The sequence below is a fragment of the Triplophysa rosa genome, linkage group LG2 (assembly GCF_024868665.1).
Source record: "Triplophysa rosa linkage group LG2, Trosa_1v2, whole genome shotgun sequence".
Lineage (NCBI taxonomy): Eukaryota > Metazoa > Chordata > Actinopteri > Cypriniformes > Nemacheilidae > Triplophysa > Triplophysa rosa.
In genome coordinates, this window is record NC_079891.1 from 18,389,661 (window position 1) to 18,450,608 (window position 60,948).

A 60,948-nucleotide genomic window follows, 5' to 3' on the forward strand; every position below is an offset into this window, starting at 1 on the left:
CCCATGGAGTGGAACAGGGTTAGGGCCGTGGAGCAGAGTCGGGCCTGGGCCGTGGAGTAGAGGCGGACCTGGGCCAAGGAGCAGAGGTGGACCTGGGCCGTAGAGCAGAGGCGGACGTGGGCCATAGAGCAGAGTCCTTCCTGCCTCGACTAAGATGGGCGCTACTGAGTTACCTACCTCGTTCAAGATGTCCACGACTGGTCTTCCAGCCCTGCACTCTGAAGGCCAGGGAGGCGCAGGCAGGGCTGGAAGACCAGTGACTGACATCTTGGACGAGGTAGGGAACTCAGTAGCGCCCATCTTAGTCGAGGCAGGGAGCTCAGAAGCGGCCATCTTGGACGAGGCAGGGAGCTCAGAAGCGGCCATCTTGGATGAGGCAGGGGGGACTCAGAGGAGGCCATCTTGGCGCAGGCAGAAAGCTCACCAAATATTCTTCTAGCCCAGTTGTGTGTTCTACGCTTAGTATATGGTTACAGTTTAGACGAAGGCATAAACTCACAAATTTTTCCATGCTAAGCCCTCTCTGTAATAATCTTTTGTTTCCTGCTGGCAAGCTTGACTCCACGTATGTACAGTGGCAGAGGGTAGGTTTGGCCAGATTTAGTTATATTTATATAGAACACTTTTGCTAGTTTTAGTGACCTTTCAGAGAAGTTTTAATTGTCACAGCTCAATCTATTCCGCTACTTTCAAGTCCGCCACTTTATCCAAGCTCAGAGTTCAACCTTTCCTGATCTCCCCCCTGCTTCACTATTGGATCAAATTCTACAGTCCCCTATAGTTCCTAAAGGCCAAATTGCAACCAAATGATGTCCCCAAATGATTTCTTAATTGAGCGAATTAGAAATAAATGGATAAAGGACATGGGTATTGAAATACCAGACGAAACTTGGGACGAAGCTTTAAGTAGAATAAATGGATCCACCTCTTGTGCACGCCTTGGTCTTATACAATTTAAAGTCATTCACCGTGCCTATTACACAAAGTATAGACTTTCAAAACTCTATCCTGATGTTGGTGAGGAGTGTGATCGGTGCAAACATGACAAAGCAGACTTCATTCATATGTTCTGGGCTTGTCCAAAATTAAGTGACTATTGGGCATTTATATTTAAACGTTAACTAACAATATGCAGAACAGGTTAAAATATTAGATATCTACTAGCGATCTTAATACATATCTTACAGGAGACAATTGATTTGCAATTGCAACTGCAATTTAGTGTTTTTGTGAATTGAAAAATTAATAATACACACAGTTGGATCAGATGTACAGTACAAAAATAATATATAATCTACTGTAGCCTAGTTATATACAAATATACAGAAGACTTGAGTGTTTGTTGTGAATGTATAGGCATGTATAAAGTTACATTCAAATATTAACCATATTTAGCCTATCAGACATTAAGGCAATCATATGAACCATCAATTAAATATCTGCCGTGCATTTAGAACAGTGTCCTGCATACTATTAAATGAAGAAAATCACAATTCAATGCTTTAAGAAATTTCTAAGGTCTTTTATCTTCTAAGTAAAAAGTGACAAGCTTCTTGTGAACAACATTATTTAAGACCATTATCAAAAACAGGATTGATGATCATTATTGGATGGCTCTCGATAATGACTCCTATGGGTTGCCACTCTTCTTCAAAACGTCAAACTGCTCACGCTCACTGATAAAAGAAAGTTTAAAGTTGTAGACAAAATTGTTATTGGAAATTATGGCAGGATGTCATGCTTGACCATTTCTCCTTTATAGTATCCTTACATACCTTATGTCAAAGACAGGCCCTTGTAGAAATTTCTCCTCAGCCTCCAGCATGGTGAGATTTTCCAAAGCAGCAAGGGCACAGATGATGGACTACCAAAGAAAGAGTTAAGATGGGTCACACCCCAAACAAGTAGTATCATTTCAGTATCAAAATTATTTTTTTATTTTTTTGTACAACAAAACTGAGTGTCCTTTCTACATTAACCAACATTTTTTTTAAAGCAATTACAAAATAAATCTGAGGAGCACAGCTAACACAGGACCCACCTCTGGAAAAAGGACATCCATAATAAACTTGATTGTGTCACTGTGAGTCTGTGTGGGTATCCTGTCCAGAAATTAAGTGAGGTGAATGTAGATGTCATCAATTTGGTCCTGATCGTCAACATATACAGGCACAAGCATTGGTCTTGGCAGAAGGATTGCAAAATATGTCAAGCCACTTTGATTTCTTTTGGCCACTGATGATGGACTGTGCAAAGAAAATTGATGATGTCATTAAAACATTTCCACATATGTCACTGTAAGTCATTTATGTATTTATTAGACAAGCTATTGGTTTAAAGTGCAGTAAATATGTAAAATGCATTCTTGAACACATTTTTATTATTTCCAAGTATTATTACAGATGAGATCAATAACATCACAATATAATAGGCCTAATTAGCCAGCCAACAATTGCTATTAAGAAAACAAGATACACGATTAATTGAGCACTAACAATCACAAACATGATAAAACCCACATAGGTGCACATAAATTTTAATCAGGATCATTAAGCTATTTTAACAAAAATGTATATTATATGTACATTACATAATATGATAATTTATTTTATTCTATATGGGAATAAAGTTTTCAATTTGAGTTTGATCATGTCTGTGATGGTTGGTGCTGCTCAATTATTGATCATTTGTTTTCTTAATACACATTTAAGAAAATTGTTTGCTGGCTAATTATTATGTTGACTGTGATGTTCTCACCTGTTGTTAGTTCTGATTATGGGGCTCTCCATTTTGTAGGAAGTTGTACTATGAATAATGACTTAAAATAATAAAAAACTTACAGAACAGCAATGGCGTGTGCCAAAAAAACAAACAAATCTTCTTTAATTTTGGCAGAAGACGAAGAAAGGTAACTTTAGTGTGCGAGAACATACACGCAGAGTTGGCATGTGAGGTCTGTGTGAACCTTTCTTACCTGGCTGCTGCCTCACATAAGTTTCAAGGACCGGGCGAAGCAATAACCCAGCTAATTAGTTACGTTGTGGCGACGTACCTGGACCGGACCATATTCGTTGCCACACGTAGCATAATAACGTTCCAGCGACGTAACTTTGTGATTCCCATATTCGTCCTGACGACGTAACATTGGACGTTGTTGGTACATGGTGATTACCTCCTGAAGACATACCTGGAACGTACCATATTCGTCGCAGCGACGTACCAAATAACGTTTCTGGGACGTGATGAGCACGTCCTAACGACCAAACAGTCACGTTGTTAAAATCTTTTTTTTAATTTAATTTAAACAATTATCATCCCTCACATGGAGGATTAAATTAATTTGTGATTTAATCTGTGCATTAAAGATTACATTTTAAGCATAATTGGAGTAATTTTCTAATCAAATATGTATAAAGCACATAGCGAGTATAAAACTCAACACAGCACTGTACATCACAATCAGATATATTATTTATACTGTAGTTAGTACATGACATAAACAATCAAAGACTTCAACACAATATAGAGGATTTAAAGCAGATTGACAAAGATGAATAAACATTGTGTTTAGGCTTAACATTATATTCTTGTTTTACCACATAAATTTAGCAGGTTGTCCGTTTAAAGGAAACAATCAAAAGCTTCTTTAGTCACACTCACAAACATCAGGGTCCGTTCATTTAAACGCGCCAAATCGATCGAAAATCACTCAAATATGTGTTTACTCTCAACATATGTAAGGTATAAAGTAAAGAAAGAATATTAATAAACCGCTAAAGTAAAATCAGACAGTGAGGTAAAAAGAAATGACCGTTATGATGAGAGCGCGCGGCTCTTTGCAAAACAAAGAAGGCGCGTGCGCGCTGGAGACGCGCACGCACATATCAGAGGCGAGCGCACAAAATAAATAGTTGTAATTGTGGTATCGAATTAAACTGCAGTTTAATAGCTGTCAAAAGTCAGATTTATAGCATTCGTCTTGACATTATAACAGATTTTACACTGATCATAAATTTTCCATACAATAGCATTGAAATACATACATGAACTAATACATAGAAATGACCAGATTCATTAATCAAATGACCAGTGTCGAGGTCATCTGAAGACGAGTACATCCGTCGCTACAACATTCTCAACGGGATCAATTCACAACGTTATTTGAGGACGTGGCTCAGACGTTTCTGGAACGTAAGCAAAAATGACCAGTGTCCAGGTTTTCTGAAGACCAGTACATCACGTCGCTACAAGGTTCTCTATGGGATTCATTCACGACGTTATTTGAGGACATGGCTAGAACGTTTCTGGAACGTAAGCAAAAATTCTAAAAAAAAATGGAACGTTGCCAAGACGTCATCAGAACGTGGGCACAAAGTAATGTCACGGTGACCAAAGGAAGACGAACTGGCGACGTTGTCAGAACGTACTGTGTTACCTGGGAATATCCTAATATATGACAGCATAGCCGCGGGAAGTGGGGGTGCTGCGGGGGCTGCAGCACCCCCTGGCGTCGAGTGAAAGAAAAACGGAAACAATGTGAAAGATACATAAATAAAGGCAGAGACTAGCACCAGGTCCGCCCACCAATATGTGATTGGAATAGAGAATATGTAAGAACGACTTCATTTTCAACAATGATTCCAGTGGCGTAAGGTGTAAAGTCTGTGTAGTGTGAGTCCAGGCGCGTCGCACCCGTGGGGGATGTGGGTGTTTTAACACCCACACTTTTCCCGGTGAGAGGGTTCAACACCCACACTTTTTCTGCAGTTTTTCCGCAGTTTTGCACAAACGCCTTACAGCCGTCGCTCCTCCGTTTCTCTGGCCGCTCTGTGTCTGAGCTCGCTGCGACTGCCTGCTCTCCCCTCCCTCTCAAACATGACACTGGCTTTGAATGTGACCGGCTGATGATTGGCTGTTCTGCCTTAAGTCCCGCCTCTCTTGGTGTGTTAGATTTATCGGTCAGCTCGTGCTGAGGAGGCGGGAACTTATGGTTATCGTTATTTACATCTCCCTTTTCCAGGTACTTTGAATGAGTGTTTATGCTTTTGAAAACATATAGAAAAAACAGTGTATATAGGTTATTCAGGGGACTTTTATTTAAAAACACCACATCAGACAGTCCTGATATTGTATGATGGACAATCTGAGATGGTGTACTATGATTCTGAGGTGAAATCACTTTCACAAAACAGGTAGTTTCCTTTTAACACCTATCTGAACATATAGAAAAAAACAGTGTATATAGGATATTCAGGGGACTTTTATTTAAAAACACCACATCAGACTGTCCTGATATTGTACGATGGACAATCTGAGATGGTGTACTATGATTCTGAGGTGAAATCACTTTCACAAAACAGGTAGTTTTTTTTTAAAACCTATCTGAACATATAGGAAAAAACAGTGTATATAGGATATTCAGGGGACTTTTATTTAAAAACACCACATCAGACTGTCCTGATATTGTACGATGGACAATCTGAGATGGTGTACTATGATTCTGAGGTGAAATCACTTTCACAAAACAGGTAGTTTTTTTTTAAAACCTATCTGAACATATAGGAAAAAACAGTGTATATAGGATATTCAGGGGACTTTTATTTAAAAACACCACATCAGACTGTCCTGATATTGTACGATGGACAATCTGAGATGGTGTACTATGATTCTGAGGTGAAATCACTTTCACAAAACAGGTAGTTTTTTTTTAAAACCTATCTGAACATATAGGAAAAAACAGTGTATATAGGATATTCAGGGGACTTTTATTTAAAAACACCACATCAGACTGTCCTGATATTGTACGATGGACAATCTGAGATGGTGTACTATGATTCTGAGGTGAAATCACTTTCACAAAACAGGTAGTTTTTTTTTAACACCTATCTGAACATATAGGAAAAAACAGTGTATATAGGATATTCAGGGGACTTTTATTTAAAAACACCACATCAGACTGTCCTGATATTGTACGATGGACAATCTGAGATGGTGTACTATGATTCTGAGGTGAAATCACTTTCACAAAACAGGTAGTTTTTTTTTAAAACCTATCTGAACATATAGGAAAAAACAGTGTATATAGGATATTCAGGGGACTTTTATTTAAAAACACCACATCAGACTGTCCTGATATTGTACGATGGACAATCTGAGATGGTGTACTATGATTCTGAGGTGAAATCACTTTCACAAAACAGGTAGTTTTTTTTTAAAACCTATCTGAACATATAGGAAAAAACAGTGTATATAGGATATTCAGGGGACTTTTATTTAAAAACACCACATCAGACTGTCCTGATATTGTACGATGGACAATCTGAGATGGTGTACTATGATTCTGAGGTGAAATCACTTTCACAAAACAGGTAGTTTTTTTTTAAAACCTATCTGAACATATAGGAAAAAACAGTGTATATAGGATATTCAGGGGACTTTTATTTAAAAACACCACATCAGACTGTCCTGATATTGTACGATGGACAATCTGAGATGGTGTACTATGATTCTGAGGTGAAATCACTTTCACAAAACAGGTAGTTTTTTTTTAAAACCTATCTGAACATATAGGAAAAAACAGTGTATATAGGATATTCAGGGGACTTTTATTTAAAAACACCACATCAGACAGTCCCGATATTGTATGATGGACAATCTGAGATGGTATACTATGATTCTGAGGTGAAATCACATTTACAATACTGGTAGTTTCCTTTTAACACCAATCTGAACATATAAAAAAACACTTGATTTAGGATTATTCAGGGGGACTTTTACTTAAAAACACCACATCAGACAGTCCTGATATTGTATGATGGACAATCTGAGATGGTGTACTATGATTCTGAGGTGAAATCACTTTCACAAAACAGGTAGTTTCCTTTTAACACCTATCTGAACATATAGAAAAAAACAGTGTATATAGGATATTCAGGGGACTTTTATTTAAAAACACCACATCAGACTGTCCTGATATTGTACGATGGACAATCTGAGATGGTGTACTATGATTCTGAGGTGAAATCACTTTCACAAAACAGGTAGTTTTTTTTTAAAACCTATCTGAACATATAGGAAAAAACAGTGTATATAGGATATTCAGGGGACTTTTATTTAAAAACACCACATCAGACTGTCCTGATATTGTACGATGGACAATCTGAGATGGTGTACTATGATTCTGAGGTGAAATCACTTTCACAAAACAGGTAGTTTTTTTTTAAAACCTATCTGAACATATAGGAAAAAACAGTGTATATAGGATATTCAGGGGACTTTTATTTAAAAACACCACATCAGACTGTCCTGATATTGTACGATGGACAATCTGAGATGGTGTACTATGATTCTGAGGTGAAATCACTTTCACAAAACAGGTAGTTTTTTTTTAAAACCTATCTGAACATATAGGAAAAAACAGTGTATATAGGATATTCAGGGGACTTTTATTTAAAAACACCACATCAGACTGTCCTGATATTGTACGATGGACAATCNTGAGATGGTGTACTATGAATATGAGGTGAAATCACTTTCACAAAACAGGTAGTTTTTTTTAACACCTATCTGAACATATAGGAAAAAAACAGTGTATATAGGATATTCAGGGGACTTTACTTAAAAACACCACATCATACTGTCCTGATATTGTGTATTAAAAGTTATCTATTTGTCAGTTATTTTTAGTTATTTCATGGTCAGTTATGGTCTGAGTCTGACTCTCTAACCACCAGGCCACAACTTCCCCACTAGGCCAAAACCAACCACCAGAATGCCTTAGCAACGACCTAGCAACCACACAGAGAACGCCACACAAACCTCATAGCAACACTCTTACAACCACCAAAATACCTCATCAACGGCCTAGAAATCACCCAGAACATCATAGAAACTACATAGCAACCGTTGAACATAATCTCTCATTGCACTAGCAACATCACTCGCCATCGGAAAAACACTAGCAAATGATAGTGTGCGAAACCGCTTTTATTTTGAAATTTGTCCTCCCGCGCTCCTACCGCAATCTGTCATATATGCGCGCACAGAAAACCACCGTGAGGGCTGGCTTGACAGTCATTTTCAAAGTGGAGGCTGGCCTGACCGCAGTGTTTTAGTTTGGGTGGTTAAGCTGCCGCCGCGCAGCTAGTTTTCGTACAACAGATTTTGCTTTGGCTATAGGCATACATATAACATGCGTTTATATGTTTGTTTTTATGCTGCATCCTATAATCACACTGGGATCTTCTTTATTCTCGGCAGCAACTAATTTTTACCTCCGTTATTTATTAACATTAAACTTAAGCGGCTCGCCCATGGCACAGTCATAACACAGTAATAAAAAAAATGACAGCACCCCCTGCTCAAAATACGTTCCCGCGGCTATGTATGACAGCGTAGTGGAGAAATACTGTTGTATTCCTTGTAAAAAACATCATCTTTGAGCAAATGCTTCCCGTCAGCGTGCGGATCTTGTCTTTCAGGCTTATTGCTTGAATGGTCAAATAAACTTAGAATTATGTCAAAATGTCCGTCGAGTTTTTTTAAACACAATCGGGTATGAAGTAAACAGTTTTTGGGAGAAACTTTTTGGGACGTGTGTGTATCACTGGATCCGCACTTTACCGCAAGTCTTAAAGTGCCAGCAGCCTAACATTGGACCACTGTCAGTCACACCAGCAGTTATTAGGCCACTGACTGTTTGCTTAAAAATTTACTTCAAAACCTTTCATTTTTTATTTATATTAGGTTAAGCATTTTCAATTATAGTTATTAAATATTTCTATTCATATAAATACTTTTAGTATTTAAGTATTTAAAGTTGTAAAAACATTACAAATATTTACACAATTTATACTAACAAGGAAAAATGGACTGACTGCTAATTTAATGCATTATTATCGCCCAGTTCATAAACGTGAAAGCACTAATGCATTACAAAGATTGCCATATACATTTTTCAAAATTAAGTATTTACCTAAAAATAGACATTCATTTTTGTGGAAATAAAGAAAATGAAATGTAATGACATGGATTAACCACTTGATGCCTTAATAGTCTCATCAGCAGTTGCTTATATCTATTTTTTGGGCATTCTTTTAATAGGTTTTACATTTTTATACATATATTATATTATATATTTCAAATACATCCTGAAAATATTTTGTGTTTGCTAATAAACTATATTGCATAAAAAAGTTAATGCAAAGCATATTTTCCTTGAAAAGAATACCCCTTACAACCTAATCCAAATTCCCTACATTAGCCCCTAATGTTTTAGGCTCAGCCCCTGATGGTTTTATATCCTAGATACACCCCTGCGTAGTGCTAAGCACTTTTCCACTTCAAAGACCATTTTATAAATATGAACGTTGCCGTGGATTGCCTTGACACTACGCTGGATTCATACTGTCTGCTGTTGTTTGGCACTGGTAAAAGCCAGTCTCCATTCCAGAGGACATGCCACCAATTCAGCTAGCAGAACACCAAATGGACACAAGGCCCCCTAAATGGAGCAAAGTTGAGAGTGCAGTAAAACGGGCAAGATCAGTTTCAGGTCTAGGACCCAACGGTATACCACACAGGCTCTACCTGGGAAAGCCCCTGGGGTGTTGAGGTACCTTTGGAGATTAATGGCCGTGGCATGGAAAAAGCAGGTGATACCAAAGGTCTGGAGAAGGGCAGGAGGCATACTGATCCCCAAGGAGAAAAACCCCTCAACTATTGACCAGTTTCACCAAATTAGCCTCTTGAATATGGAAGGTAAGATTTTCTTCAGCGTTGTGGCCAATAGACTCCCAGGATTAACAACTTCATTGACACTTCAGTGCAGAAGGCAGGCATAGAGGGTTTCTCTGGATGTTTAGAACATGCTAACATCATCTGGCACCAGTTGCAATTGGCAAAAAAAGGAGAAGAAAGACCTGCATGTGGTTTTTCTAGATCTTGCCAATGCCTTTGGATCAGTGCCACATGAGCTGCTGAGGGCAGCCTTTGACTTCTTCCATGTTCCAGAGCAGGTAACAAAGCTGAATAAGGCATATTTTCAGGATCTCCAATTCTGTATTACCACAGAGGATAGTACCACCGCGTGGCAACAGCTGGAGTTTGGCGTAATGGCAGGTTGCACAATTTCACCACTGGCTTTCACAATGGCAATGGAAAAAATAATCCGGGCATCGCGTTGGGTGGTAGGAGGAGAGCGTTTGAAAAATGGGTTGCGCCTACCTTCAATCAGGGCATACATGGATGACATGACAACCATCACAACAACCAACGCATGTACAAAGCGGCTGCTGGATAAGCTCCAGGAGAACATTAGTTGGACACAAATGGAGGTCAAACCCAGCAAATCCTGCAGCATTTCTATTGTCAAGGGCCGGTTTACCAATGACAGGTTCTGTATAAAGGGTGAGCCCATACCAACAGTCACGGAAAAGCCCATCAAAAGCCATGGACGGTGGTACACCGCAGACCTTAAAGACGCTGAACAGGTGGAACAACTCAGGCAAGAGACAGCCAGTGGACTCAAGAAAATCAATAATACAGCTCTTCCTGGGAAGCTGAAACTCTGGTGCTTCCAATTTGGCTTGTTGCCATGCCTGATGTGGCCAATTTCAATGTATGAGCTCATGGTGTCTCACGCCAAGAACCTGGAGATTGGCGAGTACACAAGTGAGGAAAGTGATATTATACATTCCTCTCTCATGTCTGGTGTGGTTCCTTCATCTTTGAAGGTTGCTGTAATAACTCCTAGACTCAAGAAACTGGGAATTGATCCTAATAATCTGGCCAATTTTCGCCCAATTTCCAATTTACCATTTATTTCCAAAAATTTGGAAAAGGTCTCTCAGGTTCACTCCCACCTATCAAAGAACAGCCTATTTGAAAAATATCAATCCGGTTTTCGCTCACAACATAGTACAGCCACTGTAAAAGTTGTTAATGACCTGTTGAGGGCAGTTGATTCCGGACTCGTGACCATCCTTATTTTACTCGATTTAAGCGCAGCTTTTGATAACATTTCTCACCAAGTACTGTTAGACAGATTATCCTCTGTAGGTATCACTGGTGTCCCTCTTAGTTGGTTTAGATCTTATTTCTCCGGGCACACCCAATTTGTCCAACTTAAAAACTTCAGATCATACTCCTCATCTGTTACCACTGGTGTTCCTCAAGGCTCTGTCTTGGGCCCTCTGTTATTTAACATCTATTTATTACTTCTTGGTCATATCTTTAGGAAATATGGTATTAGCTTTCATTCCTACACGGACGACACTCAGCTCTACCTGTCTTCCAAATTCTACTCTTCCTTCTCCCTCTCTCCAGGATTGTTTAGAAGAGATCAAATCCTGGTTTTCACGTAATTTCCTAAAGTTAAATACTGACAAAACAGAGATCCTTCTCGTTGGTACTAAATCCAATATAGCAAAATTTAAATTGAAATTCAAAAGTTTCTCACTCCCTATCGATAATTCTGTAATCTCCTCATCTTCTCATGCGAAGAGCCTAGGTATCGTCCTTGATAGTACACTGACTTTCGAAAAGCATATGAATAATATAACTCGGTCTGCTTATTTCCATCTACGAAACATCAGCCATCTTCGTCCTTTCCTTACATCCAAATTCACAACTACTTTCGTCCATGCCTTTATCACTTCACGTATTGATTATTGTAACACTCTTCTGTTTGGGTTACCGCACAAACTCCTTCATAAACTTCAATTGGTCCAGAACTCAGCTGCCCATATAATTACTAGAACCTCTCCCACTGAGCTTAGCTCTCCAGTTCTTTACCATTTACACTGGCTTCCTGTTAAACATCGAATAGGGTTCAAGATTCTGCTTCTCACTTAAAGCTCTACATAATCTTGCCCCCACATACCTCTCTGATTTGCTTCATATCTACACCCCAAAACGTACTCTCAGATCATCTTCATCTAATTCTCTCGTGGAACCTTCTGTTCGTTTAGTCACAATGGGGTCTAGGGCATTCAGCTGGGCCGCTCCCCATCTCTGGAACTCTATTCCTCAATCTATACAAGAAAGTGACTGTTTGACCACTTTTAAAACACGTCTTAAAACTTATTTGTTTAGGTTAGCTTTTTCTGATCTTTCTTAACAGTTAATAATTATTGTTTATTGTACTGCTGCTCTTAGTTCTAGATTAGGTTTTCTGATCTTTTTTAAAAGTTAACAATTGTTGTTGTTGTATTCCTGCTTCTCGTTTTATAATTACAACTCAATTGTACAGTGTCCTTGAGTGTTCTGAAAGGCACCTTCAAATAAAATGTATTATTATTATTATTAATGGTTAGAGAGTCAGACTCGTGACCAGAAGGTTGCCGGTTCGATTTTCAGGGCCGGCAGGTAACGACTGAGGTGCCCTTGAGCTGCAGTGATAGCTGCCCACTGCTCCGGGTGTATGTGTGTTCACGACTTGCATTGCGTGAGTTCACTACTCACTGGACGGGTTAAATGCAGAGGTCACCATAGCTGACAAATCGGACACTCTCAGAGGACAGGTTTAGTGGAAAATAATCAAGAACTGGCCAGTGGTGCAGAAAGACAAAGCCAATGGCTGTGGTTTAGGCGGATGGACACAGCATGGGCTGCCAGATGACCTTGTAACAATGCAACACGCACCCAGGTCTGATCAACCTGGGGTGGGCCTCCCTTGGCTGAGGGTGTCTTGTGATAAAGGGCCGAAACACCCAGTGAGGCTGAGGTGCACAACTGACGTTGTGTCGCATTGATGGAACCATACAAAGTGCATCAGCAGCACCTCACCAAAAGGCATCTTTCACCCAGGATAATGGATGTGATGAAAGTGGGACACAACTCATGAGATGTCTCTCTGATAATAGCAAGGAAAAGTAAGTATGCTATGTATTTCTATAATCATTTATCCCCCAAGCACAGAGGATGCCTACCTGATGAACCCAGTGAAACCTCAGACCTCCTTTCCTCTATTCATATTCTTGACTGCTTCCCCCTGTCGTGCATAAGGTGTGGGAAATGCCCTATTGGGCAATTCAACTGTGCTGAAATTGTGGGATTAGTCCTATTAAGCGAATCTGGTATGTACTGTATGTACATAACGATTTAATATTGATATTTTTATAGAGATGTTTCAAAGAAATCAAATCTTAGGCCTATACTGTGGGCCTAAAAATGAGAACAAGCTCAGGTAAGAAGTGGAAACCCATTGCAAGCGCAGCAAAAAATAGCTGCGTTTCCATTTCCCTTCAAAATGCGCAAATTTAAATAGCGGATTGAAAATACGCCCATGGAAACACATTGTCAAGAAGTAGCCCGTGACCATGTATGAACTATATACGTGAACCTATATTTCACACATACATACACATATATATATACAGTAACACGGTCTGTTTGCCGACACTGAGAGCATTATACTCAGACCTGTGTAACGTTTTGAATGTGTTGTATATTGTATGTTTACTATGTGAGTTAATGTTGTGGTCACTATGTGTATTATGTGTTTAAGTAACAGCGTGTAGCTGTAACTCTTAGCCACTAACAGGCTTTATTCATGTGTAGCGTTAACCACTAGCATTCATTTTATCAGTCTGTTCACAGAAAAACTGTTGGATTATTTGTTGGAATGTTTGTTTGATTACACTGCAATTTGTTTTATATCAAAATGAGTGATTAATTTGCAGGGTATAATGTCCATAGAGAATGGGAAACTAGAAACCTAGTGGCCTCGACTCCATGCTAATTGGAAGTTATAGAAACAACCTCTGTGGATGATATTGCAACTATGGATTTATAAATATATTTTTTTTGTTTGTTTTGTTTTGTTTTTGTGTACCGGTTTTTCACCCTTTTTGCTCTGTTTTGCTGGGATTATTCACTGTTTGGACATTAAAATAACCTCAATTGAAATTACTTTTTGCCTTGGCCATTTTTATGCCTCCGGCCACATGTGCCATACCCCACATTTGGCATCAGAAGTGAAGGTTGGACCCACGTATGGTGTCTGAAATGGAAGTTGGAACCACGCAAACTTGCATGTGGTGTCTGAAGTGAAGGTTGAACTCACGTATGGTGCCAGAAGCAGTGGCTAACATATGGACTGTAAAATGCCACCAAAGACAAGAGGACAACAGACGGTGAATATTGATGGAGAGAAAGAGCAAAGTGAAGCTAATGGAGCTACAGGTGGAAGCGTGCAACAATCTACGGAGATTCTTACAGCGCAGCCCTTACAGCCAGAGATGAGCAGTATTTTAATTACATGTATTTGATATACGTATTTAATTACTTTTGAGTATTTTGTAATTTGTATTTTCCTTAACAAAAAAAGTCAAACGTAATTTGTAATTAAATATTTTGAGAGACTGTATTTTATATTTTAAAATACTTAAATACTTTTTTCAAATATGTCATTTTATTCTTGCCTACAATAACTTCACCATGCACTGGTGGCACCACTGTTCCGAAAGTGGTGGGGCAAATTTTGATACTGAAATATGTAATACAATTTGAGCTATCAATAATAATTTGAGCTAAACAGCTTGTGGCACAGCAAATGCAAGCAGAACACAAATATAAAAACATATTATTAAAATTAAATTTATTAAACAGTAAAGAACCCTGTTCTAGACTTTGGTGATCTTTCATTCCATTAAAGGATACTTCACATCTCATTTCCCTTTACTGCCATAGTAGGGGAACTAAATCTGAGGGTGAGTAAATGATGACAGAATTTTCATTATTGGGTGAAGTATCCCTTTAAATTGCTGAAAATATTTAAGAAGATAATATTTTAAGGCATATTTAAGTATACCTTTAAAAATGTAGAAGTTATTGATGTGCTGTAGAAAAACAGATAGACATAGATAGATGCATACCTGACTGTTTCCAGGGAAATCGGTTTAATCATCTTTTTGTCTGAGAGAAGATGTAGATGTACACCTGTCATTTGTCTATAAAACATACTATGCAGTTTGCTTTTAACGTTATACACTCTAAAAACAGCTGAATTAGAAGATTTGATTGTTTTTTCAACCGAGTCAGACCTGTCTGTTATTAAGTGTGTTTGACTTATTCCGAGGCTGCGCACGCAAACTGATCGGCGTATGACATTAACGTGTCGTGAGGGTGTTTTGAAAGCAACCTTTTCCAATCACTCTCGCAGTACTTTGATTTAAGCAAAAAAAGTAAAGAAACTGCTTTTGTGCTCAAAGTGATTTAAGGTAAAGTATCTAGTAAAATCTACTATAAGATATCATTCACTGAAAGTCATAGGACAAAAGATTAGTGCAAAAAATTGTTTCCATACTCCACAGCTCACTCAAAGTGATTTTGCGCCGTTCAATGCCTTCCCACCTCATCCAGCGGCCTTGCTGGGCTTGAGAGACCGCTCTGGCATATCTACTTGCTTCCTCTTGACACCGAACCTCCTCCACTACCAGGTGATGCTGTTCCTTTTGTGTCGCTTTTCGCCATGTGGGTGTGGTTGATGCCAAACTAAGTCCCTCTCTGCCATGTTTAACTTGTCTCACGATGTCCTTATGTCTGAGGACTGCCTTCGCATCTACTACCGCTGTTGTTGGGTTCCATTTCCTCCCTATCGCTACTGTTGGAGCAGCATAGGCATCTCTTACACAGGGATCACAGGATTCTTTGACTGTCATCTCCAACCTTGATTTGGTGCATTTAAATTCCTCCACAAGGCTTGAAATGGGAAGAGAGAGAGCTCCATTCCCGTACAGCCCTATGTTGCTATTGGGTGAGATACGTTCTCTTTGTATTATTTGAATCTTCTCTCTACTGCTTGTCCTGTAAATTACAGCGTGACCAGGTTGCTCACACCCTGAGGAAGGCTCATTAGCTGAAACGAGTAGCTGTGCAGTAGGCCTATGTTTTCTTGTGGGATTTGAAGTGTCGAATGAAATTCGAAGTGGTGATGGCGTTGTATATTTTCTCTTCTTAGCACCGTCTCGCACATAATCCTGGTACCCGAAATTAATTATTCTTGCTGTAGCGCCTTCCATGTTCAGTGACAATTGTCAATGTTTATTCGTTAGCTCTCTCTGCTTGCCTGCTGCGTCACGTGGTTAGGTTGTGCCGTTGCGGTGTGTTCAAAAACAGATATTATTAAACAAAAGACAAGTTATTTCGAGTCATTTAACTGAAGTCCGAGTGAAGTCTCAAGTCATGAATAGCAAGTCAAAGTCAAGTCTTTTATTCATACTGTATATATACATATATATATATATATATATATCTTTTATATATACTGTATTATTTTCCATTTTTTTAGCTGAAGTTAGCTTCACCGGAGCGAAGCCAATCAAGCAGTCATGTCAACGATGTCCTGCGCTTAGCGGTCTTTAGATGTGGGGGAGCGTTTAAAATTTAAAGAGACATGACAACTAGCCCATAAACAAACTTAATATAAATTATTTTAAATAATTAATTCACGAAATTTACCATATCCATTTCATAAATTTAATCACATTTGTCATTATCATTTTTACTCAAATAAAAATATCTGAGGGACCCCCCTAAGTATATTTTTTACTTCCCTAATGCCTTATGGGGGGTTTCGGATCCCCCCAGCCCCCCTTCAATTCGAGCACTGCTCCCAATGATCAAGCAGCATCGCCATCGAAACGGAGGAATCATCCCGGCACACCTGCCGATCGTCAGTACCTGATACCCACTACGTTAACCCGATATAAGCAGTGAAGAAGAAGAAGAGGGTGAGCTTGCTCTCCGTATGCATATGGCTAATGTGTTGACTCTTCTCTGTTACGCGCAGATCACTGCACCCCTGCAAGAGCACTGCAGGTGAGAGAGAAAGTGCCGGGCTGGAGCGGATCACGAAACTACAGACTGAAAGAAGGTCAACAGAATGTTCGATTTGTTAATTTGTTATGGGTGAATTAATTTATTAATTTTTTTCCATCATAACGCCCAACTTGCAGAGCGCCGAGTTAACCACGCCTACTTATTTACATTCCGCGGAATACACGGAATAGGAAAATCATTTTATTCCGCGGTAACATCATATTCCATCACTCCGCCCAGCCCTACTCCATACGTGCTTTGTCATTTTCTTGATTTGAAATGTAGATCAAACCCAGCAAATCCCACAGCATCTCCATTTTCAAGGGCCAACTTACCAACAATAGGTTCTGTATAAAAAGCCTTGGACGATGGTACGCCGCATACCTTAACAGGTGGAACAACTAAGGCAAGAGACAGTCAGTGGACTCGAGAAAATTAATAATACAGTTCTTCTTGGGAAACTGAAACTCTGGTGATTGCAATTTGGCCACGCCTGATGCCAGTTTCAATGTTTGAGCTCACATTATCTCACTCCAAGCACCTGGAGAGATTGGTGAGTACACAAGTGAGGAAATGGCTTGGTATTCCAAGAGGCCTTAGCAACATAGGGCTGTACGGAAATGGAGCTCTATCTCTCTCTCCCTATTTCAAGCCTTGTGGAGGAGTATAAATGCACCAAAACAAGGCTGGAGATGACGCTCAAGGAATCCTGTGATCCCTGAGTAAGAGAAGCTGCTCCAACATTAGCAACAGGGAGGAAATGGAACCCACTAAAAGCAGTAGCAGAGGCAAAGGCAGTCCTCAGACACAGGGACATTGTGGGACAAGTCCAATATGGTAGAGAGGGACTTGGTTTGGGATCAACAACACCCACATGGCGAAAAGCTACACCAAAGGAACAGTGTCACCTGGTGGTGGAGGAGGTACCACATCAAGAGGAAGCAAGTAGATGCGCCAGAGCGGTCTCTCAAGCCCAGCAAGGATGCTGGACGAGGTGGGAAGGAATTGAACGGCGCAAAATCACTTGAAGTGAGCTGTGGAGTATGGAAACAAACAGACTAAGTTTTATCATCAGAGCCACATATGATATGCTGCCCTCTCAAACAAATTTGCATGTATAGGATGGACAAGATCCAGTCTGCCACCTGTGTGCAGCTCCAGCAAACCTTAACATATTCTAGTGGGTTGTAAGAAGAGTTTGACACAGGGGAGATACACATGGCGCTAAAGTACTAAGATGCTTGGCTGCAGCACTAGAGACTGAGAGAGTGGCAGCAAATACCATCCCCCAAAATGCCCTGACTGACTTGCTAAAAAGGCAGTCCTTTATTCTGGAGGCATAGAGAAAAAGCGGACCAAGCCCTTAACCCCAGCCTCAGGTCTGCTGAATATAGCAACGGATTGGGAAATGCAAGTTGACTTAAATCACAGACTTACTTTCCCCTTGAAAATTGCAGCGACCAATCTGCGGCCGGACATGGTTCTTTGGTCCAAGTCCAGTGGGACCGTCATCATAATTCAGTTGACTGCACATTGGGAAGAGGCCATTAACGAAGCCTTCGAAAGGAAGGTGTCTCCGGTATGCCAACTTGGCAGCAGAGGAAGAGCGGGGCTGGACAGCAAAAGTGTTCCCGGTGGAAGTGGGCTGCAGGGGTTTGTGGCCAATTCCACTACAAGACTGCTTAAGGAAGTGGGGATCAGAGGATGGGGCCAACAGATGGTAGTCAAAGATCTTGCCATTGTTGCTGAGAGAAGCAGCCACTTGCTGTGGTTGAAATGGATGGACACAGTATGGGCTGCCAATTGACTTTGTAATAAAGTGGTGTAATGTTGTGTGTTGTAATGTTATGCCATACGGAACTGAGGGCATTGAGCATGCATTAATGGTGCCAGTGGGGCTAGAACAGCCTTAGCCAGCGGGTTGGCGCGTATGGTTGTGTTGCGCTGTTATGCCATACGGAACCGAGGGCACTGAGCATGCATTAACGGTGCCAATGGGGCTAGGACAGCCTAGCCAATCGGGTTGGCGTGTATGGTTGCGTTGAGGTGTGATGCCACTGAGATACCAGCAAATCCCCTAATCTGGATGAGCTAATTGATACAGGAAGTGGGGATCAGAGGACAGGTCCAGTGGAGGATATCAAGAACTGGCCAAAGTTGCTGAATGAAGAAGCCACTGGCTTTGGTTGAAGCGGATGGACACAGTATGGGCTGCCAAATGACCATATAACAACGCAACACATACCCAGGTCTGATCCGCCTGGGCTGGACCTCCCTTGGTTGAGGGTGTCTTGTGGTAAATGGCCAAAACACCCAATGAGGCTAAGGTACACAACTGACGATGTGTTGCATTGTTAGAAACCGTATAAAGTCCTTTTCAGCAGCACCTCACCAAAAGGCATCTTTCACCCAGGATAATGGATTTGTTGAGGGTGGGATCAGACACACAACTGATAATATGAAGGTAAGGTAAGTATAAATTCTTGACTGCTCCTCTGTCACGATTAAAGCATGGGAAATGTCCTATTGGGCAATTAAACTGTGCTGAAATATTGGAATATAACGCCTAGTCCTACTAAGCAAATATGTAACACAATTAATTAATAAAGCACAATAAGCTTACCTAACTCCCTATTACAAAATAAAAAGCACAAACTAATTCACAAAAAAGACAGGACACAATGTACGGTATGCTTATTTTAATAATTAGAACCTTTATTGCAGAGGAGAAGCTTTGCCACAAGGTAAGCCAGTGTTTACTCCAAAGTTCATTTCCATAAGCAAAACATTGTTGTTTTGTCGAAACTTGTTTTGACCACTATAATCCATCTGGAACATTAAACTCCATCAATTTAATTCACATCGTATTATAATACAACCTATCCTCCAACCCAAAAGTCTCTCATAATGACATTTAATACTGATAACATGAAGATATGATAATGACAATGTTTATATGCAGTACATGTATATGCAAGCAAACTCTGTAATGTAGATCTATAACTGTAGATCTTTATTAAAGAGGTAGTTTACGTCAAAACATTGTTACAAAACATTAATCTCTGCAAAGTCATCATTCGTCAGGTCTTTAAACTGAAACACTTTTGATTCCTTTGCGATCCAGATTGTGTGCTGAAGTTCGGGCGGTTGTATTTTACTGTAATTTCAATTTCTTTCTATGCGCCCTTGTTTATATTTAGCAATGGCTGTCTTTATTTCTAATTCTGTGAGCGCACTGCTGTCTTTGGCAATCATCTCCTCTATCTTCTTCAGCAACTCTGAAACCTGAGCACTGTTCCCTGTCTGAGCAATGTTGAGTGAATAAAATCTATTTCCACAGTTATACAGCAGTTTTTGTTTCTGGATAATAGATTGCTTTTCCTGTTCATCAGTAACAGTGAAAAGGATCATAACCCTCTCCCAGCATCTCTCCTCAAAAAACTTCTTCATACTCTCAATCTCTTTCTGCTCTTCAGTAAACTGCTTTACTGGTATGACTAGAAGGACAGCATAAGGTTTACAGGAACACATACGGATGCAGTCCTGTATGTTTTTTTTAATTTTCTCCAGTGGGAGATCAGAGTTAAACCAGTCAGGAGTGTCTATCACATACACCTGCCCCTAATCCACTGTTCCAATCTCTACTGTTATCTTCTGAGTGACTGTAGAGACACTAGCCTCGCACGTCTCTTTTCTCCCAAGTATCATCTTTCCTACAGCAGACTTCCCAGACCCAGACATGCCCAGCAGGACAATCATAAGTTCTGATGCAGAACATCAGAAGATCATACCATGCATGTGGTCAAAACTGTCAATCAGCAAGAAACTGCAAAGTTATAAAAATATAGAGGTTAAATACATACTAGGCATAATACTGTACACAATGGGTGGTATCTCGGACAGGGATTATCTTAAACCAGGACTAGATGGATAAATTTGGATATTTAAGTCGTTTTTTAAAAACATACTTTACAAAAAGCATTACTGTGTGCATCTTGAGACAAAACAATTGCACTATATTTTAAGATATATCAGTGTAAGTTGAAAGAAATTTCGATCAAGACACTTAACATAAACCCTGTCTGGGAAACCGGCCAAATATTTCTCATTCTGGTCAGAATGTACTGTTGATGTCTTGGAATCTGTGTACAGTTATTTGTACTATTTGTGCTCTTACTAAACATCTTAGTGGTTTGTGTCCATGAAATGTATGTAAATAGGCTCTAATATTGTATGGTTACCAATGCATTTACCAAAATTTTAATTTCTGTGTGCGTGTGTTCAAAATACAGTCATTCAGGTTTGGAAAGACATAGTAAATTATTTAAATATATATATTTTTGTGGGTAAGTATCCCTTTAATCAGCTTTAAATATAAAGACCATAAAGTATTGTAATTGTATTGTATTTTGGCGACCATATGTGCAGGTATTCTGAATTGTGAGGAACTGGTAATATACCAGTAAAGTGTAAAGAGTAAATACTTGTGGTTGCAGCCATTGCTGAATGCTGTCCAGAGCATCTTTATTCTTCATGCATTGCAGTAATCCTGTATCCTCAAAGAAGAGACAGTCCACTGTAAGTGTATTTGGCCTGTTTATACACTTGCTGCTGTCTGGTACAATTTTCTCTGGGTCAAATGTGTGATGGAGGACCATGATAATGGCTGCTTTAGACTCTGTTCAAATGCAGAGGTCAAACTATTATTACAAACTCTCAATTTGACAATGTAAATCATTAATACTACATTGAAGTGGAGAATGTTGTGAATGTTGTAACACATGGTGAGTTTTAACATCATACTGTAAGTTTAATCATTTAGAAATTAGAGAAACTAGTTACTACAGCGTGTAGCTATGAAGTTAGGTTTTATCCTTTAAATCTTTTCAAAATATATATAGGATTGAAAGAAGACCTATGATAGACTCGGCATCCATCCAGGGTGTGGCTAGAGCTAGAGCCCTCTCGTGAGCCACCAGAGGACAACTCGGAGGATGGATGGGTGAATTTACAGGATTAAAGCGAAGCTGGTTGTAACTAGTCAGTCTATGTTTTTGTTTATATGTTTAAAATTTGTGTATTTCTTTTTAATATTTTTAGTTTCCACTTTGTTTGGATTTAAATGCTTAAAATAAAATGAGGATAGTGCAGGGGTGAGCATACTGTTAAACCACACAAATAATATTGGTTGGGAGTTTTTTCTATTGTTTCATTTTTATAAATGACTCCTAGCCACCCTCAGATTGGAATGTGCAGTAGATTTCGAAACTGCTTTAATTTTAAGCAGTTAAATATAAAAATTTAGTATACATAATGAAAAATACTATAAAATTAATGTTACAACACTCTGGTCAATATCTCTTATTACATTCTTATCCACATACAGTACATTACCTGAGAGTCCATTAAGTTTTTTTAGTGCAGCTTCAATGTCAGTTCCTGCCCTTGAAACGACAAGGCATTAAACCACTATAACATCACATTCCTGCACGGACACTTCCTTTAGACCTAGTGTTTGAAGGTGATTGATAATCTCTTCCTGACAATTTAATGTCTTTCCACATATGAGGATGTGATATTTATTTCCTTCAAGAAAAAAAAAATATGGTTCAAAGTACCTTCCAACAAGTCATATAGTAACTTTATTTAAATTATGCCATTCAATTCCATCATTTATATTTATCTCATTAGACATAAGGAAATAAACTGACAGCTCTGTAGTGTTACCTGTAAAATTACCGCCAATTTTAGAAGGTTGACTAATGGGTTCTGCTAGCCCAGAATCTTCATTGTCCGTGCTTGACTGGCCAGCTGCTCTCTGGCATCCACTTGTGTCAGGTTGCTGGCTCATTTTTATTTTGGTTCTGAAATAGATCATACACGTTTAAGTGTTCTGCATAATCAAGTTTATCTTAAACATGTTTAAAACGCAATTCACAAAAGAGAAGGTGCTCTCTTAGACAAAATATATTGCCACAATGTTGTTATTCTTCATATTTATTATTATATATGTGTATTTAAATGTACAGTATATATGCATGCATTTTTTATTATATATAAATAATTATGTATTGTATAACATATAGAGATTTTAAATAAATATTACAATGCTAGTTCGGTAAGGGCATACATTACAGTATATCAGTATTTTACTTATTTATTCAAGATCCCGTGTAGAGCATGTCTGGTATAAGTTTTTCCTTTAACATTCAATCAATTTTTATATGAGGACCGCAGAGTGCTATGTTGGAGGACAAAACTTGTCGACTGACTGGCGCCTGACAAACGCAATACAGTTTGGTTAGAAAATTTGTCCAGGCTTGTTGTCTTCACCTAGACCCTACGACATTTGAGAGCGATTATATCAGGATTTTACTAAATCATTTACAAATATCAATTATTAAATATCATTTAATAACAAATAATTCTCTTTCAGGATCATATTTGTTTTTCCTACATAGCTTGTAGTGGAGAATGTTTAAAACACTACATTTATATTTATGCATTTGGCATACGCTTTTATCCAAAGCGACTTACATTGCATTGTAATATACATTTGTTTTGATAAAGTATGTGCAATCCTTGAGATCGAACCCATGACCTTGGCATTGCTAGCGTCGTGCTCTACCCACTGAGCCACAGGAAAGCTGATACATATTTTGGTGGAGAATGCAATAATATTTGCAAGTAAATATTGTTAGTGACTTTGCCAGTTTTATGAATATTCTAATGGTCTACAATGTATAGATTCAGGATAGCACATGCCACACATACTGTATATTGGTACACTTTTCACCTAAACAGTTCATTAAAGAAGTGAGCTGAGATTAGGCCTAACTAGTTGCTTAGTAACATCTAGTAATTATTAATTGGTCAGTATAATCTATTGGCCATTTATTGCTCTGTATCATTTTATCATGGCCATTTAATAAGGTGTTTACCACGCCCTATACAGTTGAAACAATGGCCACTAGATGTCGGTCAACTACAATGAAATAATTCGCAGTTTGTGCAGAAAAAGCATGCTATGAAACAACCTTCAAGCATAAATCTAAACACAGTTTTGCTCAATATTTCGGCGTAGGCCTATAGCCTACATTTCAGGTATACACAACAGTCTGTCATATATAGGGTGACGTTCGGGCCGCATAAGCTAATATAGCATAATTGCTCGGATAATCACCCATTCCCTTAAAAAATAAAATCAGGGACATAGGAGACATGACATATAACAAAAATCCATTATCTGATCTCCACTTAAATTGATAGGTTTTTACACGATTACCAAAAAGCTGCCAAGGCATCACTATTTAGAGGCTACTCGTAGCTATATGACGCGCAAAATGAGATAACTCCGTTATTAAAATTGCAACTGTTACATTTCTTTGGTAGAATAAAGACAGTGAACCTGGTCAAAGTAGCCTATACTATTCATCAGATGTAATTCATGCTTTCAGTACTGATAATGCCAATCTTTTTTTACTTGTTACCAGCATCCAAGAAGAGATTAAAATAGGCTTCTAGTATTTTCTAGTATTTCATTGGAACAAATATTCAAGCTTATTTGAGGTGTTCTAAAGTTCTTCTTTGACTGAATTATTATCTTTATCACAGTACAAAATTCAAGATTGTAACGTTTGCCCCGCCTTTGTCAGCCACGCCCCCTGTACAAAAGCCACTTCCCCGTCACGCATGATCACTATCACTTTTAAACCCATGACTACATTTCCCCTCATGCACTGCACCCCTCTGACCTCATTGATTACCCCGCACCTGAAGCTCGTCATTACACTCCACCTGAACCCCATCCCATGGACTCTATTTAATCCCTATGTTTTGTCATGTTTGTTGTCCAGTCTTGTTGTATTTTGACGTTGTTCTTTAAAGTACTCTGGGACTCTTTATTTCTATACTCCATGGAGCACGAGCACGAGCACGAGCACGAGCACGCGCACAGTATGGTTTATTATCTCCGTGGGGACAGTCCATAGGCATAATGTTTTTTATACTGTACAAACTGTATATTCTACCCCCTAACCCTACCCCTAAACCCAAAGATCATAGAACAGTTTTTGCATTTTTAGATTTTAAAAAAAATATTGTTCTGTACAATTTATAATCTTTTTTGCCTATGGGGACCTCAATTTTGGTTCCCATTGAGTTGGTGTGCATTCAGGTTTAGGTCCCCACAGGGATATACACACACACGCACACGATATTATTTTGTTCGTATTCCTTGGATGTTCCCCATTTCTACCCAAGCACTTGTTAGTTTGCCTGGACTCATTAAAATTCATGTATTCATCAGTTTCCTGTGTGGCATCGTTCCCCATCTGTGATAGTGTTACAAAGATAACCTGCCCTACAGGTTTTTTTTGTCTTTCTCACTCTTTGTCAATGTCGGGAATTAATGGATGATATAACACATATGATCTGATAATATCCTGTGAGCCAAATTTCTCACCTGCACTGTTCTTAGTCCCACGATGTTGGCTGCAGTGCTGATGATGAACCATAACTGATTTTTCACTTGCTGCCACAGAATCTTAGAGCAGAACAGAACACATTTTATTCATAAGTTATAATAATTAGAATATATACAACATACAGCAAGTGCCAGAATGAGTTCGCTGCTGATGCCACACTAAAATATGCCACATTAACTTTATGGATACCGTTAAATGTGCTCTGAATATACTGTATTGAGTAAAACGCTTTAACTAATTAATGTGTCAGTCCATGCAGTCAACGAAGAACTAGAATAAATAGTACTAGAAATAATTTATTAATGCACAGCATGCATTTTAAGTAGTGAAGAAAAATAAACAATTCTTGTATTAATCGCTAACATAGATGCTGTGTTGTCTTACTTTATCGGCTCATTATTGCCCTCTTAGTTCAAGACTGAATAAAAATGCTTTGTTATAAAAACCTTTATTATCACTTTCAATATCACTTTTATTTGTAACATAATGTTTAGTATTTTGGGGGGCTTGTTATGCCTTTAATGAGACAGTATATTGGAGAGCTGACAGGAAAGCACTGGTGGAGGTTTCAGGTATACTGTAAAAAGACTCAAAGCTATGAATTGAATGTTATTGTAGAATAACTGCTAATCAAGTTAATGAATGGATGATGAACCACTCATGATCTGAAGTTTCTCACCTGTACTGATTTAGTAATCACATGAATTGTTGCTGTACATAAGAAAAACAGCATGCTTGAAGTGCTGATGATAATGTACCATAACCAATTCCCCCCCATCTGCCTCAGCATCTAAGAGCAGAACAGAACACATTTTATTAAAAAGTGTTAATAATCAGAATATACAACATGCAACCTATAAAACGAAGCAGGTGGAGCACAGGACAGAATGAGTTAGCAACTGATGCCACACTAAATACTGTTAAGAACTTTTAATATGACATGTTAAACTGGATGGTGTTTAAAATATCATTGTGGGGAGAAAAATAAAAACAGTATCCTTCCTGAGCCTATAAATCCCAACCTCTCTCTCTCTCTCTCTCTCTCCTTAAACTGGATTTTGTATGTGATAATCACAACTCTCTCTCTCTCTCTCTCTCTCTCCTTAAACTGGATTTTGTATGTGATAATCACAACTCTCTCTCTCTCTCTCTCTCTCTCCTTAAACTGGATTTTGTATGTGATAATCACAAGCACAGGCGGGTAATAAATTTAATCTTTCGCAACTTGATTTCGTTGTTTTGTGACTGTATGTATCTTAAATGTCATTTGTAATTCAGTCTTTCTGTTGTGAACATTTACATTTGCTATTAGCAAAACTTTATTAATGTGGCTGTAATATATGCAGGTATTTATGACTCTAAATTATGTAGACAAAAGTTAATGGTTTAGATTATAAATTTATGGTCAGATTGCTGTCTGAATAATTTTTGTTTTGCCCATCACTGCATGAATATTACACCCATTTACATTGATTTGGTATCTACACTTGATATCTACACTGAAATTTTTAAAACTATTTTTATTGTAACTACATGTGCTGTTGTATTGCAGTCATTCAGTATGAAGGCATTTGATTTACTTTTTACTTCATGTACTTTTATAACTTAATATAATTACATTTAATATAATTTTAAGGTTTTAAAATGTAACAAGAAAAGTGTTGTGGACACATAGATACCAAGTAAAGATAAAACAGACACTTGTAAACAAAATGTAATCTAAATGTAATCAAAAAGTAGTCAGACTACGTTACAAGTAATGTGTAATCTAAGGGATTACGTTACTGACTACAAAATTTGCCATGTAGTTTGTAATCAGTAATTGTTTTCAATTCCCAAGTAATCTCTGTTAGCAGGTTTAAAAGCAATATTATTGGAGTAATGTATCCTATACTGTGTGACGGAGGTGGCTTTTAGAGGGTTCTGCATTCTGCATCTGAACTCTTCATATGATTACTACAACATTTATCGACATGTTTGACAGCTGGAGTTGGTTTTAGTTGTATATTAATCTAAACAAGCGCGATGGTTGCGGCACCTCTCTCTGTCCCGTTTGCCCATCCCCAGCTAACATAGCCTAAGGTTATGGAAGCATATTGGTAGCTATTTTCTATTTGAAATGCAATACGCAAAATGGCAATGCAGTATGTAAAATGACAATGCAATTGTGTATTTAAATATACATTTTATATAACATATGTGCAACATTAAGTGCAAAATGAAAATAAAATTTTCAATTATATCAATTACATTTGTCAGTTCCTACACTAGTTTTAATGTTAATTAAATGGATATTTTTAAAGCTCTTTAAATTGCAAAATTAAAATGCATTCCCCGGATTAAACTCCTGTCAATAAAGATATCCAGGACGCTCAGTGTTACTATGCAATTAGCCTACATCATCTTCATCTGGTACAAATTATATGTAAAACAAATTAATAAATCGATATATTGACATTCCTTAAAAAGGAACTGAATATTTCATGTTGTGTCCTAAGTCACGTAAAAAAACTTCACAAATTTCAATAAGGTTCAGATGAAAGAGATCAAACATTACCTGAGGTTTGAAATGCTCAATGATTTTGATCAGTGCTTTATCATTCATGGCACATTTCAGTAACCCAACATCTTCATTGAAGAGAAAGTTCACTGTAAGCGTATTTTCCCTGTTTACAAATCTGCTGCTGTCTGGTACAATTTTCTCTCGTTCAAAAGTGTGATGGAGAACCATGAACACAACTGGTTTGGATGCTGTTTAAAGACATTATAAGGTGGTCTAAATGTGTTCATGTTACAGTATCTGTATTTCTACTAACTGCAACTGTGTTTTGTGATCTTGAAGTTACCTGAACACCTATTAAGTTCATTCAGCGCAGCTTCCATGTCAGTTCCTGCCCGTGACACAATGGGGCAGAAAACCAGGATCACATCACACTCCTCCACAGTATACACCTCCTTCAATCCAGGTATACGTTTATGGAGATGTTTTAAAATCTCTCGGGGGGTATCACATGAGTTCCCAACCTGAATTATGTAGTACTTGTTGCCTTCAATTTGTAAAAATATAGTGTGTTAGTTTTCAATATTAGCATCAAAAGAGAATTTGGTTTGCATCAATTCAGAAGATTCTCGTATAATTATTGTAACATATAATTGTTTCTTTACTAAATGAAGCTTTATGTATACTAAAATAATCCAAAATCTTACCAAATCTTAGTGAATCTTGTAATGGCCTGTTAATGGTTAATGATGTTGCTTCATTGACCTCTCTTCCATTTTGGGGGTTGTTTTGTTATGCCCTAAAGTCATTTAAAATTACGGGTCATTGTTTGAATTTAAGGTACACCTTTCATTAAGTAATTTAAGAAATTATTATTGAAATGCATACACTTATTTTGTACAAAACTAATTCATTGACATATCCATCTTCCAGACTCTTTAAATAATGTGTCAGTCAATACAGTTAATGAAGAACTACTGGAAGAAATAGTAATAGAATTAATGTATAGAAATAGTAATAGAATTAATGTATCAATGCACAAGAAGTGAAGAAAAATAAACAATTCTTGTTTTGCACACTACGTAGAGAAGCTGGCTGTCTCATGTTATCTGCTCTTTACTGCCCTCTTAGTGCAAGACTGAATAAAAATAAGTTGTTTAAAACTTTTATCACTTTCAGTTTTACTCACTACTTGAAAAAAAATGTTGTAACATAAGACATATTTTAATATATGACATACATTTAATATAAATATGACATTGTCAAATCTGTCTTACACTAAGGTTTACTCATTTAGAGATTTTAGCTTTCCACTATGAAACCTAGCACTGTGTATTCTTCCACTTTATACAGTAGCCTATATGTCAAAACAATATAAACATGCACATGCACACATACACGCAGACACACACACACACACACACACACACAAACAAATATAAACAGTTATTTGTCATTAGATTGTAGACTACATTGCTACTTACTGTTCTTGTTCCTGTTCTTTACTTTGTCCCTGTGTTAGTAAAAGATTTCACTTTCATTCTGTTTTGTGTTGCTCAATCGCTAACACACTTTCACCTTAGGACTTTAGGGGACGGAGTCTAATAAAAAAGAAATGTCTTTAATCTGTAAAATTACATACGTATATCACTTTCTCTTTAGAAAAAAATGCTGTGTGTTTGAAATGGTTACCTCTCGTTTTAGTACTCTTAAAATCAAATGTTGTTAAACATATACAGTCCAGTCCTGGCCAAAAGTTTGGAAAATTGACGTCTTCTGTTTTTGTTCAAATATATTGTTCATGTTATGTTAAAAGCTTTGTAGCATTTTGAATAGTTGAAGTGCAAACTAAAGCTCAGCTGTGGGAAGAATTTGATAAGGCTTGGCTACTGGGCTAATGCCAAGGAGAATGACTGCACAATATTGCTACTAGAGAGAATCAGCAAATAATAATAACAGATACATTTGTAGTGAATGTTTCTTTATTTCCTGGAAGTTTTTTGTCCTGGGAATAATCTTAAAGGGACAATGAATTAAGACCTCAATTTTAACCCGAGCTTTTGTTATATAAGAGGGAATCGTATTCAAGTGAACATCCTGTAAGTGTCAGAACTGAAAACGCCCTTGTTACTGAAATTACAACTGTTATTGACACCAGGCTCAGTGAAAGCCAGGTCCTGGAATGCACCTAAATATCATAGATAGGTTGAATACCGCCTCCCAGGGGTGTAAATCCCGGTGGGACGGAGGGGACACGTCCCCCTCCATCTGAGGGTTGCCACCCAAATCATTAAAAACCACACTTTCTACTGTGCTAAATATATTTATGTATACCTAAACTAATTGTGTAATTAGAAAAAAATACAAACGCAAAAAATGCGTTTTAAGTTTAGAAACAGTTGAGTTCCCCCTCCCTCACAGTGGTTTGGCCCACTGCCTGCTTTCCCAGTACGCTACACATAAGTAAGGTATGTGGCTCAGTTCAGCGGTGGTTGAACTCCAGTAAGAAGGCTATTTTATTCACGTTAAATTAAGTGATTCTCTTTAATGTAGTTGATGCTGATTCATTAATAAATTAGTTGTGACCAAAAAAAGGCTGATTACTGATGTATTTTTCCATGAATCTGCTATGTTAACGATTAAAACATTACTTAGCTAGTTAACGTTAGCTTGTTTACAATAGTGCGTCACACACTGCACCTAATGGCTGGAATACACTACACTTTTAAGATCAGAACAAGTTTTTAAAAGCTAGGCATCATACACTTGCCGATTTTGTAAACGGTTAATGCTAAAATACACTACACAACTGGAATTATACACTAGCAGATGTTACCGTGTGAATGGTAAAAGCGAGCTGTCTGGCTCTATAAATAGCTGCCGTAGTTAGTGATGGGTACCGAGAACCGGTACTTTTTTGACCGGTACATAATTGGGTCGATACCAGAGTATCGATAAGCTTCATGACAAACGATACTGTTATCGATACTTGCGTTGCTTTATCTCTGTGTATTCGGGTGTTAAATGGCGAATTAAAGGCTGCTGCTTGTCATTTTCCATCCCAGAATGATGTCCGAATGGCCGAAGTTTGCTCGACGTATGTGTGATATCTAGGGCCATATGATTTCCGCGGTGTATTTGTAATCTGCTTGTTTTGCGTGTTTATGAGTGAAAGAATGGCATGGTTGCGCTTGTAGAGCTTTCAGCGTCCGCGTTTCACAACTAGGAAGCTTCCGTCAAACACCCCTTGCGGCAACCCGTCAAAAATAAAAGTTATAACATTGTTTTTAATAATTCGGCGTACATTTACTTACTTTAGTAAATTGAAGTAAATGTGCTAGTAAAATTATAAAAAATAGTACATATAATTAAAAAAATATTACTTGCTTAGAAAATAGTACTTAAATTTATGTAGACCTAAAACCAGAAAGTTAAAAAGAAATATGGTCTACCAGCCAAATAACCATAGTGATGGTTTTCAGGTGCTCATTACACCTCTGGTGTTATTAAAGGATCCATGTTTTCTTATTTTAAGTCTGGGAAAGTAGCGAAGAACAGAACGTTGAGTTTGTCTATCATTTCAGAGTGAGAGTACTGCATGGATGCAGACACGATTTTATAAGGGTATAACCTTTGGGTGGTTGGCGACTGACTGTGTGTAATTATGCTAAATGGTATAGCGAAAGGGGTGTGCTAATGTATATTTGCTGTATGTTTAATGAACGAATATTCAATAATCTGTATAATGCCAATGCAAAGGGGGTTATTATAGTCTTCTTTTTATGTTTACAGATACTCCCTTGGAGATGTGTATTGAGGGATCTTTTATACTCACGCCTGGCTGTTCCATTTAAGATCTGCTGTTTTGCCTATGGTTGTTTTGTTTATGATTGTGTTTGCTTTATATTAGTTTTATTTTGTTTATTTAACTTTGGGAGTTAAGTATATGCCAACCACCATTCTCATACCAACTTTTACTCTGCGAATTACTGAAAGAGTGTGGTTTGAGCTCATTGCAGGGACCAGCCTGAGGAAGTCTGTTTGTCTGCGGGGATCTTGTGGGTCTCATCCTATCCTCATTGTGTGGTGGCGTGAGGTGGTCTTCACTGCATAGGTTATTTGTAGTGTGGTTAGTATGAAGTGAATGATTGACTGCACTGATCTATTTTGTAGTATTGTGTGTGTACATACTGGTGTGAGACCTAGCGATCTGTGTTTTCATTTCTCCTTTTCCTCCCAGGTCTGGTTCCTCCCAGGGTTTACGTGTCATTTAACTACGCTTGATCTGTAAGAGTTTTAAATGCTTTTATTATGAAGTTCCCTCTGAATTGTCTTTTAACGAAGTGTCTCTGAATTAAAGATATTTTCCATACTGATCTTAATTGTCATTGTTATAAGGTTGGTAAATAAAAGATTAACTTGAAGGTCACGCCTCTGTTGTCATTTTCAACACCAAGCTGTCGAACCTGTGTGTCCTATTAAGAGTATCTAATTTATATGTCAGTGGGCGATTGACACCGGTGGCGTGGTCGGTTATCTTGGCCCGGTTACACAGAGTTTCTGAACGCAACAAATACGCACCTAGTTGCTAGGAGACGCATGACCAACGAAACAAATGGATGTGCTGAAGATAGGTTCAGTAGTTAATTAAATGGGGCATTCTTTTGCTGTTTTTGAGGCTTTGATTATGTTTTTTGATTATTTGTTTAACAATGGATGTTCATGTTTCTAATTTCAAAAAACGCTTTATATTTCACATATTTCAAGTCTATTGTTCACCGCTGTCCCTCTTTAACAAAATGACTGGATTTCTTCCGGTATATATAAAGTCCCTCCTTCCGAAAAGCTCTGATTGGTAAAGCTGACCAGGTCTGTTGTGATTGGTTCCCCGCTTAGAGTGTGGCTGCATCTGAAATCGCATACTATGACAGTACGTACTGAATTTGAATAAGTACATGTACCTACCTATTGGCCTTTAAAACAGTACGTTCTATATATAAATGGGAGTAGTATGAATACATTTCGGACATACTACGTCCGCCATGTTTTATGGTCATGTGACCCATATGCTCTTTGACCTATGATGTATTAACGACATCCTACACGTGAGCGTTGATAAAAACATAATTTAGTCACGAGAAATTAATTTATTGGCACTTACATTAAAAACGGGCATCCGCCTTAAAGTTTTCCACTATATTTATTTGATTTACTTTTGAAATTTGACCATTGCTCAGCTCCCATGGCATCATGGGATAGATAAGTGTCCATCCGATCCACACTCACGAATCTTGGAGGAAGTAGTAGACCATCCGGGTATTTCTCGCCTACTTTTTTTTGCATACTGAGGTTTCGGACATACAGTACTATTCATGATTCATACTCATATTCGCCTACTATATAGTATGGAAGTAGGCGATTTTCGGACACATGACACTGGACCGATTGGGTCAGACCAGTTATATTAATTAACACTAATAACAGAAGCGTTAGTTTTGCCTTTTTATAATAAAACAAGCAGATTGACTAGGAGACATTTGCAAGCAGGACTTCAAAGGACGTTTCATAGAAGTGTTTTAGAGGTATGCGCACACACACACAATATCAGTGTATTACACAGAACAGCTTTCACAGCCGATGTTAAAGTCATGAAAACTGTTATTTGACCGTTGGTTATCTTAGAATGTGTGTAGCTGAATTCTTATTACCAGCTGTAGGACTGTGATGAAAGTGAAAGTAGTTTAGCGCGTAGCTCAGTCAAATGTTTACAATCTCAGATAACCAAACACTAATCCAGCGGCTCTTCCTCTTCTCTAAGGAAGGCCTCGCCCCTTTTTTGGCATATTCCTTTGAGCGGAGATAATTAAAAGCACTCGGAATAGTGACATCATTTACCCGGGAAGTATAGGGCTGTAGTCCGATTCCAGCCGTTCTCTGTAGTCCTTGAAAAGCGAATTCTGTTAAAGACAATATCTCGCTTGGCATTAAACTTTGAGCTTTATCATTTTGCAGGTATTGTTTATGATCTAACAGCAACATTACACACTAACTAAAGGTTGAAAATGGGATCGCGGGGAATGAGACCTTTAAAGGCTTTTTAAATTGATCACATAAGTATTTCCCTTAACATAATCTCTATTCAGTATTAGGTTTTACTTGAATAAAAAACACTTTTTGATCACCTACAAGAAAATACTGAACAACTATAATGGCCTGTAAATGCCCTCGCTTGAAATATAGGAAGTGTCTCTGTTGTCACCCTTACTTCATTAGTTACCCTATTAAACAACTTCCTGGTTAAAGAACACAGGTGGTACATGTAGGCCCACAGTAAGGCTTAGTTGTAAATAAGAAGATCTAGAGGAAGATTCCGAGCTCTATGCTTTGTGCTATAAAAAAGATTCCAAAAATATTCTTTTACTAGCATTCTCATCAATACCGATGAATCTTTCATAATTATTATACTATTCATTTGGTCTACTTTGCATATTGTGTGTTGCAGGGTAGTAGGGATATTTGGATGCTATGTTTGTTGGTTCAGTGTATAAGTACATCATGTTTGTAGTCTGTACCAAGAGAAAACTATACAGAATTCAGTAACTACAATCTCATGTAACCAGTGTTGTAGTTCTAAATTCACTCTGTTGTTAAAAACTGTATCTTAAAATGTTGTATAACATTGTATTTAGGTTTCTGGTTACTGATCTATAAAATACACTGATGAATAATTAATACATATCTAGTGAGGCACTAATGTACAGTATTTCTACATGATTTTATTGTTGATATTATTAACTAAAAGGGGCGACTAAATAAGTAATAGATAATTGATTAGATTAGCAATCAACAACACTCTTATGGATGTTTTAATTTTAACACATTGTTTTGTGTTATTCATCTAACACATTGTGTGATTTCAAACACAAGTTGTGTTGAAAGTAACACAAAACGTGTTGTCCCAAGAAATAACACAGAGATGTGTCCAGTTAAGGACACAAAATGTGTTGTTTTTAACACAACTGTTTTAAGAGTGAAATTATCAGTAAGAGTGAAATTATCAGTAATTTCTGAATCTTATTTGCACCATGCACCCTTGCACAACTAGAATGTTTTATTAATTATAATAAAAAAAGGTTTATGAATTAAATACCATATAACAATGCATTGATATCTGTGATCTATTAAAAGGGGGCAAAAGATAAGGCTCTATTTACACTGCTAACATTTTCCTCACATGTGTAAAGACATGCATCATTGTTTGGGTGTCTGTGACATGAACATAATGTGCTTTAAAAGACCGTGGCTCTAGAGAGTAGAACCTTTGGGCAGGATATCAGCATGACCTCCCTGACAGGAGAAATATAGATCCTATTTGATGCTTAAAGTGAAAAGATGAAGTCAGTCGTCTTTCCCGTTGTTGTTTTTATAGCATTTGTATAATAGTGTGTGGTTTTCTGTTTTGTAGTAAAGAAATTGTATTCGCATTGTTCTGAATTTGTAATTTCATTATTAATTGCTTGAGTTCTTTCCTGTTTTCAAGAAATGCTTAATAATCAGTTGTGCTTCCTTAAGACAAGTCTGTTTTTTCCAGTTGTCATGAAACTGACAGGAAACAGAACCCAAATGCAGACAGCTCTCAACAAAAACATTTTATTTGACATAGACAAAACATAACTCTAAATCCCTAGAGGGGGAAAACAAGAACAATATACTTTAACAAAATAAAACTTGACTAAAACTTAATTTAAAGACAGACCAGGGGCAACAGGACAAGACGGGGATGATGACAAACGATCCAGCACAGGACAACAAACACAGGAGCATTACATAGGAGAGGAACAAAAGAGGCATACAGTAACTAGGGCAACAGGTGAAGGTGTGAACTGATATTGAGATAATGAATAATGAAACAAGGGGACAGAGCTAAGACTCAAGACAGGAGAGCACATGGCACAAAGATGCAAACAATGGCCATGTGCTTCCACACACAGACACAAGACATGGGACTGTCATGTTCCCGTCAGCCAGAACAAGGGAAACAGCTATTTGGAGGACAGGATCATGACACCAGTCTGCCCTCATAATAAATATTATGTTATTAAGAGTTACATAATTCCGAGGGTTACACACTTTCTGTTTTAAAGATTTTTAAGATTGCTTGGGTGCATTACAGCTGGAAACTTATAATGAATCAAATAAATAAATGGAGATGACCACTTTTGTCTATAGTCTGATTAGAAGAACGAAACACACTTGTGTACACTTACAGATATAAAGATGTTTTGTCTTATGCTACACGTTCTCATCCATCTTCGTATAAATAACACGCTATTGCATTATCGTGTAATACATACACCAAAGTTTGATTTTTCGTGCATAAGATACGCCAATGTTTACGTGCACCTCGGTGGAAATCATCCATTTTGAGACGTACATAAAGAGGAAACACTGAAATAATTAAAATAATACCATTAGGTTTAGGGTTTGGGTTAGGGTAGAGGTTAAAATATGCACGCAAGCTAACAAAGACAAATTACCGGTTAATATGCACGCACGCTAAAATTGCCATATCATATGCACGCAAAAATAGGCGTATTGTATGCACGCAAAATGGAACTTTGGCATACATATTACACGATATTGCAACAGCGTGTGTTATTTATACGCAATTGATGTGAATGGGTTGGTGTAACCCCATATTTCTGGTTCTTTCTTTCGACCATTCCGGAAAGGACAACACGGAGACATAGGCTGAGCTCACTCATCGAGTTTACTGGAATTTATGAAATGACACCAAATAGGCATGAAATGCATCTCATCCGGTCACATAACATTCTCCTCAACAGCTTACATGTGACTGATTCACCAGTTCAACAAACAATAAGAGCTCCCATGATTAAGAGCTCAATTTCTTTTTCTGTTGTTTCCTGAACATAGAAAATATAACATCATAAGAACATTAGTACATCATACCTGGAATATGAAATGACACCAAATAGGAATGAAATACATCTCATCCGGTCACATAACTATCAAAAATAAATATACATGTGAAAATGAGCAACTACATCAATTATCCGTCAACTCTATATCCCTTATGACTCAAATATGAAATAAAATACTTTTAAAAGAACAATGTTGACCTTAAAGAGAAAGGAAATAATCTCTGACAACACTTTATTTCATCTACAGGAAAGTAAATGTAAGTTCAAGTGAATGCTTTTTAAAAGTAAAAAGTATTGGTATCGGTATCGAAATCGGCAATACTGGCCCTGCATTTACTTGGTATCGGATCGATACTAAATTTTACAGTATCGCCCACCACTAGCTTACATGTGACTGAGGAGAAAATGGCCGACTCTACTGATAGTTTACCTTAGTCGCCTGTAGGTATCCCCGTATCCCTTTCTTCTAGATGCACTTAATATATTCTATTCAGTGAACATCTTAAAATTATTTCACAAGATGAACAAACATTTTGGCACAATTCATTACAAATTTCTTTTCCCTGTTATATTGACTTATCTGTGAAGTTCAGTTAGCAAAAAAATAATCTCTTATTAACAGAGTATCTCTTTAGCTCTTGTTTTCAATCAAATCCATTGGCTAGTCATCACTTCCTTAATGACTTCCTCTTTAGCTCTTGAAGTTGAGAGAAAGCTTTCTTCTGTAGCATTTTGTCTTTCATTCTTATAATTTTACTGATGGCAGAGTTTAAACACATTCCAGACTCCAGTAGCAGCTCACAGAACAATGTGTACTGCATGCTGAATGAAGACATGAGGAGAATACCATCACAGACATCACAGAAAGGTACAGTTTATATGAACCTTTATTACATTTGGTTTGGCCATCAGACACTTAGTTGACATTTAAGCAATCCGAACCGTGTAGTTATTTTACAACTGTTTTTTGGCAATCCGACCAGTGAGATTTACAACTTCAATAAAATCTGAAATTAAGAGACCTATTTATAGAAGTACAGTAATAACCATAAGTGTTTTGCGATCACATCACATTTTCATGTGAATACCTTGTTTTTTTTAATATACTTATCTTTTATTTTATGTATTATTAGGACTGATAATAATAATCTAATATTAATATTAATCTGATACTTCTCTCTCTCTTTTTGATATTATATGGAATATATTATATTATATAGATATTATACAAAATATGAATGTGATGGCAAAGAGGAGGACCACACTGCTTGATTAACACAAATAGAAACTATATTTATTATTATTTTTTACCAATAATGTATTTGTTTTTTTTCATATAGTATCATTGTCTGCAGGTTGCATGTGGTGGAAACAGTGTTGGATTCCTCTGATTTGTGGCATGTTCTTTGTGATTTTATTAACCACAGTCTCTGTGTCCTGTAAGTATTTAAAGTGTAAAAGTGTTCTTGATCTTGAATCTGTCAAACCTCAGTTTAGTATATAGGAAATACATGCCATGATACTATTTGTCTAGGATTTGCCCTTTAGTCATCGTTTATCACATCCTTTTTTTCTCCTTACCATTTCCTGTTTCATCTCTGATTTTCAATACAACTATAGAAAACCAAGCCTGTCCAATGAGCTGACATATTCCAACAGAAGCAGTTTCTAAATACATTTACTCGATCTCATTAATCAGACTATTACTTTATCTGGTCTTAAGGTGAACAATATATCACAACCAAAATCAAATGGGTTTATGTAAATAATATCTGCATATTACACTATGTTTAACATGTTAATAAGTTTGTGTCTCACTTCAGTTAAACAGCAATTCAGTAAACTGACTGAAGTAGAGAATGCAGTGGGAAATCTGACAGCATCTGTCGTTCTGCTCACTTCCGACCAACAAGATACAAGTGAGATTCTATATTTGTTAGGTCTGTTATGGGCGAAAGTGACTGTAACTTCTGTGTTATTGAAGTGAAAGATAAGACCTTTTACATCCATTCTAACTTCTGTATTTATTGCATTAACAGTGATGGCATGTCAATTTACACCATGATATCTTAAGTATCAAACTGTAAAATGTGTCAATAAGTGTCAAATGTTAAGTGTGAAATATTTATACCCTTGAACATTGATAGACAAACTTTTTGATAATTTACAGCAATTTATGCTGTAAGCATTATTTGCAACATCACATTTACAGTAATACACTTTACATATTTACAGCTGAATATGGTAGCCTACATGGTATAACAGAAGGAACATAAGAGTATGTTAAATGCACTACATACAGATAGTCAGAGTTTCTTTTCTATTCTTTACTGTCTACTGAACACTGTCCTTCATGTACAGATGATAGATTAATGGAGATGTTTGGTAACCTGAAGGCTGATCTGGAGAGCAGAATAACAAATTTGACTCGGCGTAAGCAATTTCATTGTTCCACTGATGGTTCTCAAAAATCGGAAAAAAATGTGTCACATGTAAAATGTGTAACAACATATTTCCTATGCTTCTTTCTCTTAGGGAAACCTGTTTTGAGCTGTAAAGCTGGATGGCAACTTTATCTTTCCAGCTGTTATCTCTTTTCCAGTACAGCGCTGGACTGGCAGAAGTCAAGGGCTTTCTGTGGTGCACATGAGGCCCTGCTGCTCATTCTGGGGCAGGACGCCAGCGAGTGGGTTAGTGATTTATGAACCAACACACACATGCACACACCCATTGCACATTACATGAAATGTCATCTGTTAAGTCTGGTTTGCTTTATACAGAATTTTATTGTAAATCGCGTCTCTAAATTGCAATCACACTGGATTGGCCTGACAGATCATACGACTGGTCAGTGGAGGTGGATTGATGGCTCACCCTATATCATGGACAGAAGGTTTGTGAAAACCTTAAAGCAAAAAAGTTTGTATCTTGTCCGTCTTTGTGTAATACATGACAAAATCATGTCATTTAGTCGGTGTTTGAAACCAGTATTTGGCATGCTATTTTAATCAGAAAGCATGTTAGTTCATTTAGTTTTTTATTGAATACATATGTTTATGTGCATTTGCAGTCAGTGGGAACCAGGAGAACCAAATAATTTGGCTGGAGAGGACTGTGCAGAGCTAACTAAATCTGGGAAACTGAATGATGGGATGTGCTCACAGTCTTTTCGCTTTATCTGCAAAGCACCAGCCAATGAAAACTAACTACTTGGCATGTGGAAGTGTGGAGTGTCATGCCATCAAAATTCTAGGAGTATAATAAAGAGGAGATTGTTAGTCGTTTTTAATCTTTTGAAAATTGTGATTTTCTTGGTAGCTCTAAAGTCTCTAATTGAACTAATACTACACTGTAAAAAACTTGCTAGATGTTCTCCCTACAAAGATAAATAAGTAACTTGAACATATAATTTTTAGTTAAAGGAGTCAAATAATTGTTTTGCATATACTAAACAAAATTAGCCTAAACATGTTTTTAACAAAGATTATTTTGTTGACTGGACTTAGTCAAAATGCCTCAGAAAGTTTGCCCAACTTACAAAAGAGTGTATTCTGAACAAACAATATTGCAAGAGTTTGAGAGTTCCCAAGATGCATTGTAGTGTGTTTTCTTTTAAAGATTAGTGTTTTAGTTCTTGCTGGCTTAATTTCTGCTTTAATATTGTTGTTACTGTTAGTTATCTGTTGTGTTTAGAGTTTTTTCAATGAATGATGGTTTTTGATTGTTACCATGGTTGAGATTTGTGTGTTCAATGTTTAGGTGTAAGTGCATGACACAATACCAACACCGTTATAAATGCACTCAACACAAACTGTTCAAACAGTTGTTTGATCAAAGTTTTGGTCTGTTTGAGGCAAGAAAGAAGTAAAATTGTAGTTTATTTTTAAATAACCAATCACTATTTTCTATTTATGTTCAGCCAACAAAAACATTTTGTTCTGTTGTTCATTGGGTAAACTTGACTATGTTGTGACAACTAATAACATAAACATAATTTTTCAAGTTGATTGAACTTTAGTTCCTGTTTGTTGAGTTAGCTCAAAAACATGCTTGTGATAGGTTGCCTTATTATTTTAAGTTGACTTGACTATTTCTTTTACAGTGTAAATTTTATAATTCCTACAAAGATAGTTATTTATAATTACTAACATTAAGAGCAAGGCTGTAGAGAAAAATCTGTCTGTGCAATTAATCATTTTTACAACTGTACCATGTGTGCCATACAGTTTTGCATGTGCTTGAGACAGAGCCACTTGTTTGTCGTTGTGCTTTTAGGTGAGGTTAATCGATGGCACATCACTATTTTACTTGGTAGTTGTAGTCTATTGTGCATTGAAAACTTGTGTCCCAGTCTAACACCAAAGGTGACAAAACACCTACTTGTCACCTACTTGGTTGGTTCCCTCTGTTTCTCCCTGTGTTTTCCCCTCGGACTTCATTACCCAAGCTCCCGCACCTGTTTCGTGTCTCCCCACACCTGCCCCTCATCACCCATGGACTATATATATTCAATCTGTTCCCTTGTTCAATGTCTTGTATTGTTTATGTTAATGTGTTTTTCTGTTCCTGTCTACCCTTTGATCTAATAAAAGATATATAATGTGCTTCTCTACATATGCTACGCGTGACACTACTACAGTCAGACGATGGTCACAGTATTTGGTGTAAAACTTGAGGCATTGAGTCCACATATCCAAATCCTTTTCCCAAAATTCATTTTGCTGTTTTTATATTGTGCTATTTTTATCCATACTGACCTGTTTCATTTGTATTTGAACTCACCATTCGCTAAACAAAACTCTGCTGTTGAAATACAATATCTGTCTTCTTCTTTGTGTTTGTGACACCCTTCAGAGGCAGAAAAATGTTTTGAAATCGACTAAACTCTCTCAAAAGGTTCTTCGATGCCATAGCAAAGCATATGAAGAACTTTTCTGTTTCACAAAAGGTTCTTTGTGGCAAAGGTTCTTCAGATTATAAAAAAGTCAGAAAGAGATGGTTCTTTAAAGAACCTTTGACTGAATGGTTCTTTGTGGAAACAAAAATGGTTCTTCTACGGCATAGCTGTGAAATAATTAACCAAATTGTATATTTCACACATGTTTTCCACTAATAGACTTATTTAAATAATTACGGTGGATTCAAGGTCATAGACAACAGTCTAACAATGTTGACAGAATTTTTTTGTATAATATTTTTTTAGAAAGTACAAAACGTGTAAAACAGGTGACCTAAATACTTTGCCTGAACCCGTGTTAACCTTCTGATAAAAGTGAAGAAAAACTTATTTTCACTGGGACTGTTGCTTTACTTTAGCCCAAACCAGGTTCTCCACCAATTTCTAAAACTAAAAACAGCTTGCACTGACAGATCTTAAAATACATCAGCCCTATATAATAATTAATTGCAAACCACCCCATAGAAATGTTGATTTGAGATGATAGAGTAATGTTGAAAAATGTCTTGAGCATTTATACAGTGGGTTTGTAGTTAAATATTAACACACAACACACAAACCATCGTTACTGTTTTGAGAAAATGGCAGTTCAGTGTCCTTCACTAAAACTACATTGAATGATTTTACACTTTTGTAGATTTCATGCAAATGCAACACATAAACAAATTTGTGTTCTTGCTTTTTGGAACATAGTTTGCTTAACATAAAAAATGACACAAGATTTTTAAGATATTTAAGGGATAGTTAACCCAAAAATGAAAATTCTGTCATCATACTCACCCTCAGGTTGTTCCAAACCTGTATAAATTTCTTTGTTCTGCTGAATACAAAGGAAGATATTTGGAAGAATGTCAGTAACCAGTGTTAAATAAATAGCTCAGTGGTAAGAGCAAGGTATTAACAACGCCAAGGTCGTGGGTTCGATCCCAGGAGTTTGCACATACTTAGAAGCAAATGTATAGGATAATGCAATGTAAGTTGCGTCAGCCAAATGCAAAAATGTAAATATTTTACTGTAAAACAGTGATTTTTTCTGTAATTTGGAGAAACAAAACAGTATACCAGAATATAATTTTCCCTGAATTACAGGATATAAGGATATATATTCAATTGTTTTACCGTTTTTCTTCTAAACCTCTGACACTTTTTGTGTAATTTTACAGTTTTTGACCGTATTTCAAAAACAAACTTTAAAAAAATAAATCTTGTTAAAGCAGCTGGGGCACCGGAAATGAACTGTAAAATAATGGGTTTCACCTTTAAAATTACATTTCCCAGGTTTTCTTAAAAAAAAAACAGTCAAAATCAGGATGGGGGTTGCCATTTTATGTGAAAAATCTGTTAAAAAAAATAACAGAAATATTATGTAAAATTATGTTTTTCTTTTAGAGCTGTAGTTCCAAACAACACACCTTTGTGATGCTGTTTGTGAATGTTCGTTGGAACTATGGTTTAAAGAAAGGCAGAATCATTAAACTATGCTGTCAACGACAGACCTAGCTGGCTAACAAAGCTTAAGCGCAACCCGGGCGGCATCCAGGAAGTAATCCATGAAAATGCATTTGAAAACCACTTCTGAAAACATTCACAAATTATAATGTAACATTTCCTGTGGTAGGCTATATTTAAAAATAATGCTACCGAATGAAACAGACACAGAACAAGTGACTTACCATGTTTATATTTTACGTATGTGAGTGTTGCGCTGTGTCGTGAGTGATTTGAGGAAATCTGTATCAGAAATCAGGAGCGACCAGTTTGCTTTCATTTAGAGTAAAGCTTAACATTATTTCTCTTTCAGAATGCTTGCACTAAAGCTATTGACTCCTTAAAGTCACACTGAAATTAATTTTACAGTGTTGCAGTATTTATTATTTATCCTTGCACATTTTTTTATTTGCACTTGTAATCTTTAATCAAAAACATTAAGCTCCCCCTCCCCTCTCAAAGATGTCTCTTCTCTTCATGATGTAATACTCAGAAAAGGGGTAGTGCTACTGAAAGTGAAAGTGACCTATTTGTCAGATATGGTGACCTATACCCAAAATGTGACCTCTGCATTTAACCCATCCAGAGAGTAGTGAACACAAGCACAGCAAGTGGTGAACACACGTACACCCAGAGCAGTGGGCAGCTATCACTGCAGCGCCCGGGGAGCAAGGTGCCTTACCGTAGACTCTAGCATTTGTCGCTAGAGCACCTCTTGAGGTCGAGGAGTGAGGTTTACTTGCACAGCTAGAACTCTAGCTGGCCTCAGTTACAACTACACATGGACTTTTGATGCGTGGACAGTTTTCTTTTGAGTCTATGACATTAGTTTAAAATGATTTATAGTTCTTGTGTTTAAACCCCAAAGAATATATGCAGCAAGTAATGTGAATACTGTGTGGTTTGTGGTCAAGATTTCATTTGATAATTATGTTCTACTCACCCTCAAGGCATGTTAGGTGTATATGACCTCTATTTCAGACAAATACAGTCAGAGTTATAATACCATTTATCCTGGCTCTTCCAAGCTTTATAATGCGAGTGAATGGGGGATGAGATTTTGAAACTCCAAAAAGTGCATCCAGCGATCCAAAAAAAAAAAAAAAAATGCTCCACACAGCTTCAAGGGCTTAATAAAAGCCTTCTGAAGCAAACTGATGCGTTTGTTTAAAGGAGCAATGTGGAGATTTTAGCTGCGTCTAGTGGGGAGGTTGTGGAATGCAACCAACGGCTCACTCCCTGTTTGCTGAGAGCGCGTGGATTGAGTCGGAGCTCTTTCAAACTTATTCTTAATACATCGTTTATTCTTGTTATATCTTAAGACTTGTGTTTTAAATTGTTATTCACCGAGGGTAAAACATATCCTTAAGTATATCCCATACCAAAAATCGTCCTTAAACGCACCCACTGTAAAAAAAATTAAGCCTTCACAACAAAAAAATCTTAGTACTAATTTCCCCTCGCTTTTTCTTGTTCACTCAACTTTTTGAAATACAAGTTGTACTGACTTAAAATAATGAATTGGAGATACAAAATATAATTCATTGGGATAACTCAGGATTATTAGTTGTACTGACTTAAAACAAGTACTGTAATTGGAGATACAAAAAATAATGAATTGAGGTAATTTAGGATTATTAGTTTTCTTGAGGTATAAAAAATTATGCTTAAATCATTAGTTGTCACAACATAGTCAAGTTTACATTATGAACAACATAAATTATTTTTGTTGGCTGAACAAAGAATATAAATTGGTTATTTAAAAATAAACAAATATTTTTGTCTTTTACTACAATTTGAGTAAACTTTGATCAAACAACTGCTTGAACAGTTTGAGTTACGTTGGGTCTGCACTTACACCTCAACATTCAACACACAAATCTCAACCATGGTAACAATCAAAAACCATCATTCATTAAAAAAACTCTAAACACAACAGATAACAAACAGTAACTACAAGATTAAAGCATAAATTATTCCAGCAAGAACTAAAACACTAATCTTTAAAAGAAAAACAAATAAGAAACATCGAATTGAACATGCTGCAGTGCATCTTGGGAACTTTCGAACTCTTGTTTCTTCATTGTACATTGACGTAACTCAATTTTTTACATTTATAGAGGTCTTTTTGAGTGAACTTGCAAAGAATTTTTCACACAACTCATATTTTTAAGTTAATGAAGAAAATGTTTGTTTACAATGAATGAACTTATTAAAAGAAGTTCTGTGAACTTTTTCATGGACTTTTGCTCAACCAACACAACAAAATTAGTTGTTTGAACTTTTTTTGAGTTGGGTTTTTTACAGTGCATGCACCGATAATTTATTTTTATCGGATCACTCGCTATTAGCCTCAGGCTGTTAGCATTCCCAGCCTGCCTGCTACTGCTTAACACACTGTTCTCATTATTACATCACTAATGGCTAATGTTTCAGATGTGTTTGTACCTCTGAGTGCAGATGAGGAAACGATCGCACTTCAGTCGGAACTGGAGGCGTGGAGAAGCAGATCCAGGATCTACTAGAGAAGCAGACACGGCTGCGAGAACGAAAAACGGCTGCTGGAAACATCCAGAGCTGACGCTCGCAAATCCGCGGTAAGTTTTCATCGCGATTTTAATACTCCTCCACTTCTACTCCGCGTGTTTTCTGCACAGAGCCCAGGCTTCGAGACACGGTCAGCCCAAATGAACTTCACTCCTGCACCGGCACACCCACGGCGAAAGGCGCGAGCAGGACTGGAGCGATGACCCAACCGCGCCACCGGTCTTCGAGATCCCGACCAGGAACCGCTTTGCCGCCCTCTGCGAGACGGAATGCAAGCTGTGGTCATCGGAGACTCAATCGTCCGGAACGTACGCGCTTCCTCCACTAAAGGTAAGGTGCACACTCATTGTTTTCCTGGCGCCCGTGTTCTTGATGTCTCTGCGCAGGTACCTGCGATCCTGAAGGACGATGCTAACGTGGAGCTGTCGTGCTGCACACGGGGGTGAATGACATCAGGATGAGGCAGTCGGGATCCTGAAGAGGGACTTCAGGAGTCTGATCGAGACGGTACGCAACGCATCGCCCACGGCGAGGATCATCGTATCAGGGCCGCTTCCTACCTACCGACGAGGGAATGAAAAGTTCAGTAGACTATTTGCTCTAAATAAATGGTTGATGTCATGGTGTATTGAACAGAAAGCTGCTCTTTGTTAGATAATTTTGATCTGTTCTGGGAGCGACCTAGGCTCTTCCGCCCTGACGGCCTGCACCCCAGCAGCATCGGAGCGGTTAACTTCTGTCTGACAACATCTCAAAGACGCTACGCACCGCTTGACTACGTCTCCCAGCGGTAAGTCAAAACTTCAACCGAGTCTGTGTTCCTCCCACTCATCTGTTAGAAATGTTACTGCTTCCAAATGCATAGAGACTGTGTCTGTCCCCCGAATAATACTACAAAATAACAAAATAGCCAAATCTCAGAGAAAAAATCTAATCGTGATTAAACCTGAGGACAATGTAATAAACGACCAAAACAAACTCATAAAGTTCGGCCTACTTAATATTAGATCACTAAATTCAAAAGCAGTTATTGTAAATGAAATGATCACAGACAACAGTTTTGATATACTTTGCCTTACCGAAACCTGGCTTAAACCAAATGATTATTACGGTCTAAATGAGTGTACCCCACCAAGCTACTGTTATATGCATGAGCCACGTCCGGTTGGTCGAGGTGGCAGGTGTCGCAACAATCTTTAGAGACTTTCTTACTGTAACTCAGAGAACGAGCATAAATTTAAATCATTTGAAGTGCTTGCGTTGAACATAATTGTTCCAATTGACAGTAAAAAACATTGCTTTCTTGTACGTTGGCTACGTGTATAGACCCCCTGGTCCCTACACTGATTTTCTGAAAGAGTTTGCGTGACTTCCTATCGGACCTATTGGTTAACGTTGATAAATACTAATTGTCGGAGACTTTAATATCCACGTAGATAGTGCTAACGATGCATTAGCAGTGGCGTTTACAGAGCTATTACACTCTTTTGGAGTAACACAACACATCAATGGACCCACTCATCGATTTAATCATACACTAGACTTGATTATATCTCACGGAGCCGATCTAACCAATATAGATATTATACCTCAAAGCGACGATGTCACTGATCACTATCTTATAACATGTACACTGCGCACTGCAGAAATCAGCCGTTTAACTCGTTATCGACAGGGTAGAACAATTACCTCGACTACTAAAGATAGTTTCGCAAAGAGCTTGCCAGATCTGACTCCTTTAATAACCATACCAATAAATACAGAATCGCTCGATGACATGACCAGCAAATTGGGCACTATTTTCTCTAATACATTAGAAGCTGTCGCACCTATGAAGTCAAAAAAGATTAATGAGAAAAACGCAGCACCATGGTACAATAGCACCACTCGCGCCCTTAAAAGAGAAACACGTAAACTGGAGCGCAAATGGAAACAAACCCAATTAGAGGTCTTTAAAATTGCGTGGAAAGAGAGTGCAAACTGTTATAAAAAGGCACTAAAAGCAGCAAAGGCTGAGCACCTCCGTAACCTCATAGAAACTAACAAAAACAATCCAAGGTTTTTATTTAGTACAGTTGCTAAACTAACAAATAAACAGACTTCACCTGACCTGGGTATTCCGCCGCACCTTGGTAGCAATGATTTCATGAATTTTTTTACAGAGAAAATCGAAAACATACGAGACAAAATAGTAAAAACTCAACCTCCAAGTCTGTCCTATAAATTAGTACCAACCATCGCCCCAAAAGAAAGGCTACAGTGTTTTTCACCGTTACAAACCCGATTCCAAAAAAGTTGGGACACTGTACAAATTGTGAATAAAAACAGAATGCAATGATGTGGAAGTTTCAAATTTCAATATTTTATTCAGAATACAACAAGATGACATATCAAATGTTTAAACTGAGAGAATGTATCATTTTAAGGGAAAAATAAGTTGATTTTAAATTTCATGGCATCAACACATCTCAAAAAAGTTGGGACAAGGCCATGTTTACCACTGTGTGGCATCCCCTCTTCTTTTTATAACAGTCTGCAAACGTCTGGGGACTGAGGAGACAAGTTGCTCAAGTTTAGGAATAGGAATGTTGTCCCATTCTTGTCTAATACAGGCTTCTAGTTGCTCGACTGTCTTAGGTCTTCTTTGTCGCATCTCCTCTTTATGATGCGCCAAATGTTTTCTATGGGTGAAAGATCTGGACTGCAGGCTGGCCATTTCAGTACCCGGATCCTTCTTCTACGCAGCCATGATGTTGTAATTGATGCAGTATGTGGTCTGGCATTGTCATGTTGGAAAATGCAAGGTCTTCCCTGAAAGAGACGACGTCTGGATGGGAGCATATGTTGTTCTAGAAATTGGATATACCTTTCAGCATTGATGGTGCCTTTCCAGATGTGTAAGCTGCCCATGCCACACGCACTCATGCAACCCCATACCATCAGAGATGCAGGCTTCTGAACTGAGCGCTGATAACAACTTGGGTTGTCCTTGTCCTCTTTAGTCCGGATGACATGGCGTCCCAGTTTTCCAAAAAGAACTTCAAATTTTGATTCGTCTGACCACAGAACAGTTTTCCACTTTGCCACAGTCCATTTTAAATGAGCCTTGGCCCAGAGAAAACGCCTGCGCTTCTGGATCATGTTTAGATATGGCTTCTTTTTTGACCTATAGAGTTTTAGCCGGCAACGGCGAATGGCACGGTGGATTGTGTTCACCGACAATGTTTTCTGGAAGTATTCCTGAGCCCATGTTGTGATTTCCATTACAGTAGCATTCCTGTATGTGATGCAGTGCCGTCTAAGGGCCCGAAGATCACGGGCATCCAGTATGGTTTTCCGGCCTTGACCCTTACGCACAGAGATTGTTCCAGATTCTCTGAATCTTTGGATGATATTATGCACTGTAGATGATGATAACTTCAAACTCTTTGCAATTTTTCTCTGAGAAACTCCTTTCTGATATTGCTCCACTATTTTTCGCCGCAGCATTGGGGGAATTGGTGATCCTCTGCCCATCTTGACTTCTGAGAGACACTGCCACTCTGAGAGGCTCTTTTTATACCCAATCATGTTGCCAATTGACCTAATAAGTTGCAAATTGGTCCTCCAGCTGTTCCTTATATGTACATTTAACTTTTCCGGCCTCTTATTGCTACCTGTCCCAACTTTTTTGGAATGTGTAGCTCTCATGAAATCCAAAATGAGCCAATATTTGGCATGACATTTCAAAATGTCTCACTTTCAACATTTGATATGTTATCTATATTCTATTGTGAATAAAATATAAGTTTATGAGATTCGTAAATTATTGCATTCCTTTTTTATTCACAATTGTACAGTGTCCCAACTTTTTTGGAATCGGTTGGATAAAAACAGGAATGATTTAATTAAACTTATGCAACATCTAAACCTACAACTTGCTTATTAGACCCCATACCAACTAAATTATTAAAAGAGTTATTACCCGTTGCAATTGAGCCCATTTATAACATTATCAACTCGTCAATTAATCTAGGCCATGTCCCAGGAGCCTTTAAGACTGGCCGTCATTAAGCCTCTTATCAAGAAACCAAACTTAGACCCCAATGAACTAGGAAACTATAGACCGATTTCAAATCTCCCTTACCTGTCTAAAATACTAGAAAAAGTAGTGTCCACTCAGTTGTGCTCTTTCTTACAAAATAATGACATACACGAAAAATTCTCAGTCAGGCTTTAGACCGCATCATAGTACTGAAACTGCGCTCGTTAAAATTACAAACGACCTGCTTATAGCATCAGATAAAGGTAACATCTCACTCCTAGTCCTGCTCGACCTTAGTGCTGCGTTCGATACTGTAGACCATAAAATACTTCTAGATCGCTTACACAATTATACCGGTATTCAGGGACAGGCACTACAATGGTTCAGATCTTACTTATCAGACAGACATCAATTTGTCCATTTAAATGGGGAATCATCAAATCTAACGCAAGTAAATTATGGATTACCTCAGGGATCGGTTTTAGGACCCTTGCTATTCTCCATATACATGCTGCCCCTTGGAAACATTATTAGAAAACATGGAATTAGCTTCCACTGTTATGCAGATGATACTCAGCTATATATCTCATCAAGACCAGATGATTCCTTCCAACTATCCAAATTGGCAGAGTGCATCGACGATATAAAGCATTGGATGACTTGTAATTTCCTTCTTTTAAATTCTAATAAAACAGAAATATTACTTATCGGACCAAAGACACGTGAGCAGAATATTTCGGATTATGACCTGCAAATTGAAGGCTGCACTGTTACTCCAACAAATACAGTTAAAGACCTTGGCGTTATATTAGACAGCAACCTGTCATTTAAAAATCACATCTCAAATGTCACAAAAACAGCCTTCTTCCACCTTAGAAATGTTGCCAAATTGCGAAATATTTTATGTGTGGCTGATGCAGAGAAGCTTATTCATGCATTTGTGACCTCAAGACTTGACTACTGTAATGCACTGCTTAGTGGTTGTCCTGCATCATCAATAAACAAACTACAGTTAGTTCAGAATGCAGCTGCCAGAGTTCTAACCAGGTCCAGAAAATACGATCACATAACCCCAATGTTATCAACCCTTCACTGGTTACCCATTAAGTATCGTATTGACTTTAAAGTTCTTTTAATTACTTATAAAGCCTTAAACGGTTTAGCACCTACCTACATAACAGAGCTTCTACCACACTACAACCCATCACGCTCTCTAAGATCTCAAAACTCCAGACTTTTGATAACACCTAGATAACTAAATCCACCAAAGGGGGTAGAGCTTTCTCATACTTAGCACCTAAACTCTGGAATAGCCTCCCCGATACTATTCAAGGGTCAGACACACTCTCCCAATTTAAATCTGGATTAAAGACACATCTTTTCAGCCAAGCATTCACTAATACATAGCTAATGAACAGCAGCTACGCTAATTATTCTCTTTCTGCCCTCGCCTCGGGATGCCCATCCCGAGGTAGGGAGAGATTCCGCCAGGCCCAGATGAACATCATATGCCCATCCCCAACTAGAGATTACGCCAGCTACATCGGAAAATCCCATGCCAACCTCCTGCGAGAGCCTGCGGACTGACTGACCATCCCAGCTCCACCCACGGCAATTCCATCACCACCCAAGAGAAAAGCGACCATCTGGCCGGCCCAGCTCAGACAATTCCATCCCCAACCGAGAGCAAAGACGGACTACTTTCACATTAAAGCTAAATTTACAATACTTGGTATTTAATGCTAAACTTTCATCACATGACAACAGTTTGAAGTTATAGCTGCACTCAGTGACTTTGATTGGAGGTTGCTGGGTGGGTGTTTGTAGGGAGTGGGGGGGCTTGTTGGTTGTGGTTCGGGGCGTTTCATTTGTTGGGACTGTGTGGGTCTGGTCTGGTTGGTCTTGTTTTGTGGTCGATGTCGGACAACAGAGGAATAAAGTTAATTATGCCATTACTATTTTTCCCTGGTTGTTGTCTGTTGTTGATCGCGGAATGGGACCGGGTTGGACCTGCACGGTTTCAGCGGGTGGGGCTTCCTGGGTCGCGGCTCGTGGGCTCTCCCTTCGTGGACGTTGCTCGGTGGCTTTGGTCGGGGTCATTGAGTGCAGCTATGACACGTCAGAGGAGATCTGGCCCTCCCAGCTGAGCCTGGTTTCTCCCAGGGTTTTTTTTTTCTCCATTTATTCATCATTGGAGTTTTGGTTCCTCACCACAGCAGTGCAGTGTTGGCTTGCTCACCGGGAGACTGCATTTATTTATTCATTCATTCATTAATTTATTAGATATTATTAGAATGATCTTACTTGGTCTATAAACACCATGCACTGTGCTGTGTTTTACCTTTCTGTGTTTTTCTTATTTGCTCCTGTAAAGCTGCTTTGGAACAATGCACATTGTGAAAAGCGCTATATAAATAAAATTGAATTGAATTGAACTCCCCTTCTGAAAGTTTAGTGACCTATTTGTCAGGTATGGTGATGCGGGTGATACCCGAAATATGACCCGTTAACAAAAGCGAGACGACTTGAGATATACAAAGTCTTTTTAATATTTTTTTTTTAAAAAGGCAAAAAAAACACCACGAGAGAAACAGTCCAAGAAAAAAACTATCGTCAAACAAAATAATCCAACAGAGGTATTTTAGAAACAAAATAATCCAAAAATTCAAAGGTAATTCAATCGGGATGTTCGTAAAAAATTCAAATCCAAAAGTCCAACAAAGTAGTCCACTAGGAAAACCGTCCAAAAACCACAAATCCAGAAGCTGGAGACTTACTTGGAAGGCTGGCTACAGAACACTAAACACCAAGCAACAAAACAGGTAAATAGAACCACTAAAATACACTTTGACAAATGAGGCACATGTGAATACAATAACACTAATGACAGGTAATCGGGTGAACATGTGAACCCAACGAGGACCTCTAGAGGCCAAAACACAAAACAACAGTCCCAAATGCTGACAGCTCCACCCTCAAAATAATGTTTGCTTCAGTCTTCCCTCTCCCATCATGAATGTACAGTATACGCCTCCTACTGCTGATTGGCTACTAGAGTGTTAGGGTGTTGTTTTTTTCTCCTATTTAAAGTCAGAAAGCAGGGGTCTATTCGTTTTACTTGAAAATACTCCGTTAGCTGGAATTCACTAGTGTAAGATGGAGCGTCCATTGAGTGTAACAGAACTGTGGCATCTTGTTAATAACTATTACAACTATTTTATGCAGTATTTGATTCTGATGACCGCTGCACCCAATAGTTCTGTCTTACTGTACACCACCCTTAGCAAGCAAAACATTCTGTTGCTATTCACAGTCGATCAGAGATTACTTTTTTCCAGCCAAAGGAAGGCTTTAAGTGATTTTACTTTATGAAAGTTGTTTTGAAACATTTTTGCTTAGTATTTGTATAGATCACAAATCAGTTCAGATCGATTTTACCCCTGCAGACAGTCAGTCAAGACATCTATTTGAAGTTTCCAAGTGAGTTTCATAACATGAGAAACACTGAGGTCACATGCACGCATAGTATTTATAGCGCTTTTTACAATATCCATTGTTACAAAGCAGCTGTACATGAAACATATTGACTATAAGCAAAACATTAAAAATTATATATGTAAAAAAAAAGGTGAAAACACAGGAGACAGACACACCCAGGGTTCGAATTGAGGGGGGGCTGGGGCGGTCCCAGACCCCTCAAAAGCCTTAAGCCATGGGACCTCTCATAAGGTCTAAAATAGTGAACTTGGGGGGTCCCTTGGTTTTTCATTAAAACTAGACAACTTAAAACACAAAATTATTTTTTTGTCAAATTATCATGCTAAAACAAAACACGTTGTCCATTTGTACAAATTTCATAAAACTAAAATGTTATTTTTATCTGAAAAATCCATGCATGCTCAAGCGCGCCACACAGAAGACATGTGCAGAGATGCAAGATGCCGGCGGATCCCCTCATATTGAAAGCGAATTATCTTAAAACTTTACAGTTAGCCTAGTATAATTTTGATGTGCAAGTCTTTCTTTATGTCTGAAGTTATCTCACATTGTCAAAACAGATGCGACGCGGTACTGAGCCACTAAAGGGACATACAGGTGGTGGAAAAATAGGAAAGGGAGTGAAAATATTAAAAATATTTTGCTGTCTCCAACAGTGCGTTCCTTTGCAAAATTTTTGCGTTTCCACAAGAATATTTTTCTTTACCTCAGAAAACTTTCGCATTCCCCAGAGATTATTTTGCGCTCCGTTCTGCAAACATGAGCTCCGACTTTGACGAGAAGGCTTCTGTTTTTGCCCAAAGGAATGACATTTGTTTTTCTTATTCTGCATTGGTTCATATGGATTATTTTCAAACTTGATCTACATTATCAGGAGATGAATCACGCTTAAAACGTTCATACGCTTCTGCATGAGGTGATGCGTCCTCTCCCTCACTGGCTCCAATGATTTTTTTTAATATTCCAAAAAATGGGAACAGCACCTACAAAAATATAAAGAACAAGAATGAAAGGACAAGACAAAAATAAGGAAAATAAGAGGACAGGAAAATCTCAATTAGTAAGAAAATGTTATCATACATTTTGAAAAACGTGTTATTCTTATTGCTATAAATAAGTTTAAGAGATTTTACAATGAGTGAAATCTCAGCAAGAAAGACATCAAACCTAGGCAAAATCTTATTTAAAAAATCTACAATACAAAATAAAAAAATGAACAGCAAGAAAGAAACTGCAAAAAATCTCTACCTCATGTGGATCTCTTTTAATGGATTATCAACATGTTAAGGACATTTATGCGTGTAATGTGGTCAAATTACTACAATGATCCAAACTATCATGTGATTGATGCTTGAACTGACAGCTCTGTCTGTTTTTTTTCTTTTGAAGACTGGTTAGGGGACCCCCCAAGAGCCTTGACACAATTCGAACACTGGACACACCCACATACAAAACACTCCACACACACAATATGCACATGTACTAACACACATAAGTCGAAGTTTAGGTGAACAAGAATTGCTTTTCATGGCAGAAGTCATACTCAACAAGAATTTTGTTGGTCGTTCAGCTTACACCTTAACAAATTCACTATCGTTGTCATATGTCTCAGGCATACAGGGTTCCGCATGCAGAGTGTCAGGAATATGGCTGTGTGTGTGTGAAAACTTAGCATTTATACAAAGATGTAGTTAAATGATTAATTACTAATGAAGTATTAATCAATCATGCAGTAATTTGATAGGATATTAAGAGAAGAGGTGGAGAATCTAAGTATATTATATTTCTAAATATCATCACATATCTAGTCACATGCACATGCACATTTAAATATTTAATTCTGTCTGCAGCTACACATGTTGGTTTAGTGATTTTCTGTTCATTGTCATCATATGATTGTTAGTGTAAGCTGCTTATATGACCATTGTAGTTTAGTAATTTTTTAGAAATAATAAGAATGAAACATTTAAATAATGTTAAATCCCTTTAGCAAGGACAGTATCACAACCAACAGAAGTGAAACCACAATAATGGCAACCCAACATTTCCAGTATGTCAGGCACTTGCGGTACAGAGAGTCTTCTGTAGAATCGATTAAGGGGATTTTTTCTACATCTGCAGAAAGACATAAATGACAGCTATTATAAAATATTTTTTTTGTCTTTTAACCATTTTTATGTTTCTCAGACAGCTCTTAAGCACTGTTTGAAATTTTCTACCTCTATTTGTTGCATCATTACTTGAGAATGGATATGGACTGTGCAGATCTGTAAGTATAAATATGTAAATTATTATTATTTTATTGTAAGAGTAAAATTATGCATAGCAAAGAATGAAAAACTTGAGAAATTAAAGTTTGAGAAACTTACCTTTATAATATGCATATGAGGTTAGATTCTGTAAATATGAGGGAAGAAAATGTGTGAATATATCTGCACTCAACACAATGCAATACAAATTAGACTGTGTACATTTCTCTAGAGATCAGTAGGCTTACATTTAATTTGAGGTATTTTGCAATTCTATCATATGCCTCTTCATTCTTCTTACATTGCAGTAATCCATCATCTTCATTGAACAGACAGTCCACTGCAAGTGTGTTATCCCTGTTTACAGCTGTATTGCTTTCAGGTACAACTTTCTCATCGTCAAACGTGTGATGGAGCACCACCAAGACGACTGGTTTGACTTGAAAAACTACATGAAAAACAGAAAAGTGCAGACTTTATCATGTGTAAACAAGATATTCTTTAATACAAAACATTTTTAATACAAAAATTACTTTTTACAATGTAAGTGACCTTGACTGTTAAGTCGATCTAGTGCAGCACTAATGTCTGTTCCAGCACGAGAGACAATGGGGCAGAAATCAAGTACAGCATCACATTTATCAGTGCTTGTCTGCTTCAGGCCTCGTTTTTCCCTTAATTTTTGCTTGAATTTCTTTTCAACGGAATCCATTGTCTGGGTTCAAAAGAGAAAAAGATTAAATATTTGGAAAACAGAAATGATGAATAAATCCTAATGATGATGTAACACACAACATTTTCAAGGCTTTCTTATATAGATTCAAGGCTTTTTTATGCAATCAGAAAGGGAGAATAATCTTTCGCAATATACATTTAAGAAACTCTGCCACGAACTTAATATAGAAGGGAAGGGGATGCAAGGGAAGGATATAGTGTACCTTGGACATAACTCCCCAGGAAGCTTCTTCACTCCTTGTTCCTTACTTTTTCACAATGCAGTTGGAGAATTGAGTCAAGATAGCCGAGCTAGATTGATTTCTCGCTGAAGGATGGCGAAGAGAGAAAACAAGAAAGCATGAGGAGCACACTATAAGGTAAAGGCAAATTAAATATTAAAGTCTGAATGAACCAATGACAAAATAAAGTGTGTGGCTTCTTTTACCCCATGCAAATTGTTGAAAAATTTCATGGAAATTTCATTCCAAACAACTGTATTTAATTCCACGTTACAGATTCATTGTGCATGTACACTCTTAAAAATAAAGGTGCTTCATGATGCCATAGAATAACCTTTTTGTCGAAGTGGTTCTATAAAGAACCTTTAACATCAAAAGAACCTATTCACAATTTCTTTGTGGTGAAAAAGGTACGTCAAAAAAGTTAAGTATGAGATGGTTAACTGAATTGTTCTTTGTGGAACCAAAGATGATTCTTCTATGACAGTGCTGTGAACAACCTTTTAAGCACCTTTATTTTTAAGAGTGTACATTTCACTGCAAATTTTACACACAAATTTATTTAGTTCAGAGGTTACTAAGCTAACACACCCATTTCACTTTTACATAGGGGCCTACTCTTACCCACACAGTGACACACAAAATGTTTTTATAAAAATATATATTTTTAAATGTTTTTTTTGACCAAAAATGTTTCTGAAGTGGAGATATGCTAAAGCTAACACTTCAAAATCTTTCACTCTTTAAAGGGATACTTTACTAGCAAATCAAAATTTCCTCATGTTTTACTCACCCCCAAGGCATCCTCATTGAATATGGTTTTCTTCTTGAAGATTAATGCAGTCGGAGTTATAATAACACGTATCATTTTACTTCCAAGCAGTAGAATGGGAGTGAATGGATGTTTACTTTTTGAAGCTCCAAAAAGTGCATCCATTGATAAAAGAACTGCTCGACACGGCTCTTAACAATGGTCTTCTGAAGCGAAACAATGCGTTTGTTTAAGAGAAATATCCATATTGACAGCGCTATTAACGTTAATATCTAGCTTCCGTCATCTCTCGAATCCCATCAGAGTAGACGCTATCCTTTTGGAACAAAACGAAAAATGAGTTCATCACCGGAACTCACGACACGCCTGCGTCATCTGATGGAAAAACAAGCTGTCACGATACGTGGTGAGACACAAGGACAGAGGACCCAGGCGCAGACAGCGGGTAAGGGGTTAACACAAGACTTTTAATGTAAAACAAAACAAAAACCCACGAGGGGGTAAAATAATCAAGGAACAAGGGTATAAAACATGACGTATAAACATGAACACGCACTAACTACACTAGACAAGACTAAGACAACACTTGAATTAATTTACAAATAACTAAACTAGAGTACACTGAACAAGACACAGGAACTACACCACACAAATCAAAATGAACCAGCACAAGACAGAAAACAAAAGGGCATTATAAAGGGATCAAATCATGAGGGGGACAGCTGTGGGGCATGAAACAATAAACGAGCAATAATGAGGAGACGAGAGGGCGGGAACAGAGACGAGAAGGAGAGAGTGTATGGCAAGCCATAAGGGCCAGAAATGCCTCTCTCCACATTAAACACGTGGGTCTGTCATGATTCTGCCTCAAGGCTCAAAAAGTGTGACAAGAGGGGCAGAATCATGACACAAGCCTCTGGTTCACATGCATTCGAGAGATGGACGGAATCTAGACATCAACGTTAATAGTCGATACATAACAAAAATATCGATACATGTAACTATCGCAATATTTTTTTTTTGATAGTGTATCGATAGTGATACCTCTACTATCGATAATTCTTTTTTAAATCATGTCATATACATACGCCAAAAGTAAGTGGAAGCGAGCGAGCATGGCGAAAAATATAAGAACGCTACGAGCTCTCAGAGCTGATGTGTGGGTGTGCTTTGGTTTTCAAAATAAGTAATGGAGTAATGAGTTATATCAAATAATGCTGTTTGTAAGCTTCGCAAGTCATGACACAAGTCACTTGGCTACTGCAGTGCATTAGACAAAAAGTTTATTAAGAAAATAACAATGACATTTATTGTGCTTTCATGGATGTGACACCAGCACATTTACAGCACGGATGAACCAGAGGTTTTATACTGCCCATGTTCAGTGTTTTAACTGTAATGCACCACAACAGCCAAGTGACTTGTGTGACCCACCTTATTCCCCTGTGCTACCCACTTGAGGGGCGCAATCCACAGTTTGAGAACTAGAGGTGCACCGATTGACCTGCCAGAGATCGGAATCGGCCGGTTTTTCGCATGATCGGCCCGACCGATGACCGGCCGGTCAGTCTCACGTCTCGCCGATTCCAAGCCGATCTGTTGCCCGTGATGCGGGCAAGAACGTCACAGCCGTCAGTACACTCAAAGCCGCAAGTAAACATGTACACGTGCGCGCACAGCCTGTCTTTAACGGCTCGTTTATACTCGCATGTGGGTCCACCGGACCGCGAGTCTCTGCTGACTGACGAGCATCACTCATGTCCGCTGACTGCACGCGCGTGCACACGCATAATGTACTGTACAGACAAAAGGGTGCACTGTAGTTCATCTCTCGCTGCTCCATCTACATGGGGTATGTATGCCAACAGTGATGCTATTAGCATCATGCTAAACTCTGACACATGCTAAACTCATGTAGAAGTCGTTCACTCAGTGTAAAACGAACGTAAATTCCATTAAAAAAAAATGAATAAATCAACCAATATATGTGATATACTGTACATCTGATTGAGTTCTTTACTCACACAAAAAACTGCAAATACATATACATCTTTAGAGTAGAATTCACTCATCAGATTTTTAACTTTTTTATTGAGGTTGCAGCAAAAATCAACCCACTACTTTTCATACTACAGACACAAGATAAAGACAATTTATTTTACATTTCAGAAAAAATGAAATAAAGCAATGTTAGTTTCATAAACGGAAACAGACGAGAATAAAGTTGAAGTATTTTATTGTTATCTTAGACTTTTGTGAGATGAGTACAAAAATGAAAAAGGTAAATTAAGTGACATGTTTAGTTATGTTTTATTATTTGTACTTCTTTTCAGTCACAGAGTTATTCAATTTAAGAGTTGTTTGGGAAAGAGAAGATTCTGTAATTTAATGCAGCTTGGAGAACTGCATTTAGGGAAATTGTAATGTTCAATCATTTATTCAATGAAAATAAAAAAAAATGTGTATTGAAGAAAAGTTAATATGGTTTTATATACAGTATACTGTCAATTATAGTTTGTGGATAGAAAATCGGAATCGGCAAAAATCGGAATCGACAGGTTTCACTTGTAATAAAATTGGAAATCGGAATCGGCAAAGAAAATTGCAATCGGTGCATCTCTATTGAGAACCCAAACCTCTGATCTAAAGGTCCATGCATCACACATAATGGCCACTCTGCAGAGGTAAGGGATGTTTTTACACTTATCCTCACAGAAAACCCCCGGTGGTGCACAGCATGTTGTATTTCTAGCTCTACATTTTACATTTTCTATTTAAAGTATTGCAATATATCGCAAATGTGTATCGTATTGAAATACATAGCAATATATTGTATCGTGACCCATCTATCGTGATATGTATCGTATCGGGAGGCACTTGCCAATACACAGCCCTAGTTAATAGCGCTGTCAATATGGATATTTCTCTAAACAAACGCATCGATTTGCTTCAGAAGACCTTTGTTAAGACCACGGAGCAGTGCTGGGCGGTATGACCATAAATTAATATAGCGGTATTTTCCAGAGTTATACCGGTTTCCGGTACATGGCGGTATTTTTTAACCACATTTTCTACTGATTGAGAGAGGAAATACTGCAGTTGATTGACTTAAAATGCCCTTTTATACTTTCGTGGTGAGTGAATATTGTGAAAAATTCTACACTAGTATTATATAGGTTAGTAAGTCCCACAAAATGATGCTGTTTATAAAGAGGTATCACTCATGATTAAGTGAAGGAATCAGGATGCATGACAGTTGCAGTCAAAATACAGAACCTTTTAATTGTGCTAATTGTACAAATTTCGCAAACAACTTGTAACTACACAATGTAAACAATCCCCTTCCCCTATAATAACGGCAAAGTTTAGACTTCATTAACAAATGAATAGCATGCAAAGGTAAATTGAATACATAATATGTAAGCAAATAAATAGAGAACAGCGCTCGAAACGTACTTTTTCTGTATTAAAAAGCAATACTAAATATACAAGAGAAAATAAGATAGGTCTCTTAAAATTAGTAAAACAACTAATTTGTTTCCTTTTTAGAACAATTAAAGTTTTTATTGCTGGAATTGCATACATTAATATCTGTGAAAACTAAACCCATTTAGTACATTCCATTGCCATATTAAATTCAAAATGCAATATAATACAAATATATAAATAAGAAACATGAATAAAAATAGAAATAATAATTTCAAA

The 60,948-nt window shown here is 37.6% G+C and overlaps 2 protein-coding genes and 1 long non-coding RNA gene across 4 annotated transcripts; 1 reads left to right on the forward strand and 2 right to left on the reverse strand.

Moving 5' to 3' along the window:
* Positions 1 to 1,297: 1,297 nt before the first annotated feature.
* On the reverse strand, positions 1,298 to 2,476 carry LOC130551230 (uncharacterized). The gene is made up of 3 exons (XR_008962560.1): positions 2,042 to 2,476; positions 1,776 to 1,864; positions 1,298 to 1,676 (listed from the first exon to the last, which is right to left on the reverse strand). It is a non-coding gene; the product is annotated as an uncharacterized LOC130551230 (long non-coding RNA).
* Positions 2,477 to 19,511: 17,035 nt separating this feature from the next.
* Positions 19,512 to 28,633, reverse strand: LOC130563716 (uncharacterized). Its single transcript, XM_057349469.1, has 8 exons — positions 28,627 to 28,633; positions 28,154 to 28,354; positions 27,865 to 28,058; positions 25,987 to 26,097; positions 25,286 to 25,366; positions 22,561 to 22,685; positions 22,216 to 22,407; positions 19,512 to 21,499 (listed from the first exon to the last, which is right to left on the reverse strand). The coding sequence occupies exons 1-6, from the start codon at positions 28,631 to 28,633 to the stop codon at positions 22,656 to 22,658; spliced, it is 624 nt and encodes a 207-aa protein (XP_057205452.1). The 3' UTR covers positions 19,512 to 21,499; positions 22,216 to 22,407; positions 22,561 to 22,655.
* An 8,798-nt stretch (positions 28,634 to 37,431) lies between these two features.
* asgr1b (asialoglycoprotein receptor 1b) lies at positions 37,432 to 41,690 on the forward strand. 2 transcript variants are annotated; one of them, XM_057361292.1, is made up of 7 exons: positions 37,432 to 37,620; positions 38,108 to 38,191; positions 38,576 to 38,671; positions 39,114 to 39,185; positions 39,288 to 39,442; positions 39,533 to 39,645; positions 39,823 to 41,690. In XM_057361292.1, the coding sequence occupies exons 1-7, from the start codon at positions 37,512 to 37,514 to the stop codon at positions 39,956 to 39,958; spliced, it is 765 nt and encodes a 254-aa protein (XP_057217275.1). In that variant the 5' UTR covers positions 37,432 to 37,511; the 3' UTR covers positions 39,959 to 41,690. The 2 variants fall into 2 exon arrangements, with proteins under 2 accessions (XP_057217275.1, XP_057217267.1); XM_057361284.1 differs by having other exon boundaries at positions 37,433 to 37,620; positions 38,093 to 38,191.
* Positions 41,691 to 60,948: the final 19,258 nt, after the last annotated feature.

Bases quoted from the DNA above. Each gene is read 5' to 3' on its own strand.
- LOC130563716 (XM_057349469.1), bottom strand. The intron at 28,059-28,153 runs GTAACTTCAAGA...GTCTTTAAACAG, and splicing joins TGAACTTAATAGGTGTTCAG to CATCCAAACCAGTTGTGTTC. The intron at 26,098-27,864 runs GTAATGTTTGAT...TTCTGCTCTTAG, and splicing joins TTGAGCATTTCAAACCTCAG to ATGCTGAGGCAGATGGGGGG.
- asgr1b (XM_057361284.1), top strand. From the start codon at position 37,512: ATGGCAGAGTTTAAACACATTCCAGACTCCAGTAGCAGCTCACAGAAC. The intron at 37,621-38,092 runs GTACAGTTTATA...TTTTTCATATAG, and splicing joins ATCACAGACATCACAGAAAG to TATCATTGTCTGCAGGTTGC. The intron at 39,186-39,287 runs GTAAGCAATTTC...TCTTTCTCTTAG, and splicing joins AATAACAAATTTGACTCGGC to GGAAACCTGTTTTGAGCTGT.